General features: G+C 41.8%; 1 protein-coding gene and 1 long non-coding RNA gene across 2 annotated transcripts; one reads left to right on the top strand and one right to left on the bottom strand.

Moving 5' to 3' along the window:
• The first annotated feature begins 13,743 nt into the window (after positions 1 to 13,743).
• On the top strand, positions 13,744 to 25,108 carry MCM3 (minichromosome maintenance complex component 3). The gene is made up of 17 exons (XM_075201228.1): positions 13,744 to 13,967; positions 15,771 to 15,883; positions 16,031 to 16,239; positions 18,046 to 18,176; positions 18,317 to 18,555; positions 18,767 to 18,875; positions 19,439 to 19,592; positions 19,814 to 19,945; positions 20,100 to 20,308; positions 20,437 to 20,611; positions 21,013 to 21,139; positions 21,228 to 21,378; positions 21,914 to 22,054; positions 22,655 to 22,755; positions 23,354 to 23,427; positions 23,868 to 23,928; positions 24,439 to 25,108. The coding sequence occupies exons 1-17, from the start codon at positions 13,884 to 13,886 to the stop codon at positions 24,635 to 24,637; spliced, it is 2,409 nt and encodes an 802-aa protein (XP_075057329.1). The 5' UTR covers positions 13,744 to 13,883; the 3' UTR covers positions 24,638 to 25,108.
• An 8,719-nt stretch (positions 25,109 to 33,827) lies between these two features.
• On the bottom strand, positions 33,828 to 43,616 carry LOC142142607 (uncharacterized). Its single transcript, XR_012689238.1, has 3 exons — positions 43,564 to 43,616; positions 35,908 to 36,107; positions 33,828 to 34,306 (listed from the first exon to the last, which is right to left on the bottom strand). It is a non-coding gene; the product is annotated as an uncharacterized LOC142142607 (long non-coding RNA).
• Positions 43,617 to 72,089: the final 28,473 nt, after the last annotated feature.

A 72,089-nucleotide genomic window follows, 5' to 3' on the forward strand; every position in this document is an offset into this window, starting at 1 on the left:
TTCACCTGTGTCTGCCTTACCCCGCTTGCACCTGTATCAGCCTCACCACTCTCACCTTCACCTGCGTCTGCCTCACCACTCCCACCTTCACCTGTGTCTGCCTTACTCCTGCCGCACCGGGCAGACATCACATAACAAAGTATGGAGCATGCTGCTGTCTATTAATTGAACACCACTGAGGTCAATTACAAGCTGGCTGTGCAACTGGATTATTGTCATTAATTATCATTTATTTATAGGGTGTCACAAAGGTCCTCAGTGCCGAGCACTGGGGAGAAGAAAAAAACAACAGCAAACTACACAGTGAACAAACATAGATGAAATTACATAGTACAAAGATCGAGGGAATAAGTAGGGCGCAGACTAGCCTGGAGAGTGCCATTGCCCAGGAAAAGACAGACTGATAAGTTTTGGTAAAAAGATGAGCTTTATAGGGAGCATTGGAAGCCTTGTAGACTACGGGATAGTCATCATCATCATCATCATTTATATAGCGCCACTAATGTACAGAGAGCTCACTCACATCAGCCCCTGCTCCATTGGAGCTTACAGTCTAAATTCCCTAATACACACACAGACTGAGAGAGACTAGGGTCAATTTGATAGCAGCCAATATAGTCCGATTGGGTCTGGGATCGGTTGCAAAGTTAAGAGGTAACCCAGGAAAAGACAGTGTCACAGAGGCCAATGACGTAGAGGGATTGCAGGAGGAGAAGGTGATCTCCAGTGTGAACAGTTCCTGAGAGGTCTAGAACAATAAACAGGGATAAATCCCCCTTAGAGATAATTATTTGTGACCTCAGTGAGGACAGTTTCAGTGGAATGGGGGAGGAAATATGAGATTTGAAGTAGGGCTGTTTAGAGAGAGACAGAGCGGAATTGTTAGAAGAGAAAATGAAGTTATGGGCGGTACGGTGGCTTAGTGGTTAGCACTTCTGCCTCACAGCGCTGGGGTCATGAGTTCAATTCCCGACCATGGCCTTATCTGTGAGGAGTTTGTATGTTCTCCCCGTGTTTGCGTGGGTTTCCTCCGGGTGCTCCGGCTTCCTCCCATACTCCAAAAACATACTGGTAGGTTAATTGGCTGCTATCAAAATTGATCCTAGTCTCTCTCTCTCTCTCTCTCTCTCTCTCTCAGTCTGTGTGTGTATGTGTGTGTTAGGGAATTTAGACTGTAAGCTCCAATGGGGCAGGGACTGATGTGAATGAGTTCTCTGTACAGCGCTGCGGAATCAGTGGCGCTATATAAATAAATGATGATGATGATGATGATGATGAGTTGGTGGAAGCTGGCAAGCGTGATTTCCTAAAGTGGCACTCACCGATGTGAGACTATTTTTGCAGGTAACTCAACGTCATATTAACATGTAATGGCATTCGGCAAGTCACGACGGGCTACCTTGCTTTCAAAAGCGGATTGAGGCTGGACAGGGAGATGGGATCTTCTCTCCATCCTCATCCCACTCTCCACCGTTAAGCGCGAGAAGCAACTTCTCAGCTACAGAGTTTAAATCCCATGGGTGCTCAACTGGGTTATGTACGGCTCTGAACCGGCAGCAGAGCTGTAACTTAAAATTTTAGCGCCTGGTGCAAGAAAGAAAAATTTTAACCGAGTGAACCTAGAATATTCATAAACTGTGCACCCACTTCAGCTTTGTGCCCAGTAACCAGAAATTTGCTCTCATTTTCAAAACTGTACTATAAAAATATCAGTTACAATCTTATTGGTTGCTGTGTGTTACAACACCTTTCCAGATACCGATGCACCAGTTTTCACAAATGCCTCACACTGTGTATGTAGCACCTCCTAAAACATTTACAACGGACGTACACCACTTCCAAGAGCAACTTCTTACTTTTTACTTTGTTTTAATGTAAGGATGGTAGTACTTGGCATTATAAAGATTCCATACAGTTTTTTGTGACCCTAAACACTAAATAAACAGAGACCCGTTCTCTAGACACCGGCCAACTTATTTAGCATCGGTCACACTGAACAATAAAACTAACAAGTTTCCTAGCTTGATGGACAGGTGACACTCCCACCTTCCCTTTAAAAGGGAGTTGTCATCAGCTGCTTCTGTTTGATTACTCTCATTGCAGACAGGCCCTGTAGCTGTGGAAAAAAAGCACTTTCAAACCATGTAAGTTAAATCAGACTCTATACCATTATTTTGTCACACATATGTCCTCCTCCTGTTTATCTTTGAACTAGGTGCACTGCTGTACAATTATGTTACTCTGCTTGCATCCTTTCTCTTTGTTACAGTGTGTTCATGCAGGTCTGCATGAGCTGTATATGAATATGCCTGTAGTATACGTGACCTGCATTTGCACACCCCTTTTCTCCTCCACCACACCTCTCTGCATGCAAAGGTGGCATAAGTGCCAGCTTCTTGCCAATCTGCATAGCAGCAGTTGTGTTCTTCCACTTTCTGGGAGGGCACAGAGCAATTTCACGCAAGATACGCTACGCCAACTGCTTACATCCCACTGTGCATCGGCCCCTTTTGTTGCTATATAAATAGTGCAGAGTTTTACAGGCACAAAAAGCAATACAGCAATGACAGACAGCAAGTCTGGCATCAGGACTATAATTTTCCTTCTCAATTAATTTTCTGTTGGTGCAATAGGATTACAGGAACAACAAGAGAGTGAAGTGAGGATACAAACATCTGATGGAAACTAAAACCCTGTGGGAGGAAAGTCTGTTTAAATCACCGCTAGTTTGTTTACTGCAGAAGATAAATCTAAGACGTAGCCCTGTTTCCCCTATGGGGAGTACGAGGATTGGCAAATACTGCATTATTAATCTCCTCACTGATAGCCATGAGCGATATTAAAGAGCACATGTTGCTTATCTAGAGTGGAGGAAGCCATTTTGTGGGCTGGACCATGGGAATTCAGCCTATTACTGTACTAGGAACCAGTGCTTTAGAATTATTAGTCAGGATTCATGAATTTTAGTCATGAAGTATCTCAACAATGTCACTGATACACAGCCTTTGGCTGCCTTGGGGCCTGACAGAGGTGTATTACAGTGAGTGTGGATGGGGCGAACTACACTCATGGCTCCCATCATGTATGTCCGTGGCAGTGGGATGAGGGGCGTGGCCACAGCTTGATGGTGGGCATGGCCATCCCAGAGGGCAGCTTAGCGCTATAAAGCACTATCGCCCTTTCCCCAACATTACCATCTATGGGACAAACATCGGGCCAGAGCCCTAAATGCGTGACTGCCCTACTGAAATCAGGACAATTGGGAGGCATGTGCACTGCAGCCTGGTATTATACCCAGGATTCCGCAGAGAACTCACTCACATCGGTCCATGCCCCATTGGAGCTTACAGTATAAATTTCCTAACATACACACACAGAGACTAGGTTCAATTTGATAGCAGCCAATTAACCTACTAGTATGTTTTTGGAGTGTGAGAGGAAACCGGAGCACCAGGAGGAAACCCACGCAAACACGGGGAGAACATACAAACTCCACACAGATAAGGCCATGGTCGAGAATTGAACTCAGGACCCCAGCGCTGTGAGGCAGAAGTGCTAACCACTTAGCCACCATGCTGCCCAGAATCGTTTTATTGCCGTGTGTGTTCTGAAATGTAAAGCACTACGGAACTTCCTGGCAGTATATTAATAAATGATGAGGATGATGATGATAGGTACTTTACAGCAGAATTATTCAATATAATCACGCTGTAAGGGCCAAGCAGAAGTTTTGAAATGGTCGCAGGATACATTTCAATGTCTTCAGAGAGAAGAAAAACGTTATAGATTAGGAATCCCCAAAGCAATGTTTTTTTCCCCTTATATAGCGAGTTAAGTACCTTTTAAGCATTCATCTGACAGTTATTTGTCTTCGCTATCCTTCTACGAGTCATTATTTCCTTTTCAAAACCTCTCTGAAGGGAAAACAAGCATGTCTACCAGACACAGACACAAGCTTTCAGACTCAGCATGTCACGTGATGGCAGAGAAGGAGGATGCCATAGTGAAAACATATCTCTGAGAGGCGTTCCAAAGCCCCGTGACTGTGGTTGCCATGGTAGTCACATTACACTGTGGAAAGTCTGCAGAATTATAATTCGTCAATAGCAGTCTGAAGAGGCAAACCAAGGAAAAGGGTAATCATCAAGCTGCTTCTTATAGCCTGCCACAGTGATTTGTTTTCATGGGATTGTTGCTTTAATAGTATAGAGTTATTAGCAGTACTGGTTCTAGGACAAGTGTTTGTCTTGGTGCACGGTCAGGCTTATTTATAATTCATTTTAATCCTTTTTTTTCTTGTTTTAGATCAGAAACCCAAACACTAACTAGGGCTTCAATTGAAATTTAAATCCCTGCAGTAAATAGACACCTCCTTAACACTTCTGTATTGTACCTCCTTAACGCTTGTCTTCAATGTCCCTGGGGTTGGAAATTGCGCAAAGAAATTATGAAATTGAATTTGTAATTATGTCCAATTTAAACCAATCCAGACTGCTCACACCATGCTTGTCCCTGGTTGTGGTAACCCTCCACCCCCAAGGTGAGATCACATAGAGCTTTATGCTTGTTTATAGTAAATTTAATCAAGCATAATGACAGGCTATCAGTGAGTTAAGAGGTCCTGTCATCACTGTCTGTCAAGAATAAACAGACCACCCCAGGCAGTCCATTTAGGTCTAATCAAGGGTGTCAGAGCAGGTCCACCTCTAATACTCTAGGTCTAATCAGGGGTCATCCAAGCAAGACCACCCATGCCACTTTATTAGATCTTTTGAGAAGATCGCTGTCAGGTCTGACCACCACGTGAAGACCTATCTTCTAGCCTCAGTCACATTGATACAGCTGGAAGCATCTCAACAATGGATGTTCAACGAAGACTCGGCTACGGTGAACTATGAATACCGCTTAGTAATGAGCTTCTGTGAGTCATCGGTGCTCGGTAAGCTGTGGATCTTTTATGACTGAGTGGATGTCCAGTAACTCCCCGTCGCTACAACCCCATCATTATCCATAAGCCAGTTATGGCTCAACAGTAGAGAGGATGGGGTTCAGCCCCTCCTTATAATAACATTGCCTTCTCTGGATGAGTCACTCTCTGCAACTTCTCCCTCCAAAGTACTCACTCTCACGGTGGTTTTTGTGCTCACTCGCAAGCTTCCTGAACTCTGCTGCCATGCACTACCTTAAACTAGGTACACACTACAGAATTTTCCACCAACTTTTTATGCCGAGCGATTTTACATGCGATCGATGTTCCGATCGCTCGGTCCATGGACTGCATACACACTAGCCTTGTTTAGGACGATAAAGGGAAGAGCGGACGTCCCTTTAGAGACTTTTTACAGCCATGTTGTCGTGAGCAATGACTAATTTCGTACTCACTGCTGTGGATCGGTCGGAAGTTTATACACACTACACAACGGAAACGAGATTGGAACGAAAATATTAAACGGTACGACCAACCAAATGAGGCAACAATCGTCCATTTGGGCAGACTTTCGACCATTGTGTCACTGCACACACTGACCCGACTTTTGAACGAGTGGTCCTATGTTGGCTGATTGAGCCGATTATTGGACGAAAACTGTGTAGTGTGTACCCAGCTTTACCCGTAATCTCTTCAGACAGGTGGTGGCAATGGCCACGCCTCATTCCTCCCACGCTCATCTCTCTGGCACCAAGCCCCTCACTAGTGGCATGGTCTGGCATAACTTCCTTCCTCATTGCTCTTCAGGCATGCTGGAGGAGGGGGGGTGTAGTTTCCAGTGCCCTTCGAAGTATTGGACTGACAACACGGAGCTTATCGTCCTACTCTTCAAATATGCCACCCCAGTGGTCCAAGCTGTTGTTGAACTACAAGGTACAGCAACGTCTGAGAGCCACTGGCTGCTTCTGGAGCTTGTGGAACTGAAAGCACCAGCATGCCCATGGCTAGCATGTGTCTTATGTAAAACATATAGTTCCACAATCGCTGTAAGAGGGAGAAAAAAAAATATAATTTTTTTAAGCTTCTCTTTTATCACTTTATCAAAATTCTATGAGATAATTCGCAATTGTTCCCTAGCAGCATTGTCACAAAATTTCAGTTGTCCCACACTGGCCGGTTGTGATTGGCTGGAGCTTAGGAAAATAGAAAGTTTCAAAATACCTTTGCATATTAGATCAACCTGTATTTTATTTTTATTTTAGTACTTTGAATTGTTCCTTCTAAAATGAAAGAATATGTGAAAGAGGTAGCAGCTGTATTATCTAGTATATGTAGCTTGTACAATATACCCAATACCTCATTTATGAAAGTAAAAGTGGGGGCGCACAGAACCTACGTCATGCTGTCCTCCTATTGTTTATATAGGAAGTGCATAGATCGGCGGTTCACAAAGTGTGCGCCGCGGCTCTCAGGGGTGCAGTGGCGCTGTCACAGGGGTGCCGCCAAGAGCATCCTCCTCTCTTGACATGACGTCATCACGCCTGACATTCAGTGAGAAGCGACAGGAGAGAGGTGGATGCTGGGTCCCTGGTGCCCCCGGATTGGCAAGAAAACAGAAGAAAAGATAGAAGAAAGAAGGTTATGTATGGTAAGTAAGGAAAGAGGGGGGGAAATGGTGATAGGAAACAGCAATGGCAATGGAGGGGTAAAAGAATGAAGGAGGGGGCAGAGTGTGGATGAAGGAGGGCACAGAGTGTGTGTGGATGAAGGAGGGCACAGAGTGTGTGTGGATGAAGGAGGGCACAGAGTGATCATGAATGGGCACAGTGTGATGATTTTTGTACACGTTTTATTTTGTTTGATCTTATTCCTCTAAATATAAGCTGTAAATTATTATTTGACAGAAATATAATTGGAAAAAAAATAAATGTAAAAATATTATTTTCCCTTGGATTTGTGTGTGTTATTTTGGGTTGGGTACGGCTGCACGACTACGAAAAATTAGAAGGAGGTGCTGTCATCCTTCTCCCTCCATCGAATATCTGAAGGGTCATTTTGGAGGGAAGTCTGTCAATATTCATGTAATTTTTTGCTGAAATCGTTTTGTTACAGGTGTCATCGCTGTCGGGTTTTTCGTAGTCGCGGAAGCGATTACTACCGGTTATTTTTACAAACTACTAAGTATTTCTGTCCTGACCTAAATACTTATTACGTTATTTTGACCCGACTACTTATAAAACTGGACTGCTCGGTAATTATTTTGGAGGGGTGCCTTGAAAAAATTATGGAGACTCTAAGGGTGCCGCGAACTGACAAAGTTTTGGAACCACTGATATAGATCAAGATGGTAACATTTAGCAGCTGATGGGAGAAGATGGGTAGGCACCTACTTAGCAATTTGGCCAATGTAAGAAAAACAAACACACAAAATTGACACGTGATGAAGACTGTCCCGATATTCCTTCACTCTCATAATTATTTACGACATACACTATATGGACAAAAGGATTCAGACGCTTGACCGATACACCAACATGGACTGTAATGACATTGTTTTCAAAGATGTTGGAATGTTTCTGTGGGAATTTGTGCCTATTCATTCTGTAGAGCAATTATGAGGTCAGACACTGATGTTGGATGAGAAAGCCCTGGCTCACAATCTCTGTTCTAGTTCATCCCAAAGGTGTTCGATGGGGTTGACGTCAGGGCTCTGTGTGGGCCAGTCAAGTTCCTCCACACCAAACTCATCAAACAATGTCTTTGTAGTCCTTGCTTTGTGCACTGGGGCACAGTCATGTTGGAATAGAAAAGGGCCTTCCCCAAACTGTTGCCACAAAGTTGGAAGCATAGCATTGTTCAAAATGACTTGGTATGTTGAACCATTAAGATTGCCCTTCACTGGAAATAAGGCGCCTAGCCCAAACCCGGAAAAACAGCCCCATACCTTTATCCCTCCTCCACCAAACTTCACAGTTGGCATAATGCAGTCTTGCCCATCTGATTGCCAAACAGAGAAGTGTGATTCATCGCTTCACAGAACAGGTTTCCACTGCTCCACAGCCCAGTGTCGGTGTGCTTTACACAACTCCATCCGACGCTTGGAATTGGTCTTTGTGATGTGAGGCTTGCATGCAGCTGCTTAGTCATGGAAACCCATCCATTAAGCTCCCGCTACACAGTTTTTGTACTTTAATGTCAGTGGAAGTTTGGAACTCTTCACCTATGGAATCAGCTGAGTGTTGGCGTTTTTTACACACCATGCGCTTTAGGAGTTGTTGACCCCACTCTGTGATTATACGTGGTCTACCGCTTCGTGGCAGAGTTGCTGTTGTTCCTAAAATCTTCCACTTACTAACAATATCACTTACAACAGGGATGGAACTTCATGAATCATCTTATTGTAAAGGTGGCATCCTCTCCCAGTACCACGCTTGCAATCACTGAGCTCTTCAGAACAACCCATTTTGTATCACACAACTCTTAGTTAACTCCCCCCCATTAAACTATAAAATCTTATCTGTTTGAGCTGAAAAGTAATATTTGTAATGTTTTTTTTTTACTTTTATTAGAACAGCAAACATTACTTCACATGGAAAACTGTTAAAATACAAAACCGTCATTTTAACACATACAGGATTGAAGAAGTTTAGCTCAAATTTTTCTTATCTGAAATTTGTTGTCAATTTTTGAACTTTAGAGCGGATTCAACAAACCACTTTGAAACAGATTCCATCCTCTCTCTGTAGGGATGTGTCACTTGATCCTTAACAAAGAAGTTATTAACATGACTTGGCACGGATTCCCTCTGGCGCATAAGAAAGACAACTGGTTTAATAATTCATCCCTAAGAGGATTTACACATTATGATACCTGTTGAGCCTGTCAATTAATCACAAGACAAACAATTTAATCTTTCATCTCCTTATCCACTAAAGAAATGTGTTTGTTTTTTTAATCAACTTAAAATGAAGTGTCATTACTTGCACATTACATAGTAAAACACAGAAGTAAGCTAAAAGGACAGTCCTTGGAAAACCATATCAGTAAGTAGTATAGGGATACTACAAAATAAAACATGGATACACACTCCCTAGCTACATGTTTCAGAGAAGTACATTAGTCTTCCAAGACCTTTAAATATTATAGAATTGACTCCATTCCTAACAGCTGTAGACCATGGAAATACATCAATGAGACAAAACTAAATAGATATTTAATTTGAATACTTTAATTCCATTTTATTTGAATTATTTCTGCTGAACTTTTTGCCACTCATTTTTTTTTTATAATCATTTTAGGTACTTTGAAATAAATTGGTTACTATGTAAAGCAAACATTGTCTCCTAAGTGGTATTTGCTTAGACACCTTGGTGTATCTTCATATACTTTTATATAATTTGAAAATGCAATTGCCTTATTGTTACTCACCTTCTTCTGTGATTGTTATGTCCTTAATAGTTTATGTTTTCCTAGAACGTGTGATGTTCCAGAAAAAGTTAAGTTTGGTTTCCCAAGGAGAGAAACTGGATTAGGACCAATATTTATTTAATTTTTTAATTTTTCTGGTCATATTTGGTCGTTGGTTGATATTTACATCTACATTACATGCAACTATACCTGGCAACAGTCTTCAATGGCCCAGGGGTTTTATTGAATAGGAGGAAGCCCTAATTCTGGTGAAAATAATAAATAGATCCTTATATCTGTGGTCACCTACCATATTAACTTCTACTATATCTGAACCTGATCTTACTGCAAATTGTCAGCAACTAGTGTAACCGGGATAGGGGAACGGGTGGCATCTCCTGCAGTAGATGGTAGTGGACAGCAGCAGAGGAGTCAAGGTTTTGGTACAACTAGCTTCAGCCAGTTTTATTAAACAGAAAAAAAGTTAAGAAAACTTCAAAATAAACAAACCTTTCCTGTCCAGCACTACTAACTACACACAGGAACACCCTCTCTCAAGTGAGGGACCTTGTGCCCCACACACACACACACACACACACACACACAAAACTACAGGACTTACTGGTCACCATTTGCAGTGTCTCTCCTCAGAGGCATCCAACCTATTCCCCAGGTCTGAGAGAGAGACTGACCAAACTGACATTCAAATACACCTCACAGGTACAACCACCAACCAGCCCACTGTCAGAACAAAAGACCCGGACTGGGCCTTGTCAATGAAGCCCTCACTTCTCTCTCCATTTATACCCCAGGAATTCTTACCAGTTTCTTCTAAAATTGAACATACTCTTAGGGAAGCTCCTTCACACACAAAGCTCCCTGGAGATTGCAAGCATAGAAGACAGACAGCCTGGGACATACTGTATACCTGCCATTTGCCACGTTCCTGGTGCTTCTGTCACACAAGCATCCTTGCCCACTCTCCCAGAATTCCCGGGAGACTCACAAATTTTGGGTAGGTCCCCCAGACTCCCCCGGAGAGGCGGCCATTCTTCTTTATCCTGCCATTTCCTCCACGATGCAATTTGCTACAAATCATGTAATTTTGGCTCTGCCACCTGTGGTGAAGTGCCCCTCTCCGCGGAATTACTTCACATGTCCAGCAGGATCTCCCAGGAGGGGCAATAAAAAAAAATACTGTTGGTCAATGCACATTTTAGGAGTCTGCACTAGATTTTTATCAACTTTTATCACTTGAGCAGAGTTGACCAATCTGCTCACATGTATCTTTTTATCAATAAGCTTTACTATATCAGAAGATCAGCCTATAGGGGTGCATTTGATGGCAGCAGATTTTGCTCATGTAATTGGAGGTTTTGGAGAACAGACTTTCACGGAGGTGAAAAGTTTTGGGAATACAATCTCCGAGTTCTGCTTTTTGTTTGCCATTCTGTGAAATTTACAGTATATGAAGTAAGTTGGTATCACATGTTGTAAAAAGGACTATATAAAGGCTAAATTTTGCTGGTGAAATGTGCAAATTTCATGACCAAATGCAGAATGAAGTGAATATTTCTCAAAACAATTTTGAAAATTCAACTCCACCAATAGGATAGAGAGCCATCTTGTGGCCAAGAGGAAAACTGCAGTTTATGATCCCAGTCATCCATTTAGTCACTTCCTGTACACTCTGCAGTGTCCATTCAACCTTCTCTCTTTCTGCCCAGATTCACCTCCAATGAGCTGGGCTAGATCCATCTTGACACGATACGCGTGATCCATGGCGATTCCAGACCTGATAAAAAGGGTTTTGGGCACACCAAACAAGCGGTAACGCCAGGAAACGAGACCCTGTAAAATGAAATACAAATTTTTTACAATGGGAAATAAATCAATATGAAAGAGAAACGGCATGGGAAATATGCATAAAGAAGGTAAAAATGCACAAAATGCAATAAAGCAGAGGAGGCAGAACTAGAAAAAGAAAAGTGCAGATAATGAATGAAAAAACAGGGAAGGAATAATAAAGGCAAAGTTTGTGTGGGAAAAACAACAATTAAGACAAAACTGAGCGGTAGAATAAAGAAAATCCAAGCAGCCAGCGTGATGAAATGACCCTCAATTTTGTAGATCCTAAGCAGACTATGCCCAACATTTTTTCTGGCCTTCTTTTAAACCCCTGTAATTGCATACTTGCCCACTTTCCCGGAATGTTTGGGAGACTCCAGAAATCCAATGTAGGTCTCCCAGACGCCGGGGAGAGCAGGGCATTCTCCTGCATCTGCCCACTTCTTAGTGAAGTGGGCAGGATTTGGAGCCTCCATGAGGTGATTCTAAGGGAATCACCTCAAATGACGCATGAGTCATTGCATCACAGGGCGGGGCCAAAATGACGCAATTCATCGAGCCACGCCCCCACCTCTCCTGGAGGCCAACATTGAAAAATTGCAAGTATGTTTAGTCATCTAAGGCCTGAACCTTTCTCCTGTCCTACTGAATCCCTATATCTAATCTCTCCCTCCCATTCAACTCCATCCTACCTCTGCTGGAACATAGCAAACTATCCCCACTGTTAAAAAGGCGCTTATGTTCCCTTGGGTCTAATAATCTGTCCTCTTTTCTTTAGTACATCCCTGTTCTGGGGATATATTACAGGACAGTGATGACACAAGCTGAGAGGTAACATTAAGCTTATATATTTAAGTTGTTTTTCCATGGATACTGGCATAATTGCACAATATATTATTGGCACAATGAAGTATTCAGAATACTCCTATTTATGTTATATGTTAATAAAGGTTGTTTAGGATTAAACTGCAGAAGATGTTTTTGTAGCTGTATATTTTTTGTATCAATAATAGTAATTCAGCCATGCGATATATTTGTTACGTATGGTGCTACCTCTAAATACGTGCGCCAGACACTGCTCTGTAGTACTGTAATCTTGCTGATTATAGGCTCTACTGCAATAAACTTTTTCTTTACAATACCAGGTTTTATGAGACAAAGGAGTTCTTTATAAACAGTGACTGACAGAAAATCTATCCCACTCTCTCTGTACCACGCTGACAACCTTCATCTGGAAAACAGTACAGACCTAAGGGACGCACATTTCATACTTACCGACTTTACGCTGCTCCAGCCCAGGAGGAGAATTCAGGCGGCAAATGTGGGAGGGGCCAATGATTGCGCCACTGTGACCACACCCCTCTGTCACCATTGGCTGCATTGTGTGAATGGCGCAATTAAGCGTCGCCTCCACACGGTATCCGGAATGGTGCCTCATAGACATTCAGGGAGATTAGGCAAATATGGCACACATGACAACAGTCCCGATTTCCACTAAACTGTTCTGTCAGGAGGGGTATAGCAAACTGGAATATGTGTTGGTATTACAGGATATGGGAATGGCTTAGGTGGATCAAGTGTGGTCTAATTTATCCTGATTTTCCAATTGAAAATGTTAGCAAGTATAGGTAATGGTCCTTTAGCCTAGGACTCTATTGTGCCCCTGCTTTCCCAGGAGAGACAGGAGAATTAGGCCACACTTGCACTGGGCCATGTTAACTCTTACTCCTCGATTCGTGGTGGCGCGCCAATGTATCCCATACTTGCCAACCTTTGGTAAGCTAATGTCGAAAGATCCCAGGTAAGAGGGCGTGGTGGTTGGATGGCGGGGCGTGGTAATTTGCGTCATTTTGGCTCCACCCCCGCAACGACAGGCAGGTGTTGTCGCACGGGGGGCAAAATGAGGAGCATGTTGCCGCATGCGGGATATTTGCCTGCTCTCCCGTGAGCCTGGGAGACCTACACGAATTTCGGGAGTCTCCCGGACACTCCGGGAGAGTTGACAAGTATGATGTAACCTAATTGCAATATATGCAAAGTTGGGAGGTATAATTAACTACTTAATATCCTGATGGCATTAGCCACTTCATGATGAGACTTAAATTTTGTTAAGTTTTAAGTATGCATCTGCTTCACTGGGATTAACTAAATTTACTACATTTTAGACTAATCAAGCTAGTTTTATAGTTTTCAGGATGTATTTTCATTTGGAGTAAATGTCTCTATGTTATGGGATTTATAATGGGGAAACATTTGCAAAGAGAAGAAAATATATCCCCTTTCCAAAGCTACTTTTAGATAATGAGTGCAAAAAACTACGGTCACCCTTACCATGCTTGTAATACCCATTCCTAGGAGTGATTTTCCATTGTTTGCACCACTTTGCCCTTATTAAAAATGACAGCTGCTGGCAAACTCGGCGCTTACATACGACGTCACTGCAGACGCTCCAATAATACGTCACGAAACTTCATCTTTCCGCCCATCTCTCGCAGTCCAGCCTCTAGCCGCGAATTCCGCAGCGGATTGGGCAGCAGCCGTTCGCGCCAATCTGCTGGTCCAATCCGAAGGGAGGGCTCGGCAACGGTTTGGCGGGAAACCCGGAGCCTCGCTGGATTTTGGCGCCAGTCGGAGCAGGTTGTGCACAGCGCGGACCCCCCCCAATATCCAGACACCGACCCCCCTGTACTCAGCACAAGTCATGGCCGCATCCGGAGCTATGGAGGTGGATGACCAGGAGATGAGAGAGGCTCAGCGCGAATATCTGGACTTCCTGGACGATGAGGTGAGCGGGGGGCGCTCAGGACCCCCCAGTGCAGCCATGTCTGTCCTCACATCATGCAGCCCAGCACTTACCCCCAGCTGATCCCGGATTACAGTACATCAAGGCTGTGCTCTTGGTTCCTGGCAATTGTTTCTTCTGCTTTTCCCACTTAGTTTCCAATTGCAAATCTAAGGGCTCATGATTACTATATATATATATATATATATATTACCACAAATTCTGCAGGTCACTCACATCCATCCCTGACACATTGGAGCTTAAATTCTTTTAACACATAGCTGGTGTCTTTGTGCAGTGTATTAATAGAGTTAAATGCAATGTTGACAAATTCATACCAGATAACTGCATTTGGAGAACAAGTGGGAAAAGCAGAAAAAGTATCACTGAAGTGGAGTCAGTTTTGTAGCTATAAGATAAGATTTTTCTAGAGGTAAACTGGGTCAGGTTATATTGCTTTTACTTTTCATATGTAGCCTGTAAGGCAGGTTAAGCGAGCAGAGCTGGAGAGCTGCAGGTTGCATAAGGCCCCCTCCTAACACTAAGATTACCAAGTGTCATTAGAAATCCTAATGTATTGTATTCTGTGCAGAGCAAACACTGACCCCTTCAGGCTGCAAGTCGTACAGCTCCCCTGAGACAGTGGATACTGACAGCCTGAGCCTTCTACAAGTTTGCATAGAATAAAACTTTGAGTGCTTGTTGGCAGCACCCCGGGGAATTAAACAGCTCAGTACTGCATGACCAACTTCCATATTACCATTCACATCAGTCTTGAATCCATACTCAAAGCAGTGTACTTCCCATGCTTGCAAATTGTGCAGTCTGGCGGTGTTAGTGGTGGTTCCTGAAATCAGTCATACTGAACTGCTGCAGGGGGAAAGAGGACCCTTTAAGTACAACTATGGCTTTAAATGACTTGGCATTCCACAACATAGCACTAAATTATGTCTCCTCCTAGGACCTATAAGCTAAATTGTGGACCCTCAGGCCAACCCTTGTTGGATATAGGTTATAACTTTAGTATCAGTTCTGCTCATTAAGGCTGCTTAACTTACCGGATGGGTTTCCATCAGTCTCGGCCTGCAAGAACTGGTTTGATAACTACATTGCCTTATGAAGTGCGTACCTGAGTTGCAATATCCAAAATCCCTCCAGTATAATAATCAATAGTTACCTGGAATGCACATAATCCATCTCTTACTTCATCCACGTTAATTGTAGTATGTCATCTGATGAGCTGAAAGCCTGTCTGTGTGCTGGGCTTCTATATAGTCTCACTATCCAATCCTGATGTCTCTAGGGGGCGGGGAATAATTCTCAGCCTTCTATTGGCTGATACTGCTGTCAAATGAGATCTGAACGTCCACCATATTTATGTATGTCTGACTTGGATCCCTATTAATTAGACTGGTGCAAAGTGGTGATTAGGATTTATTGGCCTTGGGGTGGTGATTTTGAACCTGGAGGCTTAACATCATGTTTATAATAGAGGTGGTCCTGTGCTGTCTTACCTCTCGCTGTCAGCAGTTATGTTTACTCCCGAAAGTAATGTGTGCAGTGCTAGAGAGGTGCCGTCATGTTTGAGTCTGTCCCAGCAACATTTTATGGTATCTCCTAAAATGTTTGATCTTGCATAAAAAATAGACTTTTTCTGCTCGTTGTATATTCTGCAAACTGTTGCCTAATAATCTTATCCTAGTCAGTAAAAGTTGAGAATGTAAAATGATTGATTACTCTGAGATGTGTGAATGTGGCTCTTGCTTGCAGTGCTAACATTCGTTTTAATTTATTTTTACCCTGCAGGAAGATCAAGGCATTTACCAGAGCAAAGTCCGGGACATGATCAGTGACAATAATTGTCGTCTCATTGTGAATATTAACGATCTCCGTAGGAAGAATGAGAAGAGAGCAAACCAGTAAGTACTTTCAGAGTATTATAATTACTGTATACTGATCTCAACTGAGTGTTTCATAGGAGCTCTTACTGTGTCTTATTCTGGCTGATTTGTTGATAACAAGCTACAGTTATACATAGTTATGTCATACTTTGATTTATTACCCAGGCTCATGAACAGTGCTTTCGAAGGGCTGATCGCTTTCCAGCGGGCACTGAAGGATTTTGTTGCTTCCATTGACGCTACTTATGCCAAACAGTATGAAGACTTTCACATTGGCCTGGAAGGTAGTTTCGGTTCCAAACACGTCACCCCGCGTACCCTTACGTCACGGTTCCTGGGCTGCGCTGTCTGCGTGGAAGGCATCGTTACCAAGTGTAAGTATGAAAATAATTTTCCGCCACTTGTATATGCTCTTATAGCCCTCATCTGTTTTGTGTATTTTAGGATACTTAACAATACAGAGGCCTTTTAGTGTTAAGTGTACCTTTAGACTCATAAGTAACTTGATGTAATTAGATCGTATTTCTCGGTGGAGGGGGAAAAAGCGATAAAATACCCACATTTAATCATGGCAACATTTAGGAAAGTTTACTGAGAAAATCAGTTTTTCCCAGACTTCATTGGCAGATGTTTTTGTAACTCTATAGGGCCATCTTGTGGCAGATTTAAGTTATTGCAAGGTTGCACACTGAAACAACAAAGTTAGAGGTACATAGCTGGAGAGCGTGTTGTTTTATTAGTATAGTTGTGTAAAAAGATTTAAGACCAAGGCACTTTAAAATAAACTTGCGCAGAGAGTTGTCTTGTAGACTGATTCAGTGTTCAGAATCTCATAGTCTCTAGTTCAGCGGTTCCCAAAGTGTGCGGCGCGGCTCCCAGGGGTGCTGCATCGCTGTCAAAGGGGGTGCCGTGGCCAGGGGGAAAAAAAACAAACAAAAACTAATCTGGCGGCGCTCAGGACCCAGCATTCTCCTCCCTCTTTGCTTAGCATTGAATGTCGGACGTAACGTTATCATGTCTGAAATGTTCAGTGAGCAGCGACGGGAGAGGAGGATGCTGGGTCCCTGGTCGCCGCCGGATTGGTAGGAAGACAAAAAAGATAGAAGAACAAGTATGGTAAGTAAAGAAACTGAGGGGAAATGGTGATAGGAAACAGCAATGGAGGGGCAAAGAATGAAGGAGGGCACAGACTAAGGGTGTGCACCGGCCACTTTTAGTGTTTTGGGTTCTGATTAGCTTGAGGTTTTGGGTTCTGATTTGTTTTGCCAAAACATCCGACGAAAGGTTTTGGTTCTGATTTATTTTTAAAAAAAGCATAAAAAGTGCTAAAAACCAGTTTTGTGGTTTTTTTTCTCACTCCTACGCTATTATTAACCTCAATACCATTCAATAACAATCATTTCCACTAATTTCCAGTCTATTCAGAACACCTCACAATATTGTTTTTAGGCCAAAAGGTTGCACCGAGGTAGTTTGAGCACATAATGCCAAAAAAAGAGGTACAAGATGGAATTGTTCTGGGACCTCCCTCCCACCCCTCGCGAGATTCGACGCGAGACTTGGACGACAGAGCCTCGTTTTCAATTTTTTGCCCGCCGGAAATATCCGAACAAGGCTCGGATCCCGTTCGGATCCGCACTGTTCGGGTGGGCTCGGATTAGCGGAATCCGAGCCCGCTCATCACTAGCACAGACTAATGATTTTTGTACATGTTGTTGTTTTATTTTGTTTGATCTCATTCCTCTTAATATTAACTGTAAATTATTCTTTGACAGAAATATAATTTGAAAAAAATATTCTTTTCCCTTGGATTTATGTATATTATTTTTGTAAGCAACTTATGAAGTATTTCTGTCCTGACCTAAATACTTATTACGTTATTTTGACCCAACTACTTATGAACCGGGACTGCTCTGTAATTATTTTGGAGGGGTGCCTTGAAAAAAATTATGGAGACTCCTAAGGGTGCCACGAATTGCAAAAGTTTGGGAACCACTGGTCTAGCTCATAATAAATGGATAGACTTCATTGATTTCCAAGACTTTTGGCTCAGCCCACATTTGTACTAAGCTATGACTGGTTTAATGCGTTAAATTCAGGTATCTGCTGACCTTGCAGGCTTCACCAATGTACACCGTATTCAAGCGAGGTTATTTCATGACATATTTGTCTCCTCTCAGGCTCTTTGGTTCGCCCTAAAGTGGTACGCAGCGTTCATTACTGTCCGGCTACAAAGAAGACCATTGAGCGCAAGTATACGGATATGACCAGTCTTGATGCCTTTCCCTCCAGTGCAATCTATCCCACTAAGGTGAGAATTCTGAGCTGCAGAATGTCTGAGTTATGTGACCTTAACCACACAAAAACAGTTGCTGTAGCAATCTGTATCTCCAATGAAAAGATAGAGATAATATATAATCTATATATCTCTTACCCTTTTTGTCAATACAGGATGAGGAAAATAATCCACTGGAGACAGAATATGGTCTCTCGCTATACAAAGACCATCAAACAATTACCATCCAAGAGATGCCTGAAAAGGCCCCCGCCGGTCAGCTGCCCCGCTCTGTGGACATCATCCTGGATGATGATCTTGTCGATAAGGGGAAGCCCGGGGACCGTGTACAGGTCATCGGCACCTACCGCTGTTTGCCATCCAAGCAAAATGGCTACACCTCCGCTTCGTTCAGGTAACTGGAATTTCCTGCTAGAGGCACAATGTCTTTTATTATCTTTTATTTCTATTTTTGAATGATGCCATATTAATCTCTTGGCTTGGTGTGCATGAGTTTTTTCTTTGCTAAAAAGATCTTTAAATTGGCAAACGATCTTTGTTTCTGTGTGTTGGCCTGCTAGCAATAGCTTGACGTCTGAAATATATTCTTCTTGTTATTTTTGAAGAACCATCCTGATAGCCTGCAATGTGGTCCAAATGAGCAAGGAAGTGTCCCCTGTCTTTTCAGCGGATGATTTGGCCAAAATAAAGAAGTTCAGTAAAAGCCATTCCAAGGTAATACTGGTGTGACCTCTATGCATTGACCCAAGTGATGGATTATGACTCTTGTTGTCGGTAGATGTTTGTATCACCGTCACTTTTGTACATCCCATTGTGCTGTCAAGGTCTTTGTGTTTTATTGCTTTCTCAACATGCTGATACTTGTAGTTCAGTCAGGCGGCTGAAACCTTGTATCTCATAGTATAATGAGAATCTGCTGTGTAGAATTGGGAATACATGAAGATAGACGACAAAAGATTCCACCCATCTTTCAGAATAACTTTATGATTGTCAGGGTTATATTAAACTAATTTAAAGTAAGAACTAAATGTCTAACTGAAATGTTCGGTAGATAGTATTCCGTGGTAGTCTTTTGAGATATGCTAGAGGCTGTGAGCAATGCATGACAGTCCAAGTGATGCCTCTGGTATATCCACAAGGCATATGAAACCACAGTAATGCAGAGTTTAGGGGAAGGGGTGTGCACGGAAAGGCTGTATCTTGTGAGCATTTGTCATTTATTTTTTTAATAAAGCTCAGATTGAAAAGTGTAACGATTGTTCTCTACTTATCTGCAGGATGTGTTTGAGCAGCTGTCCAGATCCCTTGCACCCAGTATTCACGGACACCACTATATTAAGAAGGCAATCCTGTGTATGTTGCTTGGAGGTGTGGAGAAGGTGTTGGATAATGGGACCCACATTAGAGGAGATATAAACGTTCTCTTAATAGGTACCGTATGCATTTTTGTTTTGTATTCTGATTCTTTTACATCTAACGTATGCAGCCCACGTCTGACCAGATCAGCTTTTACGCTATTTCAGTCTAAGATTAATACTATAATGTTTTGTAAACCTGAGAAGCCTTCAGTACCGTTCTACCAATGCAACCAGCGTATTATAAATTAGGTGAACCAACTGTGTTCCATAATATCTCTAATTTGTTTTTTTTAGGGGATCCCTCAGTGGCAAAGTCCCAGCTCCTAAGGTACGTGCTTGGCACAGCTCCCCGTGCCATCCCTACCACTGGCCGTGGGTCCTCAGGAGTGGGTCTAACGGCGGCCGTCACCACGGACCAAGAGACTGGTAAGTAGTGATGTATATGCCCGTTGTAGTCCTGTTCGATGTCCGGCATCTGTGTAGAACTCAAGAAAGGATGCTCATACTGATGTGTTAAAGTGTCATCATTAATTGAAGCATTGACTACCCTCTTACATTAGCATGATATTTCTTTTATCAGGGGAGAGGAGACTGGAGGCCGGAGCCATGGTGTTGGCTGATCGGGGCGTTGTCTGCATTGATGAGTTTGACAAAATGTCTGACATGGATCGGACGGCCATCCATGAGGTCATGGAGCAGGGTCGAGTTACCATCGCCAAGGCTGGCATCCACGCTAGGTTGAATGCCCGCTGCAGTGTGCTGGCTGCCGCTAACCCCGTCTATGGAAGGGTGAGTCTTGTTGTATCTTCTTATTGGTGGTCAAGTTGGGGAGGGGGTGGGGTTTCCAAGCAAGACGCTATGGAGACACGAAGATGCTGTCAGGGTATTAATAGCCTTATTTCTCTCCCGGATTTTAGTATGACCAGTACAAAACTCCTATGGATAACATCGGCCTTCAGGACTCCTTGTTGTCTCGTTTCGATCTTCTCTTCATTATGCTGGACCAGATGGATCCAGAGCAGGACCGGGAGATCTCCGACCACGTCCTGCGCATGCACCGGTATAGAGGTGCCGGGGAGCAGGATGGGGATGGTGAGTGTTTGTCCATTGTTTAATATATAATGTACTGCAAATTATAAAGCTGTTCAATCTATGACGACACGTCTGACTCCAGATGTTATTACTAGCCTTTGATACCGATCGTACTCCCTCCCCCAAACAGTGCATTTCTGGACATTAAGTCTACAAGACTGTCACTCATGTCCTGCCTGCTCAGTTAGGGAAGCCCCTCCCTCCTGACATGGGAAGCTGCTGCAGGGGGAGTGAGAGAGCAAGAAGTATAGATGCTCCATTTATTATTCTCCATAATACACAGCCTTTGATTTATGTTAAATGGCTTTACTTGCCCTTTAAACAGAGATTAAATACTCTGTGCTGCTCGAGTGAATGCCGTTGTAGGTCTGTAATGAGAGGATATCAATGTTCTGTTCCAGCCATGCCTCTGGGCAGCGCCGTAGACATCCTCACCACGGAGGATCCCAACGTCAGTCACGAGGAGCAGCGGGAACTGCAGGTCTACGAGAAGCACGACAACCTCCTCCATGGAGCGAAAAAGAAGCGGTAAGTGCAGCGTCTCCCCAGGGTAAGAGGTGGACGTGGCCATGACTTTATATACCGTGTAGTCATCGGTTTTTGTTACACCGCACAGGGAGAAGGTGATCAGCATGGAATTCATGCGCAAGTACATACACGTGGCCAAACTCTTCAAGCCCACCCTCACTAATGAGGCCGCCGGTTACATAGCGGAGGAGTACTCGCGGCTGAGGAGCCAGGAGCAGATGAGCAGCGATGTGGCTCGGGTGAGTGCTCTGGAAAGCAAGTAACTAAGGATAATAAAAGCGGTAGATTTGTGTGATAAAAAGCAATTTGTAGTGTATAAAAGCTAATGTCTAGTGGTCCTTTCAATCCTGCAATTACCAGTAAGCGTTTGGAGAGATGTAGGGCCTGAGTCATTAAGGAGAGTAAAGCATAAAAAAGGAGTAACATTTGCACTTGGGCAAAACCATGTTGCATTGGAGGGGGAGGTAAATTTAAAATGTTGGGACAGATTTATACTTGGGGTAGGACATGTCCTAGATCAACTTTAAATTTCAGTGTAATAATAAAGCTATCAAGTATTTCTGTGCTAGATGAAAAAACAGCCAGTATTTAACTTATGTGCAAAATAATAAACTAATTTGCACCCCTTAAGTTGTAACATGGTTTGTCCCAGAGAACATTTACTCCTTTTTTGCCTTAATGACTCAGGCCCGTAATCTCAGATTCCTGGGAACTTTTTTTTAAACCTGAAGTATACCGTGGCATTTTACCCATGTATTTAACTTTATCTTTCAGACCTCTCCCGTCACCGCTCGTACCCTGGAGACTCTGATCCGTTTGTCCACGGCGCACGCTAAAGTGCGAATGAGCAAAACCGTTGCGCTGCAGGACGCGGAGGCGGCTGTGGAACTGGTCCAATATGCGTATTTCAAGAAGGTGAGACTATTTCATTGGCTCCTTCATGTACGTAATAGCGCTATAGTTGTCAAAGTTATATCTTGCCAGATATGTAGTGATCATCATGGTGAACATCAAGTTTGAACTCTTTAGTAGATGGGAATGCTGTCTTCTATAAGATGCAGTACTCAGTTATAGTCACTGGGTGTCACTGTTGCTGCAGCTTTATGAAGAGTGGGGTCAGAGGATAGACAGCCCGTGGCTATTGAGACTACAACTTTGGGCTTTCCCATCCAGCTAAATAAAGGCAGTTCATGCTGGGACTTGTAGTTTTTTCAACTGTGTTGGTGGTGAGTGACGTTTTGCCTTCTTTGTGCTGTAGTTGATGATCTCGGAAAACATATTAAAGCCAGTGAGCATCATAACTTCTAAACTTTTATTGAATTTAACACTTCACATCAGATTGTACCAGGGTTTTCTGCCATCTAGATATATCTCTGTAGTAACAGCAGATGTTTGAAGCAGAAGTGTTGCTGATGGTGAAATTGCACAGAAGGCATTAAAGGGCCAGCTATGTGTGTGTAGATGGTTTAGCTCTGGGAAGTCACCTGTGTATCTTGCTGTCTCCCGGGTGCTCAGGTACTGGAGAAGGAGAAAAAGAAGAGGAAAGGAGCTGAGGATTCCGATGCAGAGGAAGAGGAGCAGCAGGAACAGACTGAGAGACAAACCAGAAAGAAGAGGTCAGTCTTGTAGAGGGAATGCTGTATCTGAGTGTATGGGTCACCTCCCCGCCAGCAGCTGTATTAGATCAGTGTCACTCTGATGTTTAACGACTCATCACCATTTATTTATAGAGTGTATAGCGCTAGACAATCCTCTTGCATGCATGACAATCCTCACATGACTCCTGGCAGGAGGGGGGAAATACTGATTTTTGCAAAATGGTTGTAGACTTTGCTCTAAGTTGGCTGCTTGTGTGACATCGCATTGAGCGAGGAAAGGCAGAGTGCGCTGTGTGTGAAGTTACTGTCCCAGGGGGTTCCTTGTGCAGGTTATCGGGTCACCCCCTTCAGAATGCTGCGTATCTGATAGAACACTGCAGCACTGTATAACACTTGTGTGTATTGATCACCGAATGCTACGTGGGAGGAGTCCTTTGCTCTGTCCGATAAATCCCGTTGCCTGAACCTAAACGTGCCGCATCCTCTGACATGTACACATCGGACAGCCTAACGTTGCAGGAGAATGTTTACATTACCTTATTCCACCTTTTATGGCGCTGCATATTAGAGTAGAGTGACTAATGGCTCTGTGTTTTTATCTTGTGTGGTTTTTTAGGAAGACGAGGGGTGCACAGGACGGGTCACATGACCCCTATGAGTTCAGCGACACAGAAGAGGAGACCCCTGCTGGTGAGTTCTAAGACTACATCTATTTTCTTCTTTACGCTGTGGCTGCTCCCACTGAGTGACCTAGATCTGCAACGTTAGTTGCGCCGCTTGTAATCTGGTCCTTGGGCAGGTTAGATTTTCTACTTACGTGGTGTGGTCTACACTCTGCAATCTGTAGCGTGCATGAAGTTAGCAGAATATGGCTTGTGTAAGTCTCACAAAAAGGGGTTAATTATCCATTGTATTTGCACGGCTGTAATCGTGCACAGATCAAATCTACAGAGGTGAGGTTTTAAGTAGGTTAAAATGCAAATCCTCAGCTGCTGTACACGTGACAGATATAGCAGGACGATTTGGAAGCTGCTTTGTAACAAAATCATCTAGAAATAGCATTGTAGTTTAATCCAATAACAATGCTGCATTCAAAGAGCTATAATAAACTGTTTTTTCTTTAACTACAGTTCAGGCCCAGACGCCAAAAACAGGAGACTCCTCTGAGAAAGCTGGGCTGTCCGGAGAGAGGTAAATGTTCAATGATCACCAGAGTTCCATTTAGTTTGTTTTGTATCCTGAGTGTCACTTGTTGCAGTTTTGGTTTACTTGGGACTTTGAGTTGGTACAAAAATAATTCTCCTTTTTGCCGAATTTATAACAATTTTTATGGCCCACGCGCTTGGAAATAAGAGACAGAAGTACTTATTACAGCCCTGAATTTCATTGACTTGCTGGGATATCACCCAACCAATATAAATGTTACATGACTCTACTGACCGGAGTTGAATTATTGCCCTGTAGTCCTTGCCCTGTAAAACTACAGAAGCCTAGGAGGAGAGATCAGTTTGGATCTTTCAGGTCAAGCCTGGCCAACTTAATCCCAGAATGCCTTGCCAGCTATTGGTTGGTAAGCTGGAGAGCCACTGGTTGGCCAGTCCTGTTCTGGGTCTTGGATGGTTTCTCCGGTCATCAGACTTTCTTGTACTATTCTTATGATTCCTATGTTGGTGATTTCAGTTCTTTCCTTTTGTTCCCCAGGCTGAAAGATTTCAAGGCCGCCCTGCTAGACGCCTTCAAGGCTGCCCACGCCCAGTCTATCGCCATGCCGGCCCTGATGGACGCCATCAACAAGAACAATGAGACACCCTTCTCCCAGGGGGAGGTGAACTCTGCTCTGGAGCTCATGGAGGAGGCAAACCATATAATGGTTTCTGAAAACATTGTCTTCCTGATCTAGTGGACAGTTGTGTGATTGCTTTTTGGAAAGCAGAGTTTGATGTCTGGTTAGTGGAAGGCGCGGAGCGTTCGTCCGGTCACCGCCTGATTTTTTTTAAATTCCCTTAATAGGGAAATGCTTTAATGTAGCCTGTGTTCTACATTTTTACCAGCGCTGTGGCTAAAGTGACCACCGGATGTATCCACAAGTTCCTGTCACCTTTTATTGCAAAAATTATTAATTACAGGGAGACCTTTTTATTGGATTGTTTTACTTCATATGGGAAAAACCTAGAAAGTGTTTTATTGTGATTGATCGGTATATTTTAATACCCTGTTAAGTCACATTGTTGCAATATTGAAATTTTATTTGTATAGTTCCAGGTAACAAAACAAACACGCAGTGTAAAAAAATTACTTTTGTTTTAATGTACTGAAATGCTTTTCCTTTTGTATAGTAAAGACTGTTTGCAGACTGATGCTGCATATCTGATATCCTGAACCATGAAATGACGAGTTTTTTTTTTTGCCTGGTGTGTGATTTGTGTATGTGCATTGAACATAATTTAGTAATGGTGTGTCCATACACACTAAGGGTGACCGCTTCAGACGCAGCTACCTCCAAACAGTTTGCAGGCAGAGAAGACAACGGACTATTCCTGGGCTGGTGGAACATGCAGATAATTTGATCTGCACAGCCAGTGTCGGTCCCATGGGACCCAGCTTTGCTTTGTTCATGTTTGTGGCCAAATCGACCACTTTTTAGGCTCAGGTTTTGAGCTGCGCATCTCAATGTTTACGGTGCATAAGCTCTGAAAATACAGAGACAAATCCTGACGCCAGAACGTGTGCTACCCAAGTGTTTGAAAGCCCCTGGTGTAATGACTTGGTTCACACGTATTAAATTACTAGGAAAATGAACTTTCACAGCAACTAGTTACATTTTACTTTAGTTGAGACCAGTAAAAGCCAATTGGCTGCTGTCCTCTTATCCTTAAACGCTCCTGCCTGTCTGAATGGTGGTAGATACGTGAGATGCTCACAACTCTCTCATAGCAAACGCTGGCCACTTGCATGGCTCTTTTAAGCGGGATGGTAGTCGGTGACCACATTGACCAGATTATTATCCTATGTATGTGTGTATCTCAGGCCTTCCACAACGAATGGGGCCTCATGTTACCAAAACCCACATCACCTTCTTCACAGCAGTCATTAAAGAATGATTCAACATAGTGCCGTTTCTGGCAACCACCTGCCAGTTGGCTCATGTGCAGTCAAGCTGCGTTGGCGCTCTACGGCGCATTGTGCGCACGCCGCTAGCCCTGTTAAGTCGACTTGTTCTGATATTTACTAAATTATCCACAGACAGTGTTACAACTAGAGATGCTCACTGACCCCCGTGGACTGGTTTTGGATCTGGATTCGCTTCGTGTTTTGATTTTGGCAAAACCGCCCTTGTGTGTTTTTTAGAAAAAATATACTAAAATCATATAATTTTGAATTTTTTTGTTCCTATATTATTATTAACCTCAATAACACTAATTTCAAGTCATTTGCAGTCAATTTTGACCACCTCGCAGATCACAATATTATTTTCATACACTTTCAAGCAAAGACTGCAGTGACCTGGCTGGATGGTAAGCGACAGAGCAAGGACACAAACACACGGCAGTTCCTAGCACATCTAGGACACATTGGCACACAGCAGTGGCAGAAAAGAATAAGGAGGGTCCACCCTCCCTCCCACCCACCACTCTTTTGGATCCTAAAAAGGAATCCAAAACTCCCTGAGATCCAAAGACGTAACTATGACGTTTTGACTCGTTTTCAATTCTGAGGGCGCGTGACATTACGGAGCCGACTCGGCTCGGTATTCAGATCGCCTAAGTTCAGGTGTGTTCGATTCCTGAGGAACCGAGCCTGAGCATCTCTATTTACAACGTTGAGGCAGGCTGGTGTGGAGCACTCCTGTTGCGCTTACCGTGTTGTTTTGGGTGTAATTCGTGAAAATCTAAATCCCATTGAATTCAGTAACCTGTCCCCTGCAGTCTACTCTCCTGCTCACTATAAGGTGTATTGAAACTGTTCGTGGTGTCAGTGCCCCTCCTCCATTAACATTCGGTGCACAATCACCACTACTGTGTGTCTGGAACAGGACTGTCTTTATTTTGAGTGGCATTATCAACAGTAGGAACATACATAAAATGCAGGTGTGCTTCATAGGTTTATAAATAAATTATTTTTGTTTAAAATTCTCAAAAGGTCATTGTGCTTCCAGGAAGGAGTGGAGTGAATGATAGACCCGTAATGCACAATGCAAGAGAAAATGATGCTTGAACGGAAATGGGAGTGTGTAGGAAGCAACGTTTTACATTCCCACATCTGTCCACTAGGTGGTGTAGTGTGATGAATTTAAAATCCTAGATCAGAGGACCTCATCTATGGATCGTACTGGATGCGTAATGCAGGACACTTTTGCAGCAGTGCATCTATATTGATCCTGCGCTTATTAAGCCTATTCTCTGCTTTTAGTGCAACACTTGCGCAAAACAGAAATATGAAGAGGTTGCATCAGCCTTGTGAAAGTCAAAATAATTGGATGAAGTCGTTTCAAATTAATAAACATCAATCTAATTGGCTTTATGTGAAAATATGTGAATAGCGCGCTACGGCCTATTATATAATAACACTAGCGAACACTTCTACATACATTTACACTTGCACATATTATTTGTAAATAGTTCACCTTAATAATGTTCCAGCACATAGTCTTTTATATTGAAATGTAATAGATTTAATAGTTTAATATAATAATTTTAAAACCACTTTGACATCTAAGGTTCGGGAAATAGGAAATGTATCGTGTTTAGTGTCGTACTAATCCACTTTTCACCATCAGACATCCGCTACAATCGGCTAAGCGATGGCACCTTGCGTATGCTAGTTATGGATGATAAAGGATTAATGCTTAGAATGATATTGTGTTTGGAGTGCTAATAGGCTGCTTTGAACCAGTATTTCGGCGGGCTCCTGAAGGAAGACACGTAGTCAGCTGTTGGAGAGCTGACCCCCACCCTTGGAGGGCATCATTTGAACTGACCTATGACCTACATTATACTGGACTGTCTTAAATCCTGAACCAATGGAAAAATGCCATGACATCACCCCTGTTTTTTTATGTACCACAAACGGTATATAAACCAGGCAATGAGACCGTTATTCAGTCTACTTTGACCACAGGCTTCAGGACTTTGCTGGATCCAGTGCGCTGCGTATGAATTGGCTGCACTTTATTTTACTCAATTGTCATTTGTTACATCTTGCTATTAAATCTCGTGTGTTGGAACCACATTAATCGCAGCAGGCAATGTATATTGATAGCGACCAAACGTTCATAACCGCCTCCTTTCATTTTAAAATTGCCCCAATAAATAAAACGCATTTTTTATTTTATTTTTTTCTCTCCTTTAAGGCTAATTTAGGCTCCTTTTTTGCTTGCGTTAATAGAGATTAAAGAAGCATCAGGAATATCTTTTACATTTGGCACTTTTTGTGTGTTCATTTTTTTTTCTTCTTTTTTTAATAGTCGCCACAACCGATGCCAGTCACATGTCATTAATAGTATAGGCGTGGACCCAGATTCCTGCTGCGGGGTGTAAATTGCTGTGTGCATTTCTGTGCAGCTTGGGACACCCCTAAAAATGTGCCTTTTCCATCCTGGTAGCTGATATTTTATTTTACATTACAGGGAATTGCCTTTGGGTGGTGCAAACATCTGCAAATGTGACCTTTTTTTTTGTTTACCTGCAGCAAGTACTGTGGGGGGCAGGAAATGTACTGTAGGTTGTTGAACCCCCCCTTGTGGCCCTTAATGTAAAATCATCCTTTATTTATATAGTGACACTAAATCCGCAGAGCTGTACGGAGAACTCGCATCAGTCCCTGACCCAATAGAGCTTACAGTCTAAATTCCCTAACATACACACACGAGGGTCAATTTAATAGTAGCCAATAAACCTACTAGTATGTCTTTGGGAGGAAACTGGAGCACCCAGAGGAAACCCACGCAAACACGGGGAGAACATGCAAACTCCACACAGATAAGGCCATGGTCGGAAATCGAACTCATGACCCCAGTGCTGTGAGGCAGAAATGCTAACCACTGAGCCACCGTGCTACCCACATTATGCCAGCTATCTGCCCATCCCAATGCATTGCCATATTTAATGTGTACCCCTCAGCACAAGTGTATACTAAGTGTTGTACCCCCTATAATTGAATAAGCCGGCCTGTGCCTCTAGAATGTCTCATACCAGCCTATGCCATGATCTCTCCAGTTCGGTATGATTGCAGCCTGTAATTCTCCCCTGCCCCCTATGCTGCATGCACAGTAATAACACAGTGGGCCTGAGTCATTAAGGCAAGCAAAGGAGTAAATGTTCTCTGGGACAAACCATGTTACAATGTAAGGGGTGCAAATCAGTTTATTATTTTGTACATAAGTTAAATACTGGCTGTTTTTTCATCTAGCACACAAATACTTGCTAGCTTTATTATTACATTGAAATATAAAGTTGATCTAGGACATGCCCTACCCAAACTATAAATCTGCCTCACATTTTAAATTTACCTCCCCCTCCAATACAACATGGTTTTGCCCAGGTGCAAATGTTACTCCTTTTTTATGCTTTACTCTCCTTAATGACTCAGGCCCCGTATGTGTATCATGGCATACAAGGACTGGGGCAGCTATATCTCTGCCTCTTCTGATGATCCACCAGGTTTTCTCAAGCCGTGGCTTAAATTTAAGCCTGCTGAGAAACTGGACTGTGTGAAACCAACAAGAGATGAACTTGAGAACTTTTTTTTTTTTCTTTTAATCAACGTTCTGTGATTACTAATGTTTGATTAAAGAGTTACTTTTGACACTGATTTAAATCCACATAGTTGAGCACACCGCTTACTAGAGTTGCAAGTCATCCTTTAATTTACAGGCACGTAAATTATGCAAAGCTGTGGCTGATTGGAGTCACTTTATCTGTCCGCCAGGCTCTACAAGACTTTTGACTCCTACTGTCATTACCATTGGTTGCGGTATGCGTTATGCTTTTGTTCGGAAATACTCCACAACTTAACTTTAATGTTTAGCAGACTTGCAGTGAGAAGGACGAAGCTGAACAATTATTATTATGGATTTGTAAGGCCCAGCAGTGCTGTACAGTAGGAAATCAGGATATATTTTAAACGGGGACATTCTAGGTAGACAAAATAATTGCAGACATGCTCATTAGCTTACATTGTAATTGGAAGTGGGCATAGTTGAAATAAGCAAGTGTGGTGCACAGTGGAGACAGTTTTGAGTGTCTTAGTGTGTGTAATATTGGGAGTAAGGTAAGCTCTGAAAAAGTTTTTTTTTTTCAGAGATGGTTTAAACATTTTAAGACTGCAGTAAAGTCTGAGCATCTTAGGCAAGTCCATGAGTGAGTACCAGCATGGGAGAAGTCTTGCAGAAGTAGGATGCAGATCAGAGGTGGTTCTAAGAGGGGGAGACTTTTGAGATGAGATTTGCGATGTATGAAGGGTTATGGTGTTGAGGACATTATAGGTGAGGGTGAGTAATTTGAATTAGATTCTGGAGGACACAGGGAGCTAGTGTAGGGATTTATGAAATGGTGCTGCAGATGTGGAGCGGTGAGAGAGGAAGAAGTCTTGCTGCGGCATATAAGATGGGGATAGTTGGTTGAGGGGAATGCCCAGATAGCAGGAGGTTGCAGTACTCAAGGTGGGAGATGAGAGAATGGATAAGAGTTTTGGTAGCATCTTTGGTAAGAGAAGGGCGTATTCAAGCAATATTTCAATAGTGGAGGTGATATGACGAGAGACATGAGGAATAAAGTAGAGGGCAGGGTAAAGTATGACATCAAGGCAGTGAGATTGGGAAACTATAAATTGTAGTGTTATTGACAGGAAGGGAGATTTGAGGGGAGGTGATAAGTTCTGATTTGGATATATTGAGTATTAGGTAGTGTTGGGACCTCCATGTGGAGATAGCAGATAGATGGTTACACAAGATAGTACAGAAGGAGACTTGTCAGTGGAGAAGAGGTAGATTTGGGTGTCCTCAACATATAGGTGGTACTGGAAACTGAATGGAAAAATTAGTTTCCCAATAGAAGCTCTACAAGAGGAAAATTAGAGGGCCGTGAAGAGCGCCTTGTGAGACCCCGAGAGATAGTGGCAGTGGATGGGAGGATGTGCCAGAGGTGGAGACCCTAAACAAACAATTTGTGTAGGAAGTGAACTGGGAAAGAGCTGTGTCACAACGTCAATAGAGTGAAGGATGTGCAGGAGAAAAGTGCGGTCAACAGTGTCCAAAGAAACAGAAAGGCCCAGTAGGATGAGCCTTTTTGTAAGTAGATCATTGATCACTTTTGTGAGAGCAGTTTCAGTGAAATGTTGGTGTCAGAAGCCTGATTGCAGAGAGTTGAGAATGCAGTGAGTGGAGAGAGAGTGGGATAGGTGGTTGTACAGAAGTTGCTCAAGCACTTTGGAGGAAAAGGAGAGGAGAGAAATAAGGGCGGTAGTTGGAGAGAGAGGCTGAGTTGAGAGATGGTTTCTTTAGAGTTGGTGTGATGAGTGGATGTTTAAAGGAGAACGGAAATGTGCCAGGAGAGAGAGAGGATGAAGAGGTGAGCATACAGTGGGGGAGAGGGAATGGGGAAGTTTGGATGGTATAGAGTTGAGGTGACATGTATAAGGTGAGATTATATGAGTGCACAAACTTTGTCTTCGGTTACTGGAGATAATGAACTGAGGAAGGATTGGGAAGTGTAGGAGAAGGTGAGTGGAGTGTGCTGAATTTAGAATGAGGAGATATCTTGTCAGATTTTGTAGTTTTTACCTTTAGAAGTAAGTGGCAAAATCATGGGCTGGGAGGGAGGAGGTGCAGGTGGGCAAGCAAATGAGTTGATCATGGCAAAGAGTTGATGAGGGATAGAACACTGGTTGTATATTCGAGATTTGAAGTATGTTTGCTCGGCAATTGAAAGGACAGTGCTGTGAGAGGATTTTATAGTGGAGGAAATCGGGATAGGAATTAGATTCTTGCAGGGGCCCTCAGCAGTGCAGGAACTCTTTTTCATTTGGCAGGTCTGTTTGGTGTGCCATGGTTGGGGTTCGGGTTTGTCTGAGACTATAAATGGTGGAGCTGCATTGTCTAGGTCTGAAGGGAGTGTTTTGGTGTAGAAATTGGCAGCCTGATCAGGACAGGATAGTGTAGTCATAGGGGAAAGTAGTTGTTTTAGTGAAAATGAGAAGTGGATTGGGTCAAGAGAAGTTATGTGTCGCTGTGTGCGTGTGGATTCGGGTGCAGAGGGAGGGCATGAGGTAAGGTGATGCTGAAGTAAAGGAGGCTTTGGTCGGAGAGAGTGGGAAGGCTAAATTGGAAAAACTAGAGATGGAGCAGTAGCGGGAGAAGACAAGGTCAATGGAGCGTCCATCACAGTGGGTGGGAGATGAGGTCCACTGAGAGAGACCAAAGGAGGAAGTAATAGCAGCAGAGACAGTAGGTTGTCAACTGGAATTTTGAAACCAAGCATGAGAGTAGTTAGGTCAAAGGATAAGAAATAAGTGAGTCGGGCAGCTAAGTTGTCAAGGAATTAGGAAACTGGACCTGGTTGTCGATAAATGACAGAAGCAGAGATGGTGGTTCAGTAGATCCTGTTTTTGGTGTGAAGTTGATCCTCAGTGCTACAGTGGAGGATGCCAACAGTAGCCACTAACAGCCAATGCTTTATATTACTGAGAGTGGGAGCTTGGGCATAGAGCTTCTGTCATATACTAAAATATTGTACTTTTAGTAGAGGGTTAACACTCTGTTTTTAGTTTTCATTAGAACAGTCTATATACTTGTTAATGTAACTAGTGGGTTTATGCAAATGTTGTGCTTAATGCCAAAGAATGATTTTACAGCCAGTTTGGCATGGCCCAAGGATGAAATAAATGTGTAACATGTATGCAACAACGAAGTGATGCCAACTTCTCTCCAAAGAAGCAAGATCAGCTCCAAATAAGCAACATAAACTCCAGAGGAGGAAAATCTTAACACCAGATTGTCAGATCTAGAGCCCCCTACCACCTGTGCTATACCCTGAGGAGAGCTGCATTCTCTGAACATCGCATGCCCAGAAGACAGAACTTATCAATAGCTATTTATATAGCACCTACAATTTGTGCAGCGTTTTACAGATAATATTTAACCATTCATGTCAGTCCCTGTCCCAGAAGAGCTTACAATCTAAATTCCCTACCACGCAGTCCCACACACTAGGGTTAATTTTGTCAGAAGCCAATTAACCTACCAGTATGTCTTTGGAGTGTGGGAGGAAAGCTCACAGAAACATAGGGAACATACAAACTTCATACAGATAGGACCCTGGTCGGACTCAAACCCATAACCCCGCTGCTGTGTGGCCGTAATCACAGGTGAACTCGCACTTGGTGTAAGAAGTGGGATTATTCTTTATTGGCCACCAAAACTTAAGTTTGTGCAATATTAAAATATTTATATATTTTTTTTTATTAAATAACATAAGTTTACAAGTATGTGTAAAAAATACAATGGTGATAGAATATTAATAATGCTCTATGTTGGGTGCAAGATATAATCAGGAGGTCTACAGTCCATCAGTCACAGTATCCTAAAATGTCTGGTTACATCTGCATCATAAGTCTTTCTGAAGTGTGAAATATAATTAATCATTGCATTGTTAAATATATGCAGCTGTTTCTTTCTGTTCCGTGTCTTTAGCCTGTGACTATTGATAGACAACATCCAGTATCAGATTGTCTTTGTGAATGGTAATTACACTTTAACCCTTTAAGATGATAACAATAACAATGAAAGGTGAATCATGGGACAATATGTATTCAATAACACAGTATTGGGTAATTATTGATGGAGATGATCAACTCCTTTGGCAATTACCCAAAGACTATTATCCATACCCAGGAAACCCTGTGGACCTGGGTATGGAACCCTGTGGTCTACTAGGAGAGGGATTGTTGTTAAGGAAATATGGCTTGATAGCGGAGTTCTTTAATCAAAATTCAATTAGTAGCATTTTAGTAAAACAGTACATAAAACAAAAAACACTTTTTTACCCCACTAATGAAATCAGTTTCAAAATTAAATTATATTTATTTGTACACAATATATTACAGACTGTTGATAGTTATAATTTATATCATCTCTGGAAGCCACTGTTGTAGATAGTCATTGTGTGTTTGATGTAGAGAATGATTACATGGGCGATCTACGGCTTAGGTCATTCCTTCCCTCAGCATCTCACATTTGTTAGGGTAACACAACAGAACCTCCTTTCCAATCCTTCAGTTACTCGTTTAGAACTCTCGGGAGGGGGCTCAATTCCCACCCAAGTATTGCAAGTTCCTTGTTACATTTCAATGCCTATTTCTGAGGTGTAGCTGCTCCTTCACTTCCGGAGAGACACAGGTGCATCCAACATCTATGTTCATCTCCTCAAGCACATAGATGTTCTTTTCTTTCCGCAGGTAATGGATGGTCCTTGTAATGGGAACTGCGTTCATGTCGGGATCATGTCCCAGGCATTTATCTGAACAAATGACTCCAGAAATCAGACTCGGTATCCCCTTAGGGTTGCTGATATTACTGTAGAAACAAAGCAAGGAATTAAACATTTCAATGAATGGACAACTTGTAGCACTGAAGGTAAAGAATTATTAGGCATAGATCACAGGTTTTGCCGTACAAAAGACATCAATGCCACATGGGGGCAGCTATTTTTGAGAATACATTTTTAATAGGGTTTATTGGAACTTGTCCCCACTCATTGATACAGAAATTTATGTTAAAAGCACATTATCCTGAAAAATGTTCTTCATTGTGTCTAGCACAGGAGAGTATATTCTAGGCATCATTTTATGTTATTGCCCTGTGCAAAGTAAGGGCTTTGTCTCTATTATCTCTTTGACTGCTCTTTAACATTTATGGTTGTTTCTGGACCTAACCACGCCCCCAGTTGACATCAGCAACGCCCTCACAGACAAAGCTTATCATTAGGCCACACCCCCCAAACTATTGTATTGTCAAAAGGATTCTCACATTCCAATAGGATTATCAGAAGATGTCTGGGAGGAGATTAAGGGATTATGGGAAAGAGAAGTGAAACAATAGCATCTTGACTGAGATCTCTGCAAGCAGAATTGCTACCACCAAGATAGGAAATTCGTATATCCTATCCTAAATCCTATAAAAAAGGTATATTTATCCTTTAACATTAGACAAATAACAAAGGTACATTCAATTGTCCGCAAGTTTTTTTTTTCCCTGCAGCGTTAAAAAAAAAAAAATCTCCCGCGGGTTTTTAACTGCTATAGCGACCGTTTATAGTTAGCGCAGTGCGAAAACTCGTGCAATTCAATTGAAAAAGAGGGAATGCTGCCCCCGCTCGTTAATCATTGTGTTTGCGAGTTTTTAGGGGAGTGAAGGGGAGTTTTAATGTGGTCATGTATAACACAAAAAAAAGGTTTTGCATACATTTCCATACATTAGATTGCATTACACATTGATAATATCTACATTACAGTACTTTCTTTAGCATATTTTTTTTATTGAACTATTTTTTTTACCATAGAATCATCTATACCATGTCAAAACACATTACTACATTCATATTTGTATCAAAAACATACATAGATATAATAATTAGTGATTTTATTTTTATGGGTTTTTTTTTCATAAGAAAATCTACTTGTACATGTTAGGTATTACTGATAAAGATGTTTTATCTTTTTATTATTCATTATTACATGATTTCAAATATTTTTTAAGAGGTGCGAGATAAAACAGCATATTGGCCTATTTAACGCGCCGTGTTAAAAAACAATTGAATAGCTTTTAACGTGGCTGCCTCTCGCACACACTATGCTTTCATTAGAACTTCTACTGGAGCGCGAGAGGACTGTTTCATGAAAAAAACCATAGCGTTTACCCGCGATTCAATTCCATTTTAAAGATAACCAGCTCGAAAATTATAAAAAAGAGAGTTATAATGACTTAATGCGGTCTAAAAAAAAACAAAACTCGCGGACAATTGAATACCCCCCTAAGATGTCTGATAACAGAACGGCAGAGGTGGCCAACACAGGATTTTTTTTAAAAAAAGTTAAAACACACTAAAACTGATAGACAATAAAATTAGGATTAAAGTATAAATACAATTCCATAAATAATAATTGTTTTCATCTTACTGGTACTTGAAGGGGACGATGGATCTGCTTGGGAAGTTCCTGATGTGATTTGTGTTTGCATGCATATTTATCCTGGAGTCCACCCGCACTTGGATGCAGTCCGGACACTTTTTATTCTTGGGAGATCTATCCTTTGTTTTGGGATTTTTAGCGCTGTCTGCTGGATGGGTCAGCAACAGAATAGCTGCGATAGCCAGGACCTGCGAGAGAGGGAAGGTCTTACATGAATCCAGGGATGCACCCAATTCCACAGCCAGCACCTACTCTTTATAATGCTCTATGTTTCCTACCGCCACACATATGTTCCACTAGGCTTTAAGAGGGGCTTCCACTCATATAAACGCCATCACTCTTAGAATTGTCATCATTTTGTATTTGTTCCTACCTATCTGGCGAACCTCCTCTAACCTTCCTGCTCTGAGCTTGCATGATAATGAATTTGACAAGTAGGTTGACCATGATCAGCTGTGGATCACCAGATAGGAAAGTACAATTAAAATGAAATAATTGCTATGATGGGTGTCATAGCCAAATTTAAAATAATAATAATAATAATAGTATTATTATTATTATTATTATTAATTTTTGTTTATAGGGCGCCACTAGGTGTCCGTGGCGCCGTACAGGGACAAACAGAATTACAATACGAGATGAGACAGCACAGTACAGTAAACAATAATCACAGTAACTCAATGAGCTCAACGCTAGGGTAGGGGGAGGGGAGAGTCCGCATACGATGGAGCCCAGGAGGGAGGACATGGGTGACAGGGAAACTCCCAGAGGGAGAGGAGGGAGCGAGAGGGGATGGGGGGACGGGGGGAAGAGGGTCCTCGAGGAGGAGGGCTGATAGCTGGAGAGCAGAGTTGAAAGTGGTGGAGACAGGAAGAGAGATGACCCTGCTCAAAGGAGCGTACAATCTAGAAATAATAATAATAATAATAATAATAATAATAATAATAATTTGACTAGAAAACCCCTTTTAATGAGACACTGCCTGGATCACAGCAGTTAATTTGGAGAAATGTTCTGCTAAACTGTGGACAAACCTTATAGAAAGCACAGCGCTCACAAAAAAACCAACTAAATCATGTGTTTGCAGATTACACTGTTCTGATAACCCTGGATTTAAACTATTGCTGGTCCAGTTTTCCTTTTAGGTATATTCCTACAGCATTAAGGATAAGTGGGACAGCAATGGGTGCTATTCTAGTACCACAACAAATAATCCACTTCTGTTTATAAATGGCGAAACTATCATTTGCAACACTAGGTAGGATGGATGTCACCAGCCGTTTGATTAAAGTTAAAATCCACATAAAAAGACTCATTCAGATATGCACTTTTCCTTTTTACACTTGGTGATATATCAACTTGTTCAGAACTCATCCTTCACATGTACCCTTAAAGTGCCATGGATGAGTCCCAATTGTCCTTAGCACTCATGGAGTTTCAAAGCTGAAAATATAATACCTGCCTCCCACCCAATATTGTTTGTCGGGGGCGTTGTGAATTGTTACGAATGATGACATTATTGTGCCATGAAATCACAGCCCTCAGTCTCTACAGAAAAAAATCTAAAGAATCATGGGATAGGTGAGGGCACTAAAAGTGCCCGATATCTTCCATCCTGGCACCTAGAGTCACAGGGGCAGAGAGGGAAGTCCCCTCTTTCAAAATATATGGTCCCTTAAAAGTTAATGTCTAGTGACCACATGTGATCACCAGACAATAATATTATACACTACAGAAATAATTAAGCAGCCCAGGGATGGGGGATGGTTGTTGTAATGCTCAGATCTTGGCTCCAAGAAAATATTGGGTTCCCTCATTTAAAAGAGGATAGTCCCCTGATTGAAATGATGTGCCCCCTTAGTAGCACTTGTGAAAGGTTGTCTACTGGCATGCTCTGTCAGACTATTCATATTATTCCTACACATTTTATGCATTAAAAAAAAAAAAAGCGCATTATCATTTAAAAGTGCAGATTTTTTAATGAAAACCAAAGAGTAGAATCGTACTTTTTCGTGTTTTTGAAAAGTGGATTGATGCCAAAGCAAAAGTCACAAAGTATTTATTGGTGTTTTTTAGAAAAAAATAAATATACATGTTTTTTTAGTTCACTTTCTTGCAATTTCAATACCCCCCACACACACACTTTTTAAGCCATTTGGGGTAGATTTGTTACACAAATGACTGCATCCCCAGCTTTTTACCTGTATCAAATCTCATCAGGACACTAAAGACGGGAGAAGCTATAGCTGTCTTTAGTGGTGTAGGGAGGTAATATATTAATTGAGCTGCAGTGTATTTTCATGCTATGGTTTATATCCTACCACAAAGCAAAAAAATACAAGGATTTGTGAAGTACTTAGGTGGTTACTTTGTATTTTCAAATAATAGGAATATATACTAAAATAGCTACAGAAATATCAAAGCAAGGCCACTGATCAGTGCGGTTTGTGCATTCACCTCGAATACTGGGTAAATTGTGCAGTAGTTTAGGGGAAAAACAGAAAGGGCCTAAGTCATTAAGGAGAGCAAAGCAAAAAAAGGAGTAAGTTTGCTCCTGGACAAACCATGTTACAATGCAAGGGGTGAACATTAGTTTAATATTTTGCATGCAAGTTAAATACTGGCTGCTTTTTCATGTAGCACACAAATACTTGATAGCTTTAATTTTACACTGAAACTTAAAGTTGATCTAGGACATGCCCTACCCCAGGTATAAATCTGTCCCCACATTTAAATTTACCTCCCCCTCCAATGCAACATGGTTTTGCCCAGGTGCAAAATTACTCTTTTTTATGCTTTGCTCTCCTTAATGACTCAAGCCCAGAATATTTATTATAATGAAGCAGGTGGGAGGAGGTTGTGGTTTGATGTGACATTTACACTTTTGTAAAGTGCACTTTGGAGACATTTCTGCCTCCTCGCTATGTCACTTAGAGGGCCTGGTTCATTAAGGAAAGTTAAGGTAAAAAATTGAGTAGGTAGTGTCCTGGACAAAACCATGTTACGATGCAAAGGGTGCAAACCAGTTTTCTATTTTGCACATAAGTTAAATACTGTCTGATTTTTCCTGTAGCACACAAATACTTGATAGCTTATTTGTACATTGAAATTTAACGTTGATATTTGTGTGCTACATGAAAAACAGTCAGTATTTAACTTATGTGCAAAATAGAAAACTAGTTTGCACCCCTTGCATTGTAACATGGTTTTGTCCAGGAGACTACTTACACATTTTTATTTACTTAACTTTCCTTAATGAATCGGGCTCAGAGAGAGGAGGACCATTCATAATACTACGGAGTTTGGGGATGAAAGGCCACAGCTTGCTTATTAACCATTTTACATAACAGAAACAAATGCCCATAATTCTCATTATTCGTCCTTTGATTAGCTTGAACACCAATAGTCTCCCTCCTATACTCATTACAGTCTCCATCCTAATACTTTACATCAAAAGTTGCGTTCTCTATCCTGATGTTATTTTCAGTGCCGGCTGGACAAACAAGGGGGCAGTGAGGGGTTTCCACAGTATTTTGGGTGCTGCTGCTTTTTTTTGGGGGGGGGGGGCTGCCAAATGCAATCAAACGGTGATGGAATCCTGTACCAAATATTTCTGTTCATTCTGCTCTGTTCTGGGGAAGTAAAAGTATTCTGAGAGATTTAAGTGTTAAAAAAAAAAAATGGGACTTTTCTGGGAATCGTTAACCGTAGGGACTGTATATATCAGTTAATTTGTGAAAGTAAAATATACGTTATTGATCTATATGTGAAATAATGGGGAGCGACGTTTTTGCTTTTCTTACTAGTTTTCCTATCAGTTAGTATGTTGTAGGACACTGTAATTGATGACAATAAGATTATTTACAATGGTAAATCTCACAAATCATGTCTTGGTTTGAGGACTTTTCCTTATACACGTGTGTGATTGTTAGAAGATTCATTTTTTACATTTATCTCCTGACATTTTAAAAATCAACATCAAGACACATAAGACCCCGGCACTTATCCACTCAAACCATGTTCCCCGATCTGACCAAACTACACCTGACAGTCCCGACCAAATCGTGACTATTGCAAGTGATTCACGTATTCAACGCAATGAACATGTATCCCATAGTAACAAAGGAGATATAAAGGGGGTATGTATGGACATTGCTGTACAGGGAAAGGTTCTGTAACCCATGGCAACCATTCAGATTACACTGTTTATTGCCGTTTAGAGAATGACTAGTGTGGTCAAATAACTGATTGGCTTCTAGGGGTTACATCACATCACTGCTCCTTGCACCATGTTAAAAAAGAAGCCCATAGCGATTACAAAAAAGAAGAAGGGATAATTTATTAGCATTTTATTTAGATGCAAAATTTTAAGCACAGATATTAGTGGATTAATCACAATATCAGGGGGTCCTCCGACCGCTATCTGTTTCATTGGCATTTTTTTTGTACTCCTCCCCTTGGTGTGACTGGTACAAGCTTTTTGGATCCCATCTCGCTGTTAGTATGATACAGACCAGATCAATCATTTATTTACACATAACGATCTGACTATTACAGCACTAATCAGGTACTGTGTAGACACTGCGCAATGCTAAGCTCTTCTCATTATGACTTAAGGGTCTGCAGACCCCTGTTTCCATTCAGCTCACCCACCCCCATCATGCACAAGAATTTTGCAGAATTTTGCAGTGTGGCCCATAATTGTCTAGATGCATTCACAGAAACCTTTAAAAAAATCATGTTTAAATATTAGCAGAAGAGGCCACAGGATTATAAGCCAGTCCAGCAGAGATGCACAAAGGTTTATATAAGTGGGCAGCACTGTGGCACAGTGGTTAGCATTGCTGCCAACAGAACTGACGTCAGGGGTTCGATTCCTATCATGGCCTAACTATGTGGAGTTTGTGTGTGTGTGTGTGTGTGTGTGTGTGTGTGTGGTAGGGAATATAGACTGTAAGCTCAAGTGGGGAAGGATCTGATGTGAATATTATCTGAAGAGTGCTTTGTAATATGTAGGTGCTATAAAAATAACTGATAATAATATAATAGCCAGCAGAGGTGCCCAGGATTATATACCCAAGGGCACTGAGAGGAGGGGGATCGGGCACCCCATCTGCATAGGGTGCCTGGCAGCTTTGGATTATAACAGAAGCAAATGGACCAACCATATATGACCAAGGTGGGCACACGGGTCCAGCAGATAAAGGGATGGGCAGAGACAGATTGTAGGGGGGTATACCAGACCAGCAAAGGTGCCCACATAATTATATCACAGCAATAAACTCCTATTGGTCCAAACAATCACACCCCCCCCCCCCCCCCAACAAGCCACTGAATTTTCTCTCAGTGTCCTTTCAGCAACAACGTCTCTGTATATACCAGAAAGAGGGACGGAGATGCTTAAATGACATTGTGTTCACACTTCCACTACTTTACCATCTCAATCCCCCCTACACTGCCATGTTGATCAGCCAAGGCAGCGAACAGGACTCTGCACTCACTGATTAAATCCCATGATCCTGCAGCTGGACCTGCTCTTTAACATAGATGTTACTATTAAAATGATAAAAATATATCTATATATATATATATATATATATATATATATATATATAAAAGCAAAGCTTGTGGGTCTGGGCAATTTCTCTGTGTGCCCACCCTAAACGCTGTCTCTGTAAATATAGGGTTAGTTAGCGCAGAAGACGATAGACAGCAAAAGCTAAATATTTAGTAAAAGTGCATAGACAAGAAAATAAATGAAATCAGAATGGGAAGTCCCTTTGACGGATAGCTGAAAATAAACACAAAGCGAACTTTGAAGGAACAGATGACCCTCCTTTGTGCAAATAGTTACAATGTTTTGTTATTTGAAATTAATTATAGGAGATTTGGATGACGGTATATGTGCCGTGTGGAATAATACGGTCAGGCACTTAGTTCTGACCTTGAAGGTGCACCTGACTATTAGAGTAAATCCTGGTGAAACAATTAGTCACATTTTGGAATTTGTCAGATTCTGGTGAAATCGACCATATCAAATTTACTTTTGGGAGATTATTTCATAAATAGTAACTAAAAGTGACACCGTAAATGCCGTTTTACACACAAAAAAGTATTTTTAAATGACTATTTCTGTTGGAACCTGAAATAAAACATGTGAATCGATTTGCACAAATGTTTTATTTAAGTCTGTAGTTTTCTCATATCTACGCCTACGGTTATTTTGATATTATATATTGATTAAATATAAAATATATATTCTAAATAATTAATTTTATTTCTGCCTTATATCAATTCTTCCATTAAAGTGCATCTGATAGCAATAAATAGCCATCGATATGTCCTTAAAACATGAAATAGAGGTTTATTTCAGTTAACTGGGTCTTATAAAGTAATGTTCTAATTTAAAATTCAATTCCCCAAAATCTGCATTGGTGGAGGCCATCTTTCTTTTTAAGCTATTAGAATGATTTCTAAGTCTGTCTCCTCTTTGCCTTTTGCACGTAAAACCAGCAGGAAATTAAAGAATGCAAATTGACAGAAGGGCAACAAGAAAAAAAGCTAAATTATGTATTATGTCCACATTAAGTAGGGAGCTTGTGAAACTCTATTGAATCAGGAAATGTTGTTTATTTGTTACTGTAAATGTCAACATTGGAGACTACACCTAAAACAATGGCAACAATATCCCTCATTAGGAGCTTTATGGCTACGATGTTGCCCCTGTAACAAAGATACCCTCTTAGATTTCCTCTGTGTAACTGGTAGAGGTTGGAAATTGCTACATTCCACATAGTGCCATTATGCTCTGCATATCCGTACACTTCCCCATAAAAATGGGCTCATTTCTACAAATATCAGTGCAAATGGCAAAAGAGCTGCAGAAGCTGCATGTTTTCCACTGTCCCTTAAAATGTTGTAAAGTGATGTAACAGGAAGCTGGCCCTGCATTGCTGATGCCCGAACCCTGGTCCCGCTTGACTTTTCTGTGAATACCAACCTGCCTACATCATTCATCTTCTGTAATGAATATCAGTATAGTAAGAAATGCTCTTCCTAAAAATAATTACATATAGAACCTTGATTTATCTTCAGATACTTTCAGACAAATCACAAATTTTCATCCAGGGATAGGGACACCACGTTTTTTGAGGAAAAATATCCATCCTCCATCTTGTTCTACTAATAAGATTGGCACCGAAATATTAGTCGGGGGGCAACTCTATGTTAAAATGAGGTAATAAACATTCCTTTCCTTTCTTCTGAACTGTGAGCCATATCTGTCAACAGTCTCTAATTTCCAAGAACAGTCCTAGCATTTAAAGATGGACAGTATTGACCCTAGAAACATTACTGTTCTTCAAAATTGACCGACTGCTCGGTATATTTTATTAGTCTGTATATTTAATACAATTCTCACGAAACTACAAACATAAACTCATGTTCAGTATACATTTGTACACGCTCTGTAGTGTCCCGCGGCTCACGCAAACGGTGTCATGTCCCATGGGCGTAGATGGACCAGCTAAACAGCACAATGTCCACAAATTTTGGTGGAACGACTTAATCCCTGTGTTGACTTCATGAAAAAAATTAAAAAGCATCTGCACAATTTATCAAAGCAAAGAGATGTAAAGGTCTTACCCGCCACCGTAGCCTATTTCTCAGCCGACTCATTCTTGTGTGTTGTACGTAGGTGAGATAATTGGAAAGCTCCTATGCCTATGTGGCTGTATTATAAATCCTGCCAGGCCACACCTCTTTGATGTGGCTTTAGAACACACTTCACACACACTCTGACTGGCCACCGCTACATCCGAGGTTTGAGTGCTCACTGCGGAAATTATTGAAAGACAACTTGCAAATTTGTCACATTTACCTCAAATGCCAGTACATTAACAGTCAGTGCGATGAACAAACCTGTGAACTTTCATTTCCACTGCAGAAAAGTGGAAAAAAAAAATTGCAAATGCATAACATCCTCTTGATGAATTTACTTGCCCTACATTTCATTCAGTGATGGGAACTGTCACATTGTGCAGTCTGCCAGGCTGGTCACACTTGGTGAATGCATGTTGTTAAAAGTGTAGTAAATGTGACAGTAAATGTAATTCTATATATTTTACAATATTAATCTGTGCCTACTTTGTGGGTTTGCGGGTCTGGCTGGGAACGCACATGGTGGACAGTGAAACAAGGCTGCTACCCCCTTTTATTTCAGCTTTTCAGTCTTTTTCTTAAACTACTGCTCTGTCCACAGTTCTGGACAGACAGAACAGCCCCCCTTTTAACTCAGCCAGGGCCACCATCAGTTCTCTTCTTCATCCCAGTCGTTGCCTCTCATCCTACTTCCCCTCCTATAGACTCCTACTGGACCAGATCTTGAGTCCCCCCTGCTTCAGATCTAGAGTCCCTCTGCACCTCTGGATTGGATCTAGACTCAATCTGGATTGGACCTGGGCTCTCTTTCAATTAGATTTAGACTCCTTATGGATCTCTGGCAGCTTGCTCTTTATCTCTGGCAGCTTACTCTCTGATACTGGCAGATTCCCCTCTGGAAATGGCAGCTCTCATTCTGACACTGACATTTTCCTCTGTGATTCTGGCAGCTCTCTTTAAGTAAACTGGCATCATTCTCTGTTAGACTGGCAGCTTTCTCTGTTAGACTCTTTTACTTTCTGTTAGACTCATTCTAAGGGATTGGCTATTGCTGCTCCTTCCTGTCAATCTCTGCATTTTTTGTCTGTATTTTTCCAAATCCAATCTAAAATACTTAATTTAACATACAAATCATTAAGAAAACTGCACCTATCCTTGTTTCAATCTCTCAACTCAACACCCCAGCTTTGCCCAAAATCTGCATCTCTCATACACACTCATCACCTGCTCCAAAATCCCGTTTGTAAGTCTATTTTTGTCTGCAACCACTCTGGGGGATTCCCTCCCTCATTCCACAATGATTTCACTCCCTGAAACACACCCCTTTAGGCAAGCTTATAAAATTCCTGAGCCTCCTTCTTAGCCTTCATACGCTATTCTACAAGATTACCACCCCTCTACACACTTCAATCATAGCGTACATTTATTTTTCTTCCACACTTAGGCAACAAATTGACCCCCAAACCAAAATCGCTGGCTCATATGACCCCACTAAAGCCCCTTTTCCCATTGAAATCTGTTTGGACCACTATGTGGCACTTAAAGTGCTGAAGTCAGCATTCAGAGCATGCTAGGCATTCTAACGGCACAATTCTTCCAGTGCAGGTCAGCCTGCCATTCCCAGAATATAAATATTATTATTTTGAGGGAAAATAAAAAACAATTTGATATAATATAACTTCTATATCTACCGATATATATATACACACTATATGGATGAAAGTATTTGGCCACACCTGTTAATTATTGAACTGAGGTGTTTCAATCCGCCCATGTTGCCAGAGGTATATAAAATCAGACACTTAGCCATGCAGTCTCCATTTGCAAACATTTGTGATTAAACAAAATGGGTCGTTCTGAAGAGCTCAGTGACTTGGAGCGTGGTACTGTGATAGGATGTGTGGTACTGTGATAGGATGTGTGGTACTGTGATAGGATGTGTGGTACTGTGATAGGATGCGTGGTACTGGGATAGGATGTGTGGTACTGTGATAGGATGTGTGGTACTGTGATAGGATGTGTGGTACTGTGATAGGATGTGTGGTACTGTGATAGGATGCGTGGTACTGTGATAGGATGCGTGGTACTGTGATAGGATGCGTGGTACTGTGATAGGATGCGTGGTACTGTGATAGGATGCGTGGTACTGGGATAGGATGCGTGGTACTGGGATAGGATGCGTGGTACTGGGATAGGATGCGTGGTACTGGGATAGGATGTGTGGTACTGTGATAGGATGCGTGGTACTGTGATAGGATGCGTGGTACTGTGGTAGGATGCGTGGTACTGTGATAGGATGCGTGGTACTGTGATAGGATGCGTGGTACTGTGATAGGATGCGTGGTACTGTGATAGGATGCGTGGTACTGTGATAGGATGCGTGGTACTGTGATAGGATGCGTGGTACTGTGATAGGATGTGTGGTACTGTGATAGAATGTGTGGTACTGTGATAGGATGCGTGGTACTGTGATAGGATGCTGCCTTTACTATAAGACGGTTCGTGAAATTTCATCCCTGATGGATATTCCACAGTCAACTGTAAGTGAGATTATTAGAAAGTGGAAACAACAATGATTTGGAAGACCATGTTAAATCACTGAGTGTTGTCAACGACTGCTAAGGTGCATGGTGCATAAAAGTCGCCCACGCTCTGCTAAATCCATAACTGAAGAGTTCCAAACCTCCACTGGCATTAATGTAAGCACAAAACTTTGCATCTGCATGCAAGACGCACATCACCAATACCAATGCCAAGCGTCGGATGGAGTGGTGTAAAGCACACGGACACTTCTGTAAGCTCCAATTGGACAGGGACTGATGTGAGTGAGTTCTCTGTACGGAGCTGCGGAATTAGTGACGTTATACAAATAGCTGCTGATGATGATGATAAATGTGGATCAGTGGAAAAGTGTTCTGTGAAGTGACATATCACGTTTCTCAGGCAGTCAGATTAGCGAGTCTGGTTTTGGCGGATGCCGGGAGAATGTTACCTGCCTGATTGTATTATGCCAACTGTGAAGTTTGGTGGAGGAGGGATAATGATATGGGGCTGTTTTTCAGGGTTTGGGCTAGGCCCCTTATCTCCAGTGAAGGGCAATCTTAATGCTTCAATATACCAAGTCATTTTGTACAATGCTATGCTTCCAACTTTGTGGCAACAGTTTGGGGAAGGCCCATTTCTATTCCAACATGTATGTGTCCCAGTGCACAAAGCAAGGTCTACAAAGACATGGTTTGATGAGTTCTGTGTTGAAAAAATTGACTGGCCTGCACAGAGCCCTGACGTTAACCCCATCGAATACCTTTGGGATGAACTGGAGCAGAGATTGTGAGCCAGGCCTTCTTGTCCAACATCAGTGCCTGACCTCATAAATGCTCTACAGAATGAACGGGCACAAATTCCCACAGAAACACTCCAACATCTTGTGGAAAGCCTTCCAAGAACAGTGGAAGCTGTTATCACTGCAAAAGGGGGACCAACTCCATATTAAAGTATATGTAGTGGAATACAATGTCATTACAGTCCCTGTTGGTGTAATGGTCAAGCGTCCAAACACTTTTGTCCACATAGTAAATATGTAGAAATTTTCTTTATAAAATTTTCTTTTCTTTATAAAAGCTCAAACTGGACTTCCATTTCCACACATCCCAGCAACAAATGATCAATAGAACCAAACTGTGCCCCTATGGGTAGTATTTTCCGTGCCAGCTGCTATGGTGATAAATCATTGTTAAATTCGGTCCAAAGGGAATGTTTTATTGCCATAATAAGTGGCGGTAACAAATAGGCCCCAAGTTCCTTGGAAGAAGAACCGTTTAACCCCAAAATTAAATTTTTAAACTATGAACAACGAAAGTACAATATAATGATCAGTGATGTCCCCTTATCATTACGGAGCTCTATTAATGAATTATATCCGCACTACGTTACAGATGGATGGTTCTCCTCCTTCATCTTTATCTCAGAGTCGTAATGGAATATGAATATGAAGCAAGTAAAATATGCAATGAAGTGTTATATGAACACTTCAGTGATGTCATGTTTGTTATTCAGCTCAGTAATACACAGCCTGTAATATATACTCATCTCAAATACTAGCTTTGTTTGCTTCCGAAAACCATAAATCTCACCAACAACCAATAAGTAAATCACAAATTAAAAGTATCCACCAGTTTAATCTCCAAAATCTCCAAATTGATATTGGTTTACCAATAAATTGATGTCTCACAGATAAAAATATCTCCAAAATAGTTTCTTTAGTTCATTAGTAAATTCATAGCGAGGTCTACAAAAATGTTGAAAACTGGTAGGTTAAAAAAAAAAGTATTTTTAATGAAGAAAGGCACTGATATGTTTTTTGTTAGAATTATGAAGTGTTTGAATCACCATTCGTTATGTAATCATTATAAGAATTAAATAAATGACATCTGATATAAGAAAAAAGAGAAGGGGAGTGTTGCCCATAGCAACCAATTCGATTCTAAATATAATCTGTTTAGAATGAACAAGGTAAATGATACTTAGATTCTGATTGGTTGCTATGGGCAACGCCTCCACTTTTAATTTTTAGAAGCTATAGCAAATCTACCCCTCTATGTGGTGAAGGTTGCCTCTGAATAGAAACTGTGAGCCGCTTGTAACTAGTCATATTACAATAGCACAGGAAAAGAGAAAACTTCCCAATGGGCATATATTATATTATGGTGGTATCTGACACCCCTTCTCAAGTTCTAGAACATGATCATTATCAGCTGTTTATATAGCGTCACTGATTCTGCAGCGCTATACAGAGAACTCACTCACATCAGTCCCTGCCCCATTGGAGCTTACAGTCTAAATTCCCTGTGGGAGGAAACAGGACCACCTAGAGGAAACCCAGGCAAACACAGGGACAACATGCAAACTCCACACAGATAAGGTCATGATTAGGAATTGAACTCATGACCCCAGGTCTGTGAGACAGAAGTGCTGGCCACTAAGCCACCGTGCTGCCCACTAGTAATCATCACTAGTAATCGGCACTTACACCTGACCTGTAGCTGGTGCAAGTGATACAACAGAAAAGCACGTACCTGAGAGATGCCCAAAGCTTGAATCAGGCGCTGCTGCGTGCGCTCCAGCTTGGCACGCCCTTACCATGCACTGACTACCCGCCAACGCCCAGTCCACTCCCCGTTCCGCCCATGGAATCATAGGCTGTAGTAAGGGTCCTTTGCATCCAAAATGAATTGGAAGTTGCTGCCTTCACTGGCAAAATGTGGCACATATCGGCAGGGCTGCCAAGAGGAATTCAGGGCCCGGGTACAACAAATTCATGGGGCCCCCCTCATAGTCGAGTAAGCCCTAAAAAAAATTTGCGGCGCAAAAAATTTCGAGGGTGTGGTCAGACATTCAGGGGCGTGTCAATGCGCCGTTGGGGCATGGCTAGCCCAACGGCGGTGCAAAAAATTCCAGGGGGGTGGTCATACATTTGGGGGCATGGCAATGCGCCGTTGGGGTGTGGCTAGCACATCAAAATCACTAGGTCCTGAATTCACCAGAGCGTCACATATGTCCCAGCACTGCTGACTTTTAAGACATCTAGCACCACAGTGTAGAATAGAAAGAATGCAGTGTGTACACAGAGAGTTCAGTCTTGGCCTGCACCTTACATTGGGCACGACACTCACCAAAAATTGGTATTGTCCCTACTAGAATCACAACATTTCACACACTGTGCTGCTCTCTCCTACCTGTTCTTCTCACTTTCACCACCTATGACTGCTGCTTTCTTTAGTTGCGGCTTGTCCGGATCCTGGAATGTTGGAGGACCTATTTGGGAAAAAAATGGCTACATTTAGAAAATTATAGCCAGCCCCGGCGTTAAATCAATAGCACCCACGATTAATAATTAGGCCTTCCTCCAGCCCCAACATTAAAATAATAGTATTCACATTTAATACATAAACCTATTCCCTTCCTGCAAACAGCCCCAGCAATACCTATTTCCCCAAATCATTATTACTGCCATTAATAAATTCATAGTCACATTTAATAAATAGACCTCATTCTCCATAAACTCACCCCCATATTCAATAGCCCCCAAACCACCCCATCCTAAATTAATAGTCCCCACTATTAAATGTGCCTCTCCCCTTTTTTTTTTAACTCTGTGCTTCTATCCACTTTTTTATTTATTCTATGTTTCTCTCCCCTTTTTTATTTATTCTGTTCCTCTCCCCTTTTTTATTTATTCTCAGCCTCTCTCCCCCGTTGTTTTACTCCCCCTTCTTTATAGCACTGTCCCTTTCCTCCCCTTGCCTCTCTGTTTCTTTACTTACCTCCTGTCAGCTTCTTTCTTTTTTTCTTCTTTTCTTCTGTCTTCTCTTCTTCCTTCTAGCTGTGTCTTGTCCGGCGCTCCTCACTGACTGACGGGCGTGACTTGATGACGTCACGCCCAACAGTCAGTGTGAATGGAGAAGAGGAGAGGAGGGACGCAGCGCCGCGGTCACGTGAGTATTTTTTTTGTTTTTTTTAATTTTATTGTTCCAGCTCCCCCCACCAACGAACTGACCCCTTCCCCCCCCCCCCCCCCTGCCGCGGAAAAAAAATAAAATACGGAATATACTCGAGTATAAGTCGACCCGAATATAAGCCGAGGCACCTAATTATACCACCAAAAAACTGGGAAAAATTATTGACTCGAGTATAAGCCTAGGGTGGGAAATGCAGCAGCTAGTGGTAAATGCACAGCCTAAGGTCAGCATCTGTAATCCAGGTGACAGAAGTAACAAAGGCCAGGAGACACTTACAGAATGATTTACTGCCACCCAATGTGGTTATCTTCTGTCAGTAACCAGGGTCTAGCTAGAAAGAGATGCAGGTGCAGTTACTTCCAGCTATTTGTTGTTCAACAACAGCAGAGAGACACAAATGGCAAACCTCTGAAATAAATCCTTTTCCCTACTACGGCCTACATAATGCATGACAGTATTTTTTTGTATTTGACAGTTGTTATGGGGGGGGGGGAGAGAGAGAGAGAGAGAGAGAGAGAGAGAGAGAGAGAGACTTGCATTTTCCAGGACAATGCACACCAGCTTGCATTCCCCCATGCAGCTAGATCATGGTCTAGCCACACATTTGCATTAATGTGCGTGACTTTCACAAGTGATATCATCACCAATGGGCATGGTCAAACCTCGTCCACTTTAAACATTCATCCTTTGGTTTCATCCTCGCTTATGTTCTATATAACTGCTGACATTGAGGAACACCAAGGCTGCATTTATTTAAAGTGTCAAATATTTTTATTTCCTCTGTTTAAATTAATTGGTTTGTATATGAGTCTTATAAGAGTATTCCCCCTTTGGCTTTTTTTTTTACCTTTTAATTTTCTTACATCAAGACATCAAAACTGATGTATTGGGGGATTCTAACCCCTGATCAACACAAAAAACTCTGGAATAGGACATAATAAAAAAAAAAACAACCTCTAAAGCTGTTTCCTAATTACTTACAAATAATACACTGACATTAGCATCACTACATTAAATGCAAATAAACATCCGTACACTATCTGATATGAGCTCAGGATGAGGATCATGAAATAAGACTCACAAATATATATATTTTTTTCCCCATTTCTAAAACAGATATCTTCTGCGTGACTGGGAGAATGTGATATCATTTCACAGCTAACAGCACATTTGATCTGTGTCAGCGCATGAGCCATCATTACATCTTGGCTGATTCACACACTAGGGCTTAAATCTGATAAAGGGGAAACAGCATCTGATAGAGAACAGCAGTCTCAGGGTAAAATCTCTGTAATCCCATGACGCACAGTAGCAGAGCTCAGATAAGACAACAGTAGCTGTAAACGGACAACATACCAGTGATGAAGACTCATGCAGGCCCGATTCAACATGCATGAGCTCTATGGGGCAACGCTGTGTGTGACGAGGGAAAGAGCTTGATGAAACAGGAGAGATTGGCTATAACAGCACTGTCCCCCCAATTACATCCAGGTATCGTCCAGAAAACATGCTCCACCCCACCTAACCAGGTCACTGGTGTGCTTATGGAGGGTTGTAGATGTCAAGGAAAAAAAGTGAAAGTTTACTTACGCCCACAGTGGAACGCATGTGCGTTCCGCTGACAGGAAGTTCAGCATTTGGAACGCACATGCGTTCCACTGCGGAAGTTAAGAGCCAAGGGACCGGAGACCAGGTAAGTTCACCCGTGTATAAGCCGAGGGGGCTTTTTCAGCATAGAAAAATATGCTGCAAAACTCGACTTATACACGAGTATATATGGTACATATATAAAAACGCAAGATAAAAAATAAATAAATTACAATTAAAAAAGTAGAAGCGAGGGCCCGGCCCCCTGGCAAGACCGCCCCCCCCCCCCCCTCTCGGCGGCCCTGCATATCGGCATTTACTATCTTTAATGAATTATACCCTACAGCTCTTCAAACGCTACAAAAAGAAAGCACTAACTGTCATGAACAATAATCAACATAAAATTCACCCTGATATTGCTGCAAGCACAAATGCTATTGTGATTCAACCAGAAAGATGCTAACATGTGTCAGGAAACAACAGAGTGCCCTGGTCAATAAGAGGTTAATTACTGCATCCATCTGTCTCATATACAATTATACTTCTTCATGTTGCATCATTGTATTATGAAATGTATTTATTAAATGTAGGTGCGCTGCCGAATGTAAGACATAGCTGTGTTTGTCTTTGTACACCAGTCTAATTTAATCTTCATGCCTCCTACTTATTCTTAGAATGAATAATATCTGTTGTGCTGTCTTGCAAAAGTCTAGATATGGTAAAGAAGTGTCCTGTGGTTAATGATGAAATGTAACACTTACATGTGGTTAAACATTCAACAAAAAAAAAGTGTTTTGCCGATCAAAAATGATCTCTGATCCGGGTGACACGGGGGGATAATTTGAAAACTGGAGAAGTAGTGGAAATGCCGCTGTAAAGTGACAAAATGAAAAATTGCTATCAGTGCACCCAATTCAGGGGACGGGGTACAAGTTTATGTCGCACTGTGAAATCCATCGTGTGGAGTGGACAAATTTTGTACGGCTTGATAGATGGACTTAGAAGGGTCGGGGGGTCTTCCTGTTTGCAGGGACAGTCAGGCTCATAGCATTGATAGTATTTTAGAGGTTGGTGGGCTGCCTAATACTGTCTAAAGCAGTGGTTCCCAAATTGTGTGCCTAGACCCCCTGGGGTGCCTTGGAGATCTCACAGGGGTGTCTCGGGCCAGGGCCAGTGGTAAGCAAGGCGGGGGGACTACTTCGTAATTATTTTGGCTTAGGGGTGCCTTGAAATAATTTTGGAGACCCTAAGGGTGCCTTGAACTGAAAAAAATTGGAATCCACTGGTCTAAAGCTGTCCCCCCTCCCTCACAGTGGCAGCATAAGCGATTCCCCACCTCCGCTCACTTGGGCACTGCCTATGGTCAATTTGGCCTGCCGCCAACATGCATTTTTGCAATATTTTTCAAAGCTACTTTAAATTGCCAATTCATCCCTGTATAGGAAAGTATTAAAATAGATGTTTTGTTTTTTTTGCAGACCATTCTCCCTTTAATTCCCATGATGAAATCTCATCTCACTTACCACTCAAGGGGCTAGATTTACTAAGCTGCGGGTTTGAAAAAGTGGGGATGTTGCCTATAGCAACCAATCAGATTCTAGCTGTCATTTGGTAGAAGGTTCTAAATAAATGAAAACTAGAATCTGATTGGTTGCTATAGGCAACATCCCCACTTTTTCAAACCCGCAGCTTAGTAAATCTAGCCCAAGGTCTTTTCTCGTGCTGAAGCTATCTTTTGGAACTTTTTTCTTCAAGTTACCAGACACTTATGGAGTCTCCGAGGAACTGATTCCTAGTGATGTGCCGCTGGGCATCACCGCAATGTCTGGCTGTGCACATTACGGATACTACCGTGCCCCATCAATGCAGATTTTCCTGTGCACCTCATTGGGGTGCAAAGAGAAATCTGAGATATCGCATCGCCATGGAGTGCCTTCACGAACATTCTAAAGGCACCCCCTGAACACATAGGTAAGGATTAAATCGGCCCCCAAGTCTTTAAACACTCTCTGAGACTCATTCCTTCAAGCAAATGTACAACCTAATTCCGTAATGTACTCTACTGATCTCTTACCATAACTGCTTTACAATGCACAAATACTTTCTCATCGTACATTTCTTTTTCCTTTTAGTCTAAGCTTTTATTGAGTGGGGTACTTTATTCTATCATGGTATAATTGTTATAATGCATTTATTATTGTTAGTATCATGTGGAATCTGTCATCACAATTATGTAATTTTCCCATAGCTCTACTTTATATTAGTTTTCTGCATTTCACTTTTATACATGTTAGTTGCAGACTCTGTCTAGGAATGCCAGGGCAGCTAGTTATAACATACTACATGGCTATATTGCAACTAGTACCCAAGCATACCTCACCACCATCCAAATTTAGGCGGGTCAGTCCCGATTTGTGGGTTCTGTCTAGAGATGGGCGGGTCCGGTTCTCCGAGAACCGAACCCACCCGAACTTTGGGTATCCGAGTACCGAGCTGAGCAGCTCGGTACTCTCCCGCCCATTCCGAATCCAAATCAAGGCCGAACGTCATTGTGACGTCGTCGGATCTCGGGGCTCGGTTCTCGCGATACTTCAACTTTATAAATACACGCCTCCACAGCAATCCATCGCATTTGACAGAGGGAGAGAGCAGGGTGTAGTCATAGGCTAATTAGAGCAGGGACAGAGAATACCATATTGTTCTTGCAATTGCTCTAACCAAAATCGCTAGTGCAGAGAGGAGGATAGAGGTTTATTATTTTTTCTTCATATTTGGCACTCCCCAGCGCTTTTGGGGTGTCCCCCATAATTGTGCATAAATATTTCTGGCTGTCAAAAGTCATATCTGTCAGCAGTATCTACTAAATATTTTTTAGCACTCCTCAGTGCTTTTGGGGTGTCCTCCCTAATTGTGCATTAATATTTCTGGCTGTCAAAAGTCATATCTGTCAGCAGTATCTACTAAATATTTTTTAGCACACCTCAGTGCTTTTGGGGTGTCCTCCCTAATTGTGCATTAATATTTCTGGCTGTCAAAAGTCATATCTGTCAGCAGTATCTACTAAATAATTTGTAGCACTCCTCAGTGCTTTTGGGGTGTCCTCCCTAATTGTGCATTAATATTTCTGGCTGTCAAAAGTCATATCTGTCAGCAGTATCTACTAAATAATTTGTAGCACTCCTCAGTGCTTTTGGGGTGTCCTCCCTAATTGTGCATTAATATTTCTGGCTGTCAAAAGTCATTTCTGTCAGCAGTATCTACTAAATAATTTTTAGCACACCTCAGTGCTTTTGGGGTGTCCTCCCTAATTGTGCATTAATATTTCTGGCTGTCAAAAGTCATATCTGTCAGCAGTATCTACTAAATAATTTGTAGCACTCCTCAGTGCTTTTGGGGTGTCCTCCCTAATTGTGCATTAATATTTCTGGCTGTCAAAAGTCATATCTGTCAGCAGTATCTACTAAATAATTTGTAGCACTCCTCAGTGCTTTTGGGGTGTCCTCCCTAATTGTGCATTAATATTTCTGGCTGTCAAAAGTCATTTCTGTCAGCAGTATCTACTAAATAATTTTTAGCACACCTCAGTGCTTTTGGGGTGTCCTCCCTAATTGTGCATTAATATTTCTGGCTGTCAAAAGTCATAACTGTCAGCAGAATCTACTAAATAATTTTTAGCACCCCCAGTGGTTTGCGCTCAGAATGGATTCAAAGCAGTCCACATATGATCTGAATGAGCAACCAGGTTCTGTCACCAGTCCTGATGTTAGTGTTCCCAGTACGTCGTCTGGCCAAGGCGATGTCAAACAACAGAGTGTTTTCAAATTAGTGCAAAAAACAAAAACAAAAAAAAAATTTACTGTATTGAAGCGAAAAAGAAGTGTAACTGAGCAAAAGTTAAGTGACGATAAAAAAAAAATTGCAAGCATGCCATTCTACACACGCAGTGGCAAAGAGAGAATGAGGCCTTCACCTTTGGCTATTAGTGGCAGATCCCAAAAAGTTACCCAGCCTACAATTGGTGCACAACTACTGTTACGCGTCAAAGCCGAGCTGCAAGATAACAGTGAGGCATTACAGGAGAATATTTGCTCTGATTCACAAATGACAACAATCCCTGTGGAGAGTCCATCCAACAGTGGGATGTCTAATCGTGAGCATTCTGCTGATGTATGCCTTAATAGCCCGAGTGTAGCCGGTGATACCCAAATTGAGGATGCCACTTTGGAATTAGAAGAGGATGAGGGGGAGATTTGTGTAGGCGACGAGGGCGCTAATGATGATGTTGATGATTATGATGCAGACAGATACCAAATTGCCTTTCTCAATTTCTATTTATATTCTAGATTATATAACGGCTGAATAGTTTTCTATTTTACTCCTAGTGGAGAGAGGATCTGATGCAGACAGATACCAAACTGCCTTTGTCCATTTCAATTTATATTGTACAGTCTATATTGGCTGAATTTTTTAGTATTTTATACAAGTGGAGGGGGGCCTAGAGAGACAGAAACCAAACTGGCTTTCTCCATGTCAATTAATATTGTACAGTCTATAATGGCTGAATTTTTTGGTATTTTATACAAGTGGAGGGGGGCCTTGAGAGACAGAAACCAAACTGGCTTTTTCCATTTCTTTACATATTTAACTATAAGTGTAGGGTGTAATATACATTCAAAGACGATGGCTGCATTGCCAATATGCATAGATGGAGAGGAAGACAATCTGTTTTGTGTGTAGAATAGGCCTACCAACGAAGAATTAAACTGTTTTTTTGGATGATTTATTACCTCAACAATTAGATTGCTTGTCTCTAAAACAGTTGGAGCACTAAATTGGGTTAATTTAGGCCCAAAAACATGGATTTTCCAAAAAAATAGCAAAACAAAACCAAACAAAACCAAAACCAAAACCAAAACACGCAATGGCGGTTTTGCAAAACCAAAACCAAAACCAAAACACGACGGTAATCCAGATCCAAAACCGAATCCAAAACCAAAACACGGGGGTCAGTGACCATCTCTAGTTCTGTCCCACCACCCCGATCGGGGAAGCTTTGTCCCGATTGGTGGGATAGTTGGTAGGTATTTTGTTCACAGCTGCAGTCAATGGGTGCCATGTGCACTGATGCACACGTCAATGAAGGAGTTTGGAGGAGAGGGGAGGACAGAATAGGACTACCTAGTGCTTCAAAAGCACTAGGCACACCCACCTGGGTGTGCCCATGCCCCCAACATGCTGTGGTCACGCCCCCACCCAGATGCTGCCTATCCAAATGAATGCTGCACACATGTGGTTCTTACTATGTAAATGTGCAGCATGCCTGTAAACTTCTTGTAGTGTAACCGTGTATCAAAATATGTGGCTAATATGGTAAACAGGCATAAGGCATTCACCTTAAATAATTGCAGGGCATTCATATTTCATATTATTTCACATGTGTCTGATGTTAAAGGAAGAAAGCAACTGAATAAGTGATATATCAATAATAGACCTTTTATTGCATTTTTTTACCTGTAAGAAATGCACATATACATTGCAGTTAGTTTATATGCATGCTGTTTGCTGTATAGCTATTTTCTAAGACTGTGGAGGTGTGATTTGTTTAATGGTGGGGGGGGGGGGGGAATTGTTATATAGACAATGAATGTTATGTCAAAGAGCTATAATACAGAGAGCACTCTAGTGACCTCTATGTAATATAGAGAGCACTCTAGTGACCTCTATGTAATACAGAGAGCACTCTAGTGACCTCTATGTAATACAGAGAGCACTCTAGTGACCTCTACAGTCATGGACAAATGTTTTGAGACTGACTCAAATATTATTTTTTTACAAAGTTTGCTGCTTCATCGTTTTTAGACCTTTTTGTCACATGTTGCTATAGTATGCTAAAGTAAAATTACAAGCATTTCATAAGTATCAAAGGCTTTTATTGACAATTACATTGAGTTTATGCAAAGAATCAACCTCTGCAATTCGCCCTGGCATGCTGTCAATCAACTTCTGGGCCCTCCATGGGACAATAACTTTATGTTGGACATTGCTCTATTATATATGAACTATAAAAAGGAAGTGACTCTGAAGTGGACATTGTACATGTTTTCTCATCCGATTTTGGATATGTGATGATAACGTGTTTATCATATTACCAGCGCCTTTTATACATCGCTATCTATATGTATTATCGAATGTTGGTGGCATTTATTTGTGTATTCAGGCAGACAGGTAATAGGGAGCACTGTTTTTGGGAGACCCATTGTTCTACATACTGACTGATGGCCGCCCATTCTTGCCTAAGCAATGCTTGGAGTTTGTCAGAATTTGTGGGTTTTTGTTTGTCCACCCTCCTCTTGAGGATTGACCACAAGTTCTCAATGGGATTAAGGCCTGGGGAGTTTCCTGGCCTTGGACCCAAAATGTTGATGTTTTGATCCCTGAGCCACTTAGTTATCACTTTTGCCTTATGGCAAGGTGCTCCATCATGCTGGAAAAGGCATTGTTCATCACCAAACTGTTCTTGGATGGTTGGGAGAAGTTGTTCTTGGAGGATGTTTTCATACTATTCTTTATTCATGGCTGTGTTCTTTGGCAAAATTGTGACTGACACACTCCTTTGACTGAGAAGCAACCCCACACATGAATGGTCTCAGGATGCTTTACTGTTGGCATGACACAGGACTGATGGTAGCGTTCACCTTTCCTTCTTCAGTTTTTCCAGATGCCCCAAACAATCTGAAAAGGGATTTATCAGAGAAAATGACTTTACCCAAGTCCTCAGCAGCCCAATCCCTGTACCTTTTGCAGAATATCAGTCTGTCCCTGACTTTTTTACTGAAGAGAAGTAGCATCTTTGCTGGCCTTCTTGACACCAGGCTATCCTTGAAAAGTCTTCGCCTCACTGTGCGTGCTGATGCACTCACACCTGCCTGCTGCCATTCCTGAGCAAGCTCTGCACTGGTGGTACCCCGATCCCGCAGCAGAATCAACTTTAGGAGATGGTCCTGGTGCTTGCTGGACATTCTTGGGTGCCCTGAAGCCTTCACAACTATTGAACCTCTCTCATTCAAGTTCCTGATGATCCGATAAATTGTTGATTTAGGTACAATCTTACTAGCAGCAATATCCTCGCCTGTGAAGCACTTTTTGTGCAAAGCAATGATGACTGCATGTGTTTCCTTGCAGCTAACCATGGTTAACAGAGGAAGAACAATAATTTCAAGCACCACTCTCCTTTTAAAGCTTCCAGTCTGTTATTCTAACTCAGTCAGCAAGACAGAGTGATCTCCAGCCTTGTAATCATCAGCACTCTCACCTGTATTATCGATAGAATCACTGACCTAATGTCAGCTGGTGCTTTTGTGGCAGGGCTGAAATGCAGTGGAAATGTTGTTTCGGGATAAAGTTCATTGTCATGGCAAAGAGGAACTTTGAAATTAATTGCAATCCATCTGATTACTCTTCATGACATTCTGGAGTATATGCAAATTGCCATCATAAAAACTGAGGCAGCAGACTTTGTGAACAATAATATTTGTGTCATTCTCAAAACTTTTGGCCATGATTGTGTACAATATAGAGGGCATTCTAGTGATCTCTATATAAAACAGATATCATTTTAATGATCTATCTACAATGCATAGAGCATTCTAACGATCTCTGTGCAGTACAGAGAGCATTCTAGTGACTCATATGTTATACAGAAAGCACTTATATTGATCTCTTTACAATATAAGAGCATTCGACTGACATCTAAACATACAGGAAGCTTCCTAGTGACCCATATACAAAACAGAGAGCAATTAGGGACCTTTGCACAACACAGAGAGCAAAGTAAAACAAATATAAATGAAATAAATAAATAAAATAAATTGGAAAGCTAATTGTCTACGTCTAAATGTGTGAGTGCTGAAACAAAGGTCAACACTAAGTGGTTTTACTCTAGAGCTCCTCCATTTATGAGACCTTACAGAGCAGTGAGGAACAGGTCGGGGGCCGGCTAATCACATAAGACATCCAGTTCAGATTGCTGAACTGAAGCTGCCGTCAGGAGTTGGGGTCTTGGGCTTGAGGCCAGATAGGCGGTGGGCCGGTGGCAGGGCTCGTTTTAGACAGAATGGGGCCCTGGATAAAATTGAAACCTAACTCTAAGCACAATTCAGTACCCGAGTATCAGGTCAGCCTATAAATATGTTATTACTCCTTACCAGCGCTTCCTATAGAATGCTGCTGAATTACACTGATGAGTATTAGTGTATTTCATATATGCAGTAAAAAATATGGCAGTGAACAGGGTCGCAAGATACTCACCCCTCCAGAGGAGAGGTTTATGTCAGCTGTTTAAACTCATCATCATCATCTATTTATATAGCGCCACTGATTCCGCAGCGCTGTACAGAGAACTCACTCACATCAGTCCCTGCCCCATTGGAGCTTACAGTCTAAATTGCCTAACATACACAAAGACAGATTAGGGTGAATATTAGCATCTAATTAACCTATCAGCATGTTTTTGGAGTGTGGGAGGAAACCAGAGCACACGGAGGAAACCCAAACAAACACAGGGAGAACATACAAACTCCACACAGATAAGGCCATGGTCGGGAATTGAACTCATGACCCCAGTGCTGTGAGGCAGAAGTGCTAACCACTGAGCCACTGTGCTGCCTCAGGACTTAACATCAGTAAAGCTGATACCATCTGAAAACTCTGCACAGTATTGTAAGAAGGAACCCACCTAAAGGAGATAAGTGGTCACAGCTGAGTGACTTGTGCTATATTATAGTGAACATATCTGTTTATATAATGTAAGTTCATTTACACACGGGCTGGTGATTGCACACAAAAAAAACCCCCAGGATAAAGCATGACACGTGGTTGTAACGAATAAATATTGAAAATTCACTATACTGCAGGATATTTTGGTACTTACAGATTTATAAATCAACCTAAAAAACTGCTCAATATTACTATTTTTCTCCTCTATTCCCATCATTGGGAGATTCCCTGGTGAACCGTTTTTGAACATTGGACCTGTCAAGAAGACCTCTGATCAAATGGACAGAGATAAGTGTCCATCAAAGGACTCAATTCTAGAAATGTGAAAAGTTGAACATGTTCTCTCTTTTATCATTTGTGTGTTCTCTGTGTTTTTATACAAATGGTTTGCACCTGATTTTACGCTTATATTTGTACTGCATATCAGGTCATCCTGATTCTTGTATCCAGTATTTGCCAACAGTTCTCAGTGGTTCCGGCAGTCACCACTGTGTTCCAGACCTGGCTCCTGATTATCCTACTCTGGTCTGATTCCTGACTCTTTTTGACCCTGGTTTGTTCTGACTCCTCCTTCGGTTCTGTATTGGCACTCCTTGTCCACAAATGTACCAGAGCTCAGCTATCCTCACTCATCTATTTCCATCCAGCTTGGCACTCCGTGTTAGCAATTACCAGCTTGTTATGCCAATTGGCATTGCGGAGACCATGACCTTGTGTTCCCAGCAGCGAACCCCAAACCTCCTTCCCTGGTGCAAACCGTGGGGTCCTTTAGCCTTTGTCCTTCTTTCCTGGTAGTGCTGTCCTTGGTTGGCACATGGAGTCCACTGTACTCTGTTTTGTGCTTTACACGTGTGTCCTCTTCTGCTCCATCTCCTATTGTGTATCTCAGTTCTGTCCTCTACGGTATCTCCTTCTTTGCCTCTTTTGCCAGCAGTGTGGCCCGAATTGTAAATATAGAAGCTTCTCAGATTGTGAATGATGTAATGACGTCATTATACAGCGTTTCCCTTAAGAATACTAACAGCTTCCAGAAAGTACTCAGGATGCTGTTATCAGCAGTAACCTTCAACACTTACTTCTGCCTCACAGCACTGGGATCTTGAGTACAATTCCCAACCATGGCCTTATCTGTTAGGAGTTTGTATGTTCTCCACATGTTTGCATGGGTTTCCTCTCGGTTTTCTCCCACATTCCAAAAACATACTGGTAGGTTAATTAGCAGCTGACAAAATGCTCCGTGTGTGTGTGTGTGTGTGTGTGTGTGTGTTTGGAAACTTAGTCTGTAAGGTCTAATGGGCAGGGATTGATGTGAGTGACAAATATTCTCAGTACAGCGCTGCGGAATTGTTGGCGCTATATAAACAACGATCCGTTCTGTGGCACAATATGTTTTTTGTTTTGTGGCACAAAACATCTTGTAGTGCATAAAATCTATTTGGGAGCATCCAAACAGTAGTTTTGTTGCGCAAAAAGAATTTTCACATCAGCAAATTGATTTGCAACATAGTTATGGTGGGGGTTTCCCAAAAACCAATTATGGGAAGGCTGATGATTAATTAGGAAGGTTAGCCCCTGTTTCTGCATTGCTCAGCAAGTTCCTGTGGGTGGGCGGTTGGTTTCTCTAGACTGACGGCTGTAAAGGAGTAAAGAAAACAAACAAACAAACAAAAAACAGTTACTGGATGCAGTTACTGGAGATAAATATTTTGTTAAAAGATTTCTGTGTGTAAATGTTTTAATGTTAAAACCTGTTTAAAAAAGATCAAAGTTATGACCTGACGAGTTACCTCCCTCCCTGCAAGTGGCTATATGGATGAGACTAGATGGCATGTATACTACAGTATTGTATAGAATAATTATTATTTATTTATTTATTTATAAGGCGCCACAGGTTCCGTAGCGCCAGATGCAGAAGCAAGTACCAAATAGAAAAGGTAATACACATAAGTAGCTCCGATGAGTGTGAGTAATGCTATGGGGACACAGAGTGCAGCAGAATAAATGACAGGACGTACAAGGGAGTCAGACAGCGCACAGACATGGGACGATAGGTAGAGAGGACCCGCAAGAGCTTACAATCTATAGGGAGGGGTGGGAGAGACAGTAGAACCAGCTGGAAAAATAAAGAGGTTGGCAGACGATGAAATGAGGTGATGGATGAGATGGTCAGGAGGTGGTAGGATAAGCGAGCGTTAAAAGATGAGTTTTGAGTGAGTGTTTGAAGGGTTGAAGGTTGGGGGACACTTGAGTGAGGCGGAGTAGGGAGTTCCAATGAATGGGGGCAGCATGGCAGAAGTCTTGGAGGTGAGCATGGGAGGAGGTAATCAGAGGTAATTAAGTCAGAGGTCAGAGACGGAGCGGAGTGGCCGGGTAGGTAAGTACCTCGAGACAAGGTCAGAGATGTAAGGGGGAGGAGTCTCAGTAAGGGCTTTGTAAGTGAGGGTAAGGAGTTTGAACTGAATTCTGAAGCAGATGGGGAGCCAATGAAGGGATTTATGCAGAGGAGAAGCAGAAGAGGTGCGGTGGGAGAGGAAGATGAGCCTAGCCACAGCATTCTGCATGGACTGAAGGTCAGAAAAGTGGGAGGCAGGAAGGCCAGTGAGAAGGAGGTTGCAATAGTTGTGATGAGAAATGATGAGTGAATGGACCAGGATTTTGGCTGCTTCCAGAGAGAGGGATGGAAGTTTTTTGTGATTTTATGGAAGAGGGAGTGGCAAGATTTGATGAGGGCCTGGATATGAGGGGTAATACTGAGGGCTAAGACAAGGCAGAAGGCTTGGGTGACAGGAGATAGAGTGATGTTGTCAACAAAGAGGTATTAGGAGGGATAGCAACATTGACAGGAGCAAAGATGATGAGCTCAGATATGGAGATGTTGAGTGTCAAGAAGCTCTGTGACATCCAGCGGAGAGATAGCTGGATACCTAGAATAGGACAGAATAAGGTGCACTGAGAATTAGGGGCATATTTATCAAAGGGTGAAAAGACTTCTCACTATTAAAAACTGGTGTTAGCGTTTCAAAAGACTACTGGTTTTTTAAAAAAACCAAAACAAAACATTTTTATCTATTTTTTCTATTTTTACACTATTTTATTTTTAAAGTGGAAATTAAAGCTCATGTCTGCATTCTCAGTACCGCTGCACGTGGGCAACCTGGCTAGGGCATTTTCCCAGAGATTGGCCTGGCAAAGTAATAAGTTAACCCTTACTGCTCCATGACAGCATCATCGGGGCACCTGAGTATTACTGAGCTGTACTGGCGATATGCTATCGATTTAAATTTCATCGATAAATTATTATTTTTTATTGCTACAATAAGTGGTGATAAAAAAAATCCCTCTTAGTGCCGCGTTTTGATATCCAGTGACCTTAGCGATAAGTTACATTATTAAATAAATGTTGCATATTCTAATTCTGCGATAAATACATAAAGAAATCAGCATCTTCTTTGCTTGCAATTACTACAACGTTATTTTTCAAATGATCAGGTTTGGAGAGTGACGTAGAACTCTGGAATTACATATGTCATTAGAATGAAGTCTTCATTCTATTAACTCATTAAACACATTCATTTCATTATGATGTAGATGAAAAGAGAAAAGTATCGTTTTTAAAGTTCTCCCATCATTTACTTACAGCGGGGCGTCCATAATGTGGACTGAATTACTATTCAAGAGAATGTCAACTAGCAATTCACTAGGAACTCAGGATGTCCCTTATAATTAGATGTTAACTGTTAATTATACAGCACATACATATTACATATTTGCAAAGAATATTTATTCATCTGCATCAGTCCCTCACCCAGTAGAGCTTACAGTATATATTCCCTGCCACATACATGCACATTACTGTTATTTATGTCATTAACCTAGCAAACTATTGTAATCAAACCCTTAGCCACGGCACTTTGAGGCAATGCTAACCACTGTGCCGCCCTAGAAACTAGTGAATTGATAAACAGCATTATCATCATCATTTATTTATATGGCGCCACTGATTCCGCAGTGCTGTACAGAGAACTCACTCACATCAGTCCCTGCCCCATTGGAGCTTACAGTCTAAATTCCCTAACACATGCACAGACAGAGAGAGAGAGAGAGGGAGACTAGGGTCAATTTTGATAGCAGCCAATTAACTTACTAGCATGTTTTTGGAGTGTGGGAAGAAACCAGAGCACGCATAAGTAACCCACGCAAACACAGGGAGAACATACAAACTCCTCACAGATAAGGCCATGGTCGGGAATTGAACTCATGACCCCAGTGCTGTGAGGCAGAAGTGCTAACCACTAAGCCACTGTGCTGCCCATTATAGAAGAGTACAACAGTTTCCAAGCTACTCCTATAATCCTAGCCAAACCGCACAGTAGAATAGATTGACCAGAGTCGCCCCCATATCTATTCATAGACTATAAATTTGGCGAAATGAAAATTTATAGTGCGGTATGACATGTGGTGGAATGGCAAAGCAAACTGGAACCTGAAGTTTGTATCACTGGGAGTTTGCACTTTTAAGAAACGACGGGTTGCAAACCCCAAAACTTGATTTGCATGAAATTTTACCACATTTTCGATCATCTCTATTACAGTATCATGAATCATAAAATCCACTGGTTATAAGTGAAAGGTGTTTTTTTTTTTGTTTTTTTTTAATCTAATAGCTTGTGGCATAAGTAAGTGTAAAAATATATTTATAAATGTATTTTGTTATTGGTTTTACTACATACGCCCTAATTCTCATCCTCACTAAAGATAGGTGAAAGGATTCTGTCGATTCTGAAACTTGGTCAAAATTAAAATTCCCAGTCAGGGAATGAATTTATAAATTGGGCTGAAAAATCAAGCCAATCGCAGTGCATGAAAGTATAACGTTCTAGGTATAAAAATAAGACATTTATTATGATCCAATAGCAAGAATCTATTTTGATGGGAAAGATGCAGGTTCACTGGAATATTGGCAGAAGTAGTGAGAACAGTTTACCAGAATGATTGAGATTTGTCAACGAACTATATGTTGCCCATATTCTAGGGCAGAGGTGCTCACACCCAGTCCTGGGCATGAGCTACCGATAGGTCATGTTTTCAAATTTCTGTCTGTAGGAACAGGTGTGATAATTACTGACCCAGAAAAATAGAATAACACACCTGTGCCTGATTAAAGAAATCCTTAAAACATGACCTGTTGGTAGCTTTTGACGACCGAGTTTGAGGACCTATGTTTTAGGGTCTAAATGCGTGTTTTGTGTTAGCAGTGGAGAAGCACAATCAGCCCTCCCCAAAATAGTGCACTTGCTCACGTTTCTAAAAAAGTATCAATAATGGATAACCCCTAAGTTTCCTTCCCATGCACCATATTCACAAGAACTATAAACTACATAGCAATATGACTCCCTTCGGTTTCAACCATTCTAAATTAATTAACCTTATATAAAACAAATAAAGACACGACACCAGATTTACGTTTTGAAAGAGATGAAACATTTATTAAAAATATAAAGAAAATAAGTGGTGGACGAGAGCTGGTGGACAGTCAGCTAGAAACGCACGACCAATAAAGGTGGAAAGGTCAGACCGTAATACCACCAACCCAGGATAAACATTATCTATTGGCTGGTGCTACAATCTGTCCAAGCGGGTGGACTACACCCACCTCGACCTGTGCAAAAACTAAAGGATATATTTACTAAAATGAGTGTTTGAAAATGGGGAGATGTTGCCTATAGCAACCATTGAGATTCTAGCTGTGATTTTGTAGAATGCACTAAATAAATGATAACTACAATCTGATTGGTTGCTATAGGCAACATCTCCACTTTTTCAAACCTGCAGTTTAGCAAATATTCCCCTAAATGTTCTTTTTACAGGGCCTGATTATTAAAATGGGATACAAGGGAGAAGAGTGGACATCATCTGCTTTGCGGAGGGGTGTACAGCTATTACATTTTGAAAACTGGGGCGAGCTAATTTGCAATTCACTAATCGGAACCAGAATTTACAAAATTTGCACCCAAATTCAGCCAAATCAATGCACAAACAATAATAAAAACAAGAAGGGTAATCTAAATATGACCTTTGCTATCCTCTTTGCCAGAATCATCTTTTTTTTATCTACCTCACCAGTCTGCACTTAATCTATTTCCTTTTATTTGCATATTGTAACCACTGGTTTTAGAAAGGAAATGCCTACAGTAGAGGATGTAAAATGTTTAAATGAACTACAAATTAAGCGGCTCTGAAACAAATAACAAAATAATTGTCTTTTATACACTACAATCATAGTAGCATTTATGTCTTTATAACTCCCTGGCTCAACATAAAAAACAAATCGGAAATATTGTGTTGTTTAAGTTCTTTTCTTCCAGCCTAGTTTTACAATACACGTTTCCCCTGCACTTATTTCTGGTATAAAATTGACCTGCAACAGTAACTTTAAACCAAAACCACTGAGATTAACCCTTTTCAGGACCCGCCGCACAGCCTTCAACCAATCAGCATCCTCTTCATATGCAAATCATCAGCCTTGAGGTGTATTCCCAGACCTGTAGCATCTTCCTTCAACCCCCAACTCTGTGTTCTCCAGCGTTACCATACAAAACACAGCAGGACCAAGTCTTGCATTAAACATACATGTATATATCTATTTAGGTTAGACGCTGTCAGCTGCAAACACACGGTTACCGGCAGCCCTATTTTCTGTTTTTTTTTGTGGTCTTGGGCCAGCAAATCATCATTGGTTAAAGGGTTCAGTGTTGCTGGTTGGATTTCCCCTTTTGGAAGTGCTGAGTAAAAGCTGAAATCTTGTTAGACAGACATGTGGGTTAAATGGCTGCTTTATACAATGATCAGACTGCAAGGCATTAACCTTTATTACTCATTATTATTCTTACTGTATTTACCTGCGGTGCATTTATAGAGTAGAAAATGATTTATCCTGAAAAACCCAGCAGTGCTACTAGATATGATGGGTTATATTAATGAGCTTAGATTTCACTCAAGGTGTACAATAACCAGGTTATGTAATGACCACTGGAGATTTCCAAATTCCTGGGTCCTGTAAGCAATTTCACATTTTATTTTCAGATTTACTCGTAAGAAAGCACAAGGGGTTGTGTGGCTGACGCCCTACAAGGGGTTGTGTGGCTGACGCCCTCCTATCTCCCTTAGGCTCTTGCCCACACGGAACACCATGAAATAATGAGGTTGGAGATATATATATGGCGAGCATTGCGGACACCAGTTCCAATCTCCATTTAACATGAGGGCCCCCTGCTGCTCCTGTTCCAATAGTCATAAACTTAAGGGGGGGCACTCTGACCCTCTCCTCTACCTGGCCGTGTCACGGCCTCACTGACAACCTCCTTGGCCTTACCCTTGTTGCCCCCACGTGGGAGTGTCCTCTTGCATCATTTCCTACCGTAGGACCATTTCCCGCAGCACTTTATCATCATCATCATCATCACCATTTATTTATATAGCACCACTAATTCTGCAGCGCTGTACAGAGAACTCGCTCACATCAGTCCCTGCCCCATTGGGGCTTACAGTCTAAATTCCCTAATACACACACACACACACACACACACACACACACACACACACACACACACACACAGATACAGACACAGACTAGGGTCAATTTGTTAGCAGCCAATTAACCTACTAGTATGTTTTTGGAGTGTGGGAGGAAACCGGAGCACCCGGAGGAAACCCACGCAAACACGGGGAGAACATACTAACTCCACACAGATAAGGCCATGGTTGGGAATTGAACTCATGACCCCAGTGCTGTCAGGCAGAAGTGCTAACCACTTAGCCACCGCGCTGCCCACTTACCTCTGCCCGTGCTGAGAACTAGAATGTCTGGAGGGGAATGGCAGAGAGGCACTTAGCTTGGCTTGCCACTGACCTTGGCTTGCCACTGACCTTAAACAATGACCCCGCAGAGGGGGAGGACTCCATTCTCCTTGACCCTGAGCTATAGTGAAAGGAGCCTTGCAAGAGAAGGAGCGGGGGATGGGGGAGTATAACCCATCGGCTGAAGCCCTCTCTATGTGGGGTACTCACCCCTCTTTATAGTCCCTCAAGCCTAATGACGGCCTTCTGTCCTCTTTATAGCAAAAGGGGATGAAAAAACATATTACTCAACAATGTACATTGTGGGAATGAGGACAAGGCACAAACAAATTACATACAATGACATGAAACAGAAGGTAAAGATGACTCTGCCCAAATGGGCTTACAATCTGATAGGTGGGAGGGACGCACAATGTAGAAAGTAATGGAATAACAGTTGGTGGGGAAAATAAGAGTGGCTATTGTTAGATAGCAGCAGTAACAACCTCAAATAATAAACAATAGAGCTGTCATTGGCGACTGGCACCTCTACCGGGGGTGTAAACGTTGTCGCATATACAGGTGTGTTTGACGCTACAGTCATCCCTATTCAGTGTGACCAAAGACTCAGATCAGTCAACTGTGCTGTTGTTAATGTTCAGATGCTCAGATATACGCTGCGCTGCCTCCTCCCGCTTCAAGCTCTCCTATAACACGGTCACACAGGGGTTAGCTGAGCTGAAATGTTTTGTGCTGGTGTTATCATTCAAGTGATCTGATTGGCCTACCGGTTTCTCTAGTCCCACCCACTTAATGTCATGCTTGTAGATGTGTTTGGAAATGGAATAAAATAAGTGTTCTGACCCTTACCAGATGCAACCAAAACATGTGGGGAAAGGTCAGGATTCAAGCAAAAAAATGACAAAATGAACTTGCCTCCTTCTAAAGACTATCTAAAAAAAATGTATAAATGGGAGGGAAACCAATATTTATCGTGAATGGTCCGGGGGACTCGGCAGCAGAGCAAAACTGACCGTAGGAGCTTGTCCTTAATTTAAAATCTGTCTTCCTTCACTCCCCCCCCCCCAGTGTTTACTGCTGTGTGTGTATGTTAGGGAATTTAGACTGTAAGCTCCAATGGGGCAGGGGCTGATGTGAATGAGTTTTCTGTACAGCGCTGTGGAATCAGTGGCGCTATATAAATAAATGGTGATGATGATGATGATGATGCTCATGTGATTGTGAGTGTTACATCGTGATTCGCTGCTTTGAGTTTTCTTGACAATGGTTGATCTGATTTAACTTGGGCCTGGGTTGAAGAAGTTTGATTTAGTCTAATATAAGTGAAAGTTTGAGGGAGCTGAATCCAGTTTAACAGGTACCCTGTTGATAATTTAGTGCCACATGGACCAAGGAGGCCTTAGTGCAGAGCAGTGTTTGATATCACTGGGTGGTGCTTGAGAAGAGTTGGGAACATGTGAACAGAAGATGATAGGCAGATATTGGAAGGTCGGGAGTTTTAGAGGTGAGAAGGTCATTTTAATAAATGAGAAAACACCCAAAAGACCTGAAATGAACATTTTGGCTGTGGAGACATATCAGACGAGTCTTATTTTTACAAAGGAGGAAATGTCAGGATATGGTTTGCATGTATAGGGTAAATGAAGGCAAGGAATCTATTATGATTCCCAGACACCGTGTATGGGAATCATGAAAATGAAGAATTACTGTATTAATAAATGTGACAGTCATTCCAGTGACTACAATAATTATTCCTCTCCGGTGTCTAATACACAAACCAGAGCTTATTCGAGTGGCAACAATGCAAACTTGGGCTAATATGATTGGCTAGTATACAAAGTATAGATCATTCTGGATAATAGTATACAACATAGAGGCCATTCTAGTGGTAGCCGTAGCATGCAGAGCCTATTCTGGTGACTACTGTACAAAGCAAGCCCCAACCTGGTGACTACTGTGGCTAGTTTATAAAACAGACCTACAATCTCTGGAGACTAGGATAGGACTCTAATATTTGACAACTAGTGTATAGTGTCTTCCAGTCTCTGGTGGCAAGTGTATAGCAGACCTCCTGTCTCTATTGGAAAATGCATTACAGATCTTCAGTCTCTTGTGGCTACTATACAGAAGATCTCTAATCTCTGGTGGATAGCAGATCATTTCCCCCCCAATTGTTTGTATAGTTTCCTGTCTAATATTAATAACGAATGAGTGCTGGGAGCTCTTCCATAACAATGAACAAGTTGCAGTTTGGGGGCCTGGCACTTTAGTCCTCAGAAGTGAACTGGAGGTGAGAGGCAGGTCTGATATTTGCAGGGTTGTTAGTGTCTTGGGTAGGCTATTTAAGTTTTGCATGTTTAAAATCAGAGGTACAAAGTACATGATGTAAGTTAACAGTTTAATAGTGAACAGAGGTGTATTGGTCATAGCCCTAACCGGGAGTTTCTGTGGTAGGCTGGTGTACTGCATGACTTCATGGGCTTTAAGATTGTATTTCCATTTATTCTTACACAGGCAGGACCCAGAGTTGCTATGATTCCCGGAGTCTGGCTCTTCTCCTGGGACCAGTCACTATATTGTATATCTGCATATGATAGTTATTGAACAGATATGATCCAGATAATGCAGAAAATGGCACAAACCGAGTATTGCAGACACAGAACAAGGATTTCTGATAGAGGCTGAAAGCAGGTGAACAGGCTGAGTAGAGAGAAAACAGGTACAATGATGTTGGCAAGCAGCTTGTAGTAGTCTCGAGGAACAGGAGAAACAAGTGAGCACAACAATGTCAAGAACAGCAACATAAAAAAGAATGCAAAAGGTAACTGGGAGAGGCAGATATAAATAAGGACACAACAGGAGCAGATAATTAGTGCAACAGGTTAAACCCTAGTAGTGAGAAAAGACAAGGCAAGGCACAACAGAAGCACCTCTGGTGCATTAGAGTGGATACTGTAGGATACATTCAAAGTAGAGATGGGCGGGCTCGGTTCCCCGAGATCCAAACCCACCCGAACTTCGCCTATCCGAGTACCGAGCCGAGCCTCGGCTCTCTCCCGCCCGTTAGGAATTGAAATCGAGGCAAAATGTCACAATGACGTTCTCGCGATATTTGAAAAGCATAAATACCCGCCTACACAGCAATCCGTCGCCATTTGACAGAGGGAGAGAGCAGGGTTAGGTCACAGGCTGTATTAGAGCAGGGAAGAGCAATAATTGTACACCTTATTCTTTGTATTATTATTTCAATTCTAATCTATTCAATTCTATTATTAATTCCAATTCTATTAGCAATTGTTAGAGCAGGAAGAGAGGAGGATAGAGGAGGCTTTTTTTTTTTCAATATTTTGACTACAAGTGTTTTGGGGTGTCCCATATTCCCCAATGTGAAACACAAATTTTTCGGGCTGTCAAAAGTGATATTTATCAGCAGTATCTATACAATTTTTTGCACTACAAGTGCTTTGGGGTTTCCCATATTACCCAGTGAGAAACAAAAATTTTTCGGGCTGTCAAAAGTGATATTTATCAGCAGTATCTATACAATTTTTTGCACTACAAGTGCTTTGGGGTGTCCCATATTCCCCAGTGTGAAACACTAATTTTTCTGGCTGTCAAAAGTGATATTTAGCAGCAGTATTTCTACAATTTTTTGCACTACAAGTGCTTTGGGCTCATTAAAATGGATTCAAAGCAGTCCACATATGAGCAGAATCAGCAAACAGGTGCTGGCACCAGTCCTGATGGTAGTGTTCCCAGTACGTCATCTGGTAA

The sequence above is a fragment of the Mixophyes fleayi genome, chromosome 3 (genome assembly GCF_038048845.1).
Source record: "Mixophyes fleayi isolate aMixFle1 chromosome 3, aMixFle1.hap1, whole genome shotgun sequence".
In the NCBI taxonomy this organism is placed as follows: Eukaryota; Metazoa; Chordata; class Amphibia; order Anura; family Limnodynastidae; genus Mixophyes; species Mixophyes fleayi.

Bases quoted from the DNA above. Each gene is read 5' to 3' on its own strand.
- MCM3 (XM_075201228.1), top strand. From the start codon at position 13,884: ATGGCCGCATCCGGAGCTATGGAGGTGGATGACCAGGAGATGAGAGAG. The intron at 13,968-15,770 runs GTGAGCGGGGGG...TTTACCCTGCAG, and splicing joins TGGACTTCCTGGACGATGAG to GAAGATCAAGGCATTTACCA. The intron at 20,309-20,436 runs GTGAGTCTTGTT...CCCGGATTTTAG, and splicing joins CTAACCCCGTCTATGGAAGG to TATGACCAGTACAAAACTCC.